This window comes from Arctopsyche grandis, chromosome 9 (genome assembly GCF_051622035.1).
Source record: "Arctopsyche grandis isolate Sample6627 chromosome 9, ASM5162203v2, whole genome shotgun sequence".
Taxonomy (NCBI): Eukaryota; Metazoa; Arthropoda; class Insecta; order Trichoptera; family Hydropsychidae; genus Arctopsyche; species Arctopsyche grandis.
The window spans coordinates 11656059-11728147 of NC_135363.1; the positions used below are offsets into that span (position 1 = coordinate 11656059).

At 34.9% G+C, this 72089-nt stretch overlaps 1 protein-coding gene across 1 annotated transcript; it reads left to right on the forward strand.

Annotated features, from left to right (window-relative positions):
• Window positions 1–6918: 6918 nt before the first annotated feature.
• On the forward strand, window positions 6919–35458 carry LOC143917274 (uncharacterized). The gene is made up of 2 exons (XM_077438756.1): window positions 6919–7638; window positions 35426–35458. Exons 1-2 carry the CDS (start codon window positions 6919–6921, stop codon window positions 35456–35458), a joined length of 753 nt encoding a protein of 250 aa, XP_077294882.1.
• The last annotated feature ends 36631 nt before the right edge of the window (window positions 35459–72089 follow it).

Here is a 72089-nt window from a genome sequence, read left to right on the forward strand (position 1 = left end):
TGATTTCCGTGATGGTTAGGTTAGGTTGGGTTAGGTTTGATGAGGAAAGCACGTTTTGTGTATATTTTTGCAATGTCGAATATATTGATTTCGGTGATGGTTAGGTTAGGTAGGGTTAGGTTTGGTGAGGTTACCACGTTTTGTGTATATTTGAGCAATGTCGAATTTATTGATTTCGGTGATGGTAAAGTAAGGTTGGGTTAGGTATTGTGAGGTATGAACGTATTGTGGATATTTTGGCAATGTCGAATTCTTTGATTTCGGTGATGGTTAGGTTAGGTAAGGTTAGGTATGGTAAGGTAAGCACGTTTTGTGGATATTTTGGCAATGTCGAATTCTTCGATTTCCGTGATGGTTAGGTTGGGTTAGGTTAGCACGTTTTGTGAATATTTTGGCAATGTCGAATTCTTTGATTTCGGTGATTGTTAGGTTAGGTTGGGTTATGTATGTTGAGGTAAGCGCGTTTTGTGGATATTTAAACAATGTCGAATTCTTTTATTTCGGTGATGGTTAGGTTAGGTTGGGTTAGGTTTGGTGGGCTAAGAACGTTTTTTGTATATTGTGGCAATGTCGAATTCTTTGATTCCGGTGATGGTTAGGTTAGGTTGGGTTAGGTTTGGTGAGGGTAGCACGTTTTGTGGATATTTTGGAAATGTCGAATTCTTTGATTTCGATGAATGTTAGGTTAGGATGGGTTAGGTTTGGTGGTGTAAGAACGTTTTGTGGATATTTAGGCAATGTTAAATTCTTTGATTTCGGTGATGGAAAGGTTAGGTTGGGTAAGGTATGGTGGGGTAAGCACGTTTTGTGGATATTTTGGCAATGTTGAATTCTTTGATTTCGGTGATGGTTAGGTTAGGAAAGGTTAGGTATGGTAAGGTCAGCACGTTTTGTGGATATTTTGGCAATGTCAAATTCTTTGATTTCCGTGATGGTTAGGTTAGGTTGGGTTAGGTTTGGTGAGGTTAGCACGTTTTGTGAATATTTTGGCAAAGTCGAATTCTTTGAATTCGGTGGAGGTTAGGTTAGGTTGGGTTAGGTTTGGTGGGGTTAGAACGTTTTGTGGATATTTAGGCAATGTCGAATTTTTTGATTTTGGTGATGGAAAGGTTAAGTTGGGTTAGGTATGGTGAGGTAAGCACGTTTTGTGTATATTTTGGCAATGTCGAACTCTTTGATTTCGGTGATGGTAAGGTTAGGTTGGGTAAGGTTTGGTGAGGATAGCACGTTTTGTGTATATTTTTGCAATGTCGAATTCATTGATTTCGTTTATGGTAAGGTTAGGTTGGGTTAGGTATGGTGAGGTAAGCACGTTTTGTGGATATTTTTGCAATGTCAAATTCTTTGATTTCGGTGATGGTTAGGTTAGGTTGGGTTAGGTTTGGTGGGCTAAGAACGTTTTTTGTATATTGTGGCAATGTCGAAATCTTTGATTTCGGTGATGGTTAGGTTAGGTTGGGTTAGGTTTGGTGGGGTAAGAACGTTTTATGGATATTTTGGCAATGTCGAATTCTTTGATTTCGGTGATCGTTAGGTTAGGTTGGTAATGTCGAATTTCGATATTTTGGCAATGTCGAATTCTTTGATATCGGTGATGGTTAGGTTAGGTTAAGTTAGGTTTAGTGGGGTAAGAACGTTTTTTGTATATTGTGGCAATGTCGAATTCTTTGATTTCGGTGATGGTTAGGTTAGGTTGGGTTAGGTTTGGTTGGGTAAGAACATTTTGTGGATATTTTGGCAATGTCGAATTCTTTGATTTCGGTGATGGTTAGGTTAGGTTGGGTTAGGTTTGGTGGGCTAAGAACGTTTTTTGTATATTGTGGCAATGTCGAAATCTTTGATTTCGGTGATGGTTAGGTTAGGTTGGGTTAGGTTTGGTGGGGTAAGAACGTTTTGTGGATATTTTGGCAATGTCGAATTCTTTGATTTCGGTGATCGTTAGGTTAGGTTGGTAATGTCGAATTTCGATATTTTGGCAATGTCGAATTCTTTGATATCGGTGATGGTTAGGTTAGGTTAAGTTAGGTTTGGTGGGGTAAGAACGTTTTTTGTATATTGTGGCAATGTCGAATTCTTTGATTTCGGTGATGGTTAGGTTAGGTTGGGTTAGGTTTGGTGGGGAAAGAACGTTTTGTGGATATTTTGGCAATGTCGAATTCTTTGATTTCGGTGATCGTTAGGTTAGGTTGGGTTAGGTTTGGTGAGGAAAGCAGGTTTTGTGTATATTTTTGCAATGTCGAATTTTTCGATTTTGGTGATGGAAAGGTTAAGTTGGGTTAGGTATGCCGAGGTAAGCACGTTTTGTGTTTATTTTGGCAATGTCGAATTCTTTGATTTCGGTGATAGTTAGGTTAGGTTGGGTTAGGTTTGGTGAGGATAGCACGTTTTGTGTATATTTTTGCAATGTCGAATTCATTGATTTCGTCAATGGTAAGGTTAGGTTGGGTTAGGTATGGTGAGGTAAGCACGTTTTGTGAATATTTTGGCAATGTCGAATTCTTTGATTTCGGTGATGGTTAGGTTAGGTTGGGTTAGGTTTGATGAGGTTACCACGTTTTGTGTATATTTGAGCAATGTCGAATTTATTGATTTCGGTGATGGTAAAGTAAGGTTGGGTTAGGTATTGTGAGGTATGAACGTTTTGTAGATATTTTGGCAATGTCGAATTCTTGGATTTCGGTGATGGTTAGGTTAAGTTGGGTTAGGTTAAGTGAGGTTAGAACGTTTTGTGGATATTTAGGCAATGTCGAATTTTTTGATTTCGGTGATGGAAAGGTTAGGTTGGGTTAGGTATGGTGGGGTAAGCACGTTTTGTGGATATTTTGGCAATGTCGAATTCTTTGATTTCGGTGATGGTTAGGTTAAGTTAGGTTAGGTTTAGTGAGGTAAGAACGTTTTGTGGATATTGAGGCAATGTCGAATTTTTTGATTTTGGTGATGGAAAGGTTAAGTTGGGTTAGGTATGGTGAGGTATGGTGAGGTAAGCACGTTTTGTGTATATTTTGGCATTGTCGAATTCATTGATTTCGTTAATGGTAAGGTTAGGTTGGATTAGGTATAATGAGGTAAGCACGATTTGTGGATATTTTGGCAATGTCGAATTCTTTGATTTCGGTGATGGTTAGGTTAGGTTGGGTTACGTTTGGTGAGGTTAAAGTAAGGTTGGGTTAGGTATTGTGAGGTATGATTGTTTTGTAGATATTTTGGCAATGTCGAATTCTTTGATTTCGGTGATGGTTAGGTTAGGTAAGTCTAGGTATGGTAAGGTAAGCACGTTTTGTGGATATTTTGGCAATGTCGAATTCTTTGATTTCCGTGATGGTTAGGTTAGGTTGGGTTAGGTTTGGTGAGGTTAGCACGTTTTGTGAATATTTTGGCAAGGTCGAATTCTTTGATTTCGGTGATTGTTAGGTTAGGTTGGGTTATGTATGTTGAGGTAAGCGCGTTTTGTGGATATTTAAACAATGTCGAATTCTTTTATTTCGGTGATGGTTAGGTTAGGTTGGGTTAGGTTTGGTGGGGTAAAAACGTTTTGTGGATATTTTGGCAATGTCGAATTCTTTGATTTCGGTGATCGTTAGGTTAGGTTGGTAATGTCGAATTTCGATATTTTGGCAATGTCTAATTCTTTGATATCGGTGATGGTTAGGTAAGGTTGGGTTAGGTTTGGTGGGGTAACAACGTTTTGTGGATTTTTGGCAATGTCGAATTCTTTGATTTCGGTGATCGTTAGGTTAGGTTGGGTTAGGTCTGATGAGGTAAAAACGTTTTGTGAATAGTTTGGCAATGTCAAATTCTTTGATTTCGGTGATGGTTAGGTTAGGTAAGGTTAGGTATGGTGAGGTAAGCACGTTATATGGATATTTTGGCAATGTCGAATGCTTTGATTTCGGTGATGGTGAGGTTAGGTTGGGTTAGGTTTGGTGAGGTAAGCAGGATTTGTTTGTATTTTTGCAATGTCCAATTCTTTGATTACAGTTGTGGTTAGGTAAGGATGGGTAAGGTTTGGTGAGGTAAGCACGTTTTGTGTATATTTTGGCAATGTCGAATTCTTTGATTTCGGTGATGGTTAGGTTAGGTTGGGTTAGGTTTGATGAGGATAGCACGTTTTGTGGATATTTTGGCAATGTCGAATTCTTTGATTTCGGTGATGGTTAGGTTAGGTAAGGTTAGGTATGGTAAGGTCAGCACGTTTTGTGGATATTTTGGCAATGTCAAATTCTTTGATTTCCGTGATGGTTAGGTTAGGTTGGGTTAGGTTTGGTGAGATTAGCACGTTTTGTGAATATTTTGGCAAGGTCGAATTCTTTGAATTCGGTGGAGGTTAGGTTAGGTTGGGTTAGGTTTGGTGGGGTTAGAACGTTTTGTGGATATTTTGGCAATGTCGAATTCTTTGATTTCGGTGATCGTTAGGTTAGGTTGGTAATGTCGAATTTCGATATTTTGGCAATGTCGAATTCTTTGATTTCGGTGATCGTTAGGTTAGGTTGGGTTAGGTCTGATGAGGTAAGAACGTTTTTTAGTCGGGTATGAGCAGCCGTGGTGAGCGGACGGGATAGCGGCGGTCTTTGCTGCTTTTGCTGAAGCTGACTGCAACTGCTTTTCAACGTCGCATTGCGGTGTCCAGAGGACTTTATTGACTCCAAAGTAATGTATTTGCATTATAATAGCATCTGCATCAGCTCCAGACGAGGTAAGGAATCGAGGTAAGTTTTCATTAAAAATCCGTTACGTTGCATAGATACGCTAACCTTGTTTACAGCTGGCTACGCTTGCGGTTGATCGTAATACCACTAACTCCGAACAAGTGAAGCATTGCGCATGCGCGTGTTCAAAAAAAAAAGTAAATAAAAACCAACGGCTACGAAGAACTTTGCGTCGAAAAAATTGCAATCTGCGATCACATCGAATACATAGAAGACGTTGCATGGAAGCAATCAAGTTTATTTCATTATCGTCGCGGTGAATTTTGGGACTGTCAACTGGTGCTAAAAGGCATAGTTGGCGTTCACATCTCAATCACAACACAAACGCCCAACGAAAAGGCATCGATAACAATTGTGTTGCTAACAGCTGTTTTTTAACAGTGCAATCGAGTGCCGATTGAAAAATCAACGACAACGGTGAACGTTGTATCGGAAGGATTGGATTCGTTTTACATATTGCACAAAAGCACTTCAACTTTTCTAATTTATAGCTGGAATTGGAGGCAAGAGACAGATTTGGGTTTCATTTCCTCAGCACAATACAGGTGGCTAAGGAAAACTTATCGTTACCAACAACAACTACGTTGCTAACGGCTTTATGCGCTTGCAGCAAAACGAAATAACATTAAATATGACCAATGCGCATGTGTGTGCTGTATAAATAATAAACGGCAACGGTGAATTTTTGCATTGGTTAGATTGGATTCGGCAAACGAATTAGACACATTGCTTTGAAAAACTCGAATTACTATCATTTACACACACCCACGGTGAATCGTAACACTGTTGACTGGAGACAAGAGACAAAGTTAGTGTTAAAGTGTCCATCACAACATAAACGTCTTGCAACAGCTCATTAATAACAATAACAACTACGTTGCTAACGACTTGTTGCGATTACGGCAGATCAAAGTACCACTAACAACGACCAAAATAAATAGTGTGCGAGCGCGTACCGATTGAAAAAATTAACGATCACGGTGAACTTTTTAGTCGGAGAAATTGGAATAATGACATCAATGGCTAGCATATCTTTGGAAATGTGTGAGATTACTGCTAAAGAAGCTCTCGAGCAGAAGGTATTCCACAAATTAGAATTAATTCTAATTGATCTCAATAGCAAAATACGTAAAAATACCTACGTTCCAATCAAGGATGGAATTGAAGAGGCAATGATAGCCTTTAATACATATAAAGACATAAAACTAGACCTGTTAAAGCATAGATTACAAACTAAAACACTAATAGAACTCAATCCCACCTCGAGCGATGTTTTAAAGAATCCTCCAAATGCTTTAATACCGGAAAATCCCGCAATCATGGACTCGGCATCCTCACTAGATCAACCAAAAGAGGATTCCTGGAAAGAAGTAAGGTCAAAAAGAAGGCGGAATAAAAAGAATAAAAGAACAAATGATACAAAGAACACCAACAACAACAACGATCGGCGTCAGCAAAACATTGAAAATAGCTTTCAAGATCGATATGCGCGATTTCCACCAGGCCCCAGAAATGAGGCTATAACAATAAAGTCAGACGGCACGGTGACATATGCAGACACCTTAAAGAAAATCAGAAAAGAAATTCCAATGGAGAATGTAGATGTTGCCGCTATTCGTCAAACAAAGGGTGGAGAAGTTCTTATAAAAATGCAAAAAGGAACAACAAAAACGGAAGAGCTAATGGGTGCGATTTCCGCGATTCTGGGCAATGGTGCGACTGTGAAGAAGCTCGTCCCTGGAGTCGTCATTGAAATACGGGACATCGATGGGGCCACGGATGAGACAGAATTGATGGAGGCATTAGCAAGCGCTTCACCACATGTGGTGAGAAATGCGCGATTGATCACGTTCAAACCGGCTTATGGAGGCACTCAGATTGCGATGGTCAAACTCCCGAGAGACGATGCCACTGAATTGATTAAGGCCGGAAGAATTCGAATCGGATGGGTCAATTGTCGTTTGAGGCCCCGAGTCCATATAATAAGATGCTTCAGGTGTCGGGGATTCGGACACATTGCGGTAGAATGCGCCAGCAAACAAGACAGAAGCAAAGAATGCAACAAGTGCGGCCAGGAAGGCCATAAAGCTGTGATTTGTAAGAACGACCCACACTGCAGCATTTGTGAAGGAGAAAAAATAAGCAGCGGTCATCAGACTGGTAGTCGAAGCTGTGCAGCCCTCCGGACTGCTCTGAAAGGACGAACACAACAATGATCCGCATACTCCAGATCAATCTGAATGGATGCCAGGCGGCGCAGGATGTGATGATACAGACAGCAGAGGAGCGGCGAGCGGACCTCGTGATTGTGTCTGAACAGTACCGCAACATTCCTCATCGATGGTATTCGGATGCAAGCTCAAGATCTGCAATCTACACACCAACTGCCCACCTGCGAATCACGAATGCTGTTTCAATTGGCGTCCAAGGCTGGACGTGGGTGGAGATGAGGGGAGTGAGGTTCTATAGCTGCTATTTTTCTCCTAGTGCAACAATAGAGGAGTTCAAGAGAGATCTCGTCTGCCTTGAAGATGACGTGAGAACATCGACCTTACCTGTTGTCGTTGCCGGAGATTTTAACTCAAAAGCTCCAGAGTGGGGCTCTCAAAAAACGGATCGCAGAGGTATTTTACTCTCTGAAATGGCATCGCATTTACATCTGCATGCGGCCAACGTAGGAAGTGCTTACACGTTCGTTCGGGGCAGCACCGGATCGGTCATCGATGTCACATTTGCAGGTGAAACAATAATTGGCAGGATCCGAAAATGGCAAGTGCTTGACAGCTACTCTCACAGCGACCATCGCTACATTGGCTTCGAGTTGGAAGATCGCCTCGCCGGGCCACAAATGTTACCTTCTAGTTCTGGCTGGGGAGCTCGTAAGCTGGACATCGTAGCTTTGGACGAAGCCGTTGCAGAACTAAGATCAAAAGTGACTGACGTCGCAAGCAGCGGGGTTGGAGCCGAAGACATTGCCAACTCATTAAATGACCTATTGAGTGAGAGCTGCGACGCATCGATGCCGAGACGCGGAGGTAAAAAGAGGCGCCCGGTCTTCTGGTAGACCGAAAACATCGCCATACTTCGCCGCGAGTGCTTAACCTGCAGACGCCGAGCACAACGACGGTCAAGCAATGAACAGCACAGAGTGAAATATCAAGAAGCCAGGATAGCTTTACGAAAAGCTATAAAAGAAAGTAAAGAGAGATGCTGGAAAGAGCTCTGCAAATCGATTGATGTGAATCCGTGGGGGAGCCCATATAAGATCATAAGGAAAAAGCTCCGAATTGGAACTGTCGATCCATATCTTGAAAATAAGGCGAGTCTTGAATTGGTCATAGATGGCCTCTTTCCGCAACACCCAGTGATGGAAAGACGATCGGCGAGCAGTACTGGTGATGAGATGCCGATTTTCACGGAGGAAGAAGTCGTAGCAGCCGCCAAACGAATAAATATTGAAAAGGCGCCGGGACCGGACTGCATTCCAAACGCAGTTATTAAAAGAATTGCCTTGAGCGATCCTGCGTTGCTGTTGACGACCTTCAATGCTTGTCTGTCGGAAGGAACCTTTCCAAAACCATGGAAAAGACAAAAACTCGTGCTGATTTCAAAAGGAAAGGGAGGCCCACCAGGACCTTCATCATACAGGCCACTCTGCCTACTTGACGGGGTAGGAAAGTTACTAGAGAGACTTCTCCTACAGCGACTACAACAACAGCTAGAAAACAGCGACACAGGACTGTCATCGCAGCAATTTGGATTTCGACCCGGTCGCTCAACTATTGACGCGATCAGTGAAGTCGTAAACACCGTAAGACTAGCATGGCGTGGGAGCGTCAAGGCGAGCAAACATGTTGTGATGATCGCGCTCGACATAAAAAATGCATTCAACACTGCCAACTGGGGAAGGACTCTCGATGCATTAGTCACTATCAATGCTCCGGAAAAACTTATCAAGATGATCGAGAGCTATTTTTCGGACAGAATCCTTCTGTATGAATGCATGGGCAAAAAATACGAACGATCAGTCACTGCGGGCGTACCAAAGGGATCGGTCCTGGGCCCGGCGCTTTGGAATGTAATGTACGACGGCTTGTTGAAGATCCCAATGCCAGATGAAACGAGCCTGGTCGCCTTTGCTGACGATGTCGCGTTGCTTGTCACCGCAAAGAACACAACATCTTTACGCCTAAGAAGCGAAGAAGCCATAAGAAGGGTTAAAAAATGGCTCGTGGATGCGGGCTTGGAGCTCGCCGTCCAGAAAACCGAAGCTGTATTCTTCACAAGACGTAGAAAGCTGCTGCCTCCTCAAATAACAGTCAACGGTTTTGAGGTGACGTTCAGCAGATCACTGCGGTATTTGGGAGTGCAGTTAGATGACAAACTACGCTTTGCAAAACATGCGGAAAAAGCGGGAGCTAGGGCGGCCCAAATAGCAGAAGACCTCGCCAGACTGATGCCCAACATCGGTGGACCGAAACAGAGGAGAAGAAAACTATACTGTGAAGTAGTACACTCAGTCCTCCTGTACGGTGCTCCGATTTGGGCGGAAAAAACAAAGGTTGAGAGGACGAGGCTCAGCCTCGCTAGAGTACAAAGAAGAGCTGCATTAAGAGTCGCAGCAGCATACCGTACAGTATCTGAAGATGCCATCCTGGTGTTGTGCGCCATTCCACCGATCGACTTACTCGCTCTAGAACGACAAGCGATCTACAGAGGTGAAAAGAAGAGTGCAGCCAGAGAGACAACGATGATCAAATGGCAAGACAGATGGAACAACTCAGAAAAAGGTCGATGGACACACCATCTCATCGGAGACCTAAAAGCGTGGTGCCAAAGAAAGCACGGCGAACTGAATCACCACACGACCCAAATACTCACAGGTCACGGGTGCTTCGGGACCTACCTATACAAAATAGGAAAGGAAACAACTCCGAAGTGCCACCACTGTGAAAACGAGAAAGACGACGCGGCCCACACAACCTTTGATTGTCCAGCATGGGAAGACGACAGAAGAACATTCAGAACTGTAATCGGCGTAGAACACCTGACGCCGATAAACATAATCTTCGTCATACTGGATAGCGCAACTGCCTGGTCAGCGTGGGAAGCATTTGCTTCGATGATAATGAAAAATAAAGAAGAAGCAGAAAGAACCCGAGAACTCGAAGGAAGAGCCATAAATGGCTAAGACAAAACTGCTTTCCCGAAGCAAAACATGAAAATGTGTCCGGGGAGCAGGGGAGTCAAGGGGGTGGGGTTTAGTCGGTAAAAATCCGACACTATCCTCCAGTTCGGGCTGGAGGATGTCTTTGGAAGATTCCCCACCTCCGACGATAAAAAAAAAAAAAAAAAAAAAAAAAAAAAAAAGGTAAGAACGATTTGTGAATAGTTTGGCAATGTCAAATTCTTTGATTTCGGTGATGGTTAGGTTAGGTAAGGTTAGGTATGGTGAGGTAAGCACGTTTTATGGATATTTTGGCAATGTCGAATGCTTTGATTTCGGTGATGGTGAGGTTAGGTTGGGTTAGGTTTGGTGAGGTAAGCAGGATTTGTTTGTATTTTTGCAATGTCCAATTCTTTGATTTCAGTTGTGGTTAGGTAAGGATGGGTAAGGTTTGGTGAGGTAAGCACGTTTTGTGTATATTTTGGCAATGTCGAATTCTTTGATTTCGGTGATGGTTAGGTTAGGTTGGGTTAGGTTTGATGAGGATAGCACGTTTTGTGTATATTTTTGCAATGTCGAATATATTGATTTCGGTGATGGTTAGGTTAGGTAGGGTTAGGTTTGGTGAGGTTACCACGTTTTGTGTATATTTGAGCAATGTCGAATTTATTGATTTCGGTGATGGTAAAGTAAGGTTGGGTTAGGTATTGTGAGGTATGAACGTATTGTGGATATTTTGGCAATGTCGAATTCTTTGATTTCGGTGATGGTTAGGTTAGGTAAGGTTAGGTATGGTAAGGTAAGCACGTTTTGTGGATATTTTGGCAATGTCGAATTCTTCGATTTCCGTGATGGTTAGGTTGGGTTAGGTTAGCACGTTTTGTGAATATTTTGGCAATGTCGAATTCTTTGATTTCGGTGATTGTTAGGTTAGGTTGGGTTATGTATGTTGAGGTAAGCGCGTTTTGTGGATATTTAAACAATGTCGAATTCTTTTATTTCGGTGATGGTTAGGTTAGGTTGGGTTAGGTTTGGTGGGCTAAGAACGTTTTTTGTATATTGTGGCAATGTCGAATTCTTTGATTTCGGTGATGGTTAGGTTAGGTTGGGTTAGGTTTGGTGGGGTAAGAACGTTTTTTGTATATTGTGGCAATGTCGAATTCTTTGATTTCGGTGATGGTTAGGTTAGGTTGGGTTAGGTTTGGTGGGGTAAGAACGTTTTGTGGATATTTTGGCAATGTCGAATTCTTTGATTTCGGTGATCGTTAGGTTAGGTTGGTAATGTCGAATTTCGATATTTTGGCAATGTCGAATTCTTTGATATCGGTGATAGTTAGGTTAGGTTGGGTTAGGTTTGGTGGGGTAAGAACGTTTTGTGGATATTTTGGCAATGTCGAATTCTTTGATTTCGGTGATCGTTTGGTTAGGTTGGGTTAGGTTTGGTGAGGTAAGCAGGTTTTGTGTATATTTTTGCAATGTCGAATTTTTCGATTTTGGTGATAAAAAGGTTAAGTTGGGTTAGGTATGGTGAGGTAAGCACGTTTTGTGTTTATTTTGGCAATGTCGAATTCTTTGATTTCGGTGATGGTTAGGTTAGGTTAGGTTAGGTTTGGTGAGGATAGCACGTTTTGTGTATATTTTTGCAATGTCGAATTCATTGATTTCTTAAATGGTAAGGTTAGGTTGGGTTAGGTATGGTGAGGTAAGCACGTTTTGTGGATATTTTGGCAATGTCGAATTCTTTGATTTCGGTGATGGTTAGGTTAGGTTGGGTTAGGTTTGATGAGGATAGCATGTTTTGTGTATATTTTTGCAATGTCGAATATATTGATTTCGGTGATGGTTAGGTTAGGTTGGGTTAGGTTTGGTGAGGTTACCACGTTTTGTGTATATTTAAGCAATGTCAAATTTATTGATTTCGGTGATGGTAAAGTAAGGTTGGGTTAGGTATTGTGAGGTATGAACGTTTTGTGGATATTTTGGCAATGTCGAATTCTTTGATTTCGGTGATGGTTAGGTTAGGTTGGGTTAGGTTTGGTGCGGATAGCACGTTTTGTGTATATTTTTGCAATGTCGAATTCATTGATTTCGTCAATGGTAAGGTTAGGTTGGGTTAGGTATGGTGAGGTAAGCACGTTTTGTGGATATTTTGGCAATGTCGAATTCTTTGATTACGGTGATGGTTAGGTTAGGTTGGGTTAGGTTTGATGAGGATAGCATGTTTTGTGTATATTTTTGCAATGTCGAATATATTGATTTCGGTGATGGTTAGGTTAGGTTGGGTTAGGTTTGGTGAGGTTACCACGTTTTGTGTATATTTGAGCAATGTCGAATTTATTGATTTCGGTGATGGTAAAGTAAGGTTGGGTTAGGTATTGTGAGGTATGAACGTTTTGTGGATATTTTGGCAATGTCGAATTCTTTGATTTCGGTGATGGTTAGGTTAGGTAAGGTTAGGTATGGTAAGGTAAGCACGTTTTGTGGATATTTTGGCAATGTCGAATTCTTCGATTTCCGTGATGGTTATGTTGGGTTAGGTTAGCACGTTTTGTGAATATTTTGGCAATGTCGAATTCTTTGATTTCGGTGATTGTTAGGTTAGGTTGGGTTATGTATGTTGAGGTAAGCGCGTTTTGTGGATATTTAAACAATGTCGAATTCTTTTATTTCGGTGATGGTAAGGTTAGGTTGGGTTAGGTTTGGTGAGGTAAGAACGTTTTGTGGATATTTTGGCAATGTCGAATTCTTTGATTTCGGTGATAGTTAGGTTAGGTTGGTAATGTCGAATTTCGATATTTTGGCAATGTCTAATTCTTTGATATCGGTGATGGTTAGGTTAGGTTGGGTTAGGTTTGGTGGGGTAAGAACGTTTTGTGGATATTTTGGCAATGTCGAATTCTTTGATTTCGGTGATCGTTTGGTTAGGTTGGTAATGTCGAATTTCGATAATTTGGCAATGTCGAATTCTTTGATATCGGTGATAGTTAGGTTAGGTTGGGTTAGGTTTGGTGGGGTAAGAACGTTTTTTGTATATTGTGGCAATGTCGAATTCTTTGATTTCGGTGATGGTTAGGTTAGGTTGGGTTAGGTTTGGTGGGGTAAGAACGTTTTGTGGATATTTTGGCAATGTCGAATTCTTTGATTTCGGTGATGGTTAGGTTAGGTTGGGTTAGGTTTGATGAGGATAGCATGTTTTGTGTATATTTTTGCAATGTCGAATATATTGATTTCGGTGATGGTTAGGTTAGGTTGGGTTAGGTTTGGTGAGGTTACCACGTTTTGTGTATATTTGAGCAATGTCGAATTTATTGATTTCGGTGATGGTAAAGTAAGGTTGGGTTAGGTATTGTGAGGTATGAACGTTTTGTGGATATTTTGGCAATGTCGAATTCTTTGATTTCGGTGATGGTTAGGTTAGGTAAGGTTAGGTATGGTAAGGTAAGCACGTTTTGTGGATATTTTGGCAATGTCGAATTCTTCGATTTCCGTGATGGTTATGTTGGGTTAGGTTAGCACGTTTTTTGTATATTGTGGCAATGTCGAATTCTTTGATTTCGGTGATGGTTAGGTTAGGTTGGGTTAGGTTTGGTGGGGTAAGAACGTTTTTTGTATATTGTGGCAATGTCGAATTCTTTGATTTCGGTGATGGTTAGGTTAGGTTGGGTTAGGTTTGGTGGGGTAAGAACGTTTTGTGGATATTTTGGCAATGTCGAATTCTTTGATTTCGGTGATCGTTAGGTTAGGTTGGTAATGTCGAATTTCGATATTTTGGCAATGTCTAATTCTTTGATATCGGTGATGGTTAGGTTAGGTTGGGTTAGGTTTGGTGGGGTAAGAACGTTTTTTGTATATTGTGGCAATGTCGAATTCTTTGATTTCGGTGATGGTTAGGTTAGGTTGGGTTAGGTTTGGTGGGGTAAGAACGTTTTGTGGATATTTTGGCAATGTCGAATTCTTTGATTTCGGTGATCGTTAGGTTAGGTTGGTAATGTCGAATTTCGATATTTTGGCAATGTCTAATTCTTTGATATCGGTGATGGTTAGGTTAGGTTGGGTTAGGTTTGGTGGGGTAAGAACGTTTTTTGTATATTGTGGCAATGTCGAATTCTTTGATATCGGTGATGGTTAGGTTAGGTTGGGTTAGGTTTCGTTAAGTGAGCAGGTTCTGTGAATTATTTTGCAATGTCCAATTCTTTGATTTCGGTGATGGTTAGGGTAGGTTGTCTTATGTATGGTGAGGTAAGCACGTTTTGTGTATATTTTGGCAATGTCGAATTTTTTGATTTCGGTGATGGTTAGGTTAGGTTGGGTTGGGTTTGGTGAGATAAGCACGTTTTGTTGATATTTTGGCAATGTCGTATTCTTTGATTTCGATGATGGTTAGGTTAGGTTGGGTTAGGTTTGGTGGGGTTAGAACGTTTTGTGGATATTTTGGCAATGTCGAATTCTTTGATTTCGGTGATCGTTAGGTTAGGTTGGTAATGTCGAATTTCGATATTTTGGCAATGTCGAATTCTTTGATATCGGTGTTGGTTAGGTTAGGTTGGGTTAGGTTTGGTGGGGTAAGAACGTTTTGTGGATATTTTGGCAATGTCGAATTCTTTGATTTCGGTGATCGTTTGGTTAGGTTGGTAATGTCGAATTTCGATATTTTGGCAATGTCGAATTCTTTGATATCGGTGATAGTTAGGTTAGGTTGGGTTAGGTTTGGTGGGGTAAGAACGTTTTTTGTATATTGTGGCAATGTCGAATTCTTTGATTTCGGTGATGGTTAGGTTAGGTTGGGTTAGGTTTGGTGGGGTAAGAACGTTTTGTGGATATTTTGGCAATGTCGAATTCTTTGATTTCGGTGATGGTTAGGTTAGGTTGGGTTAGGTTTGATGAGGATAGCATGTTTTGTGTATATTTTTGCAATGTCGAATTTATTGATTTCGGTGATGGTAAAGTAAGGTTGGGTTAGGTATTGTGAGGTATGAACGTATTGTGGATATTTTGGCAATGTCGAATTCTTTGATTTCGGTGATGGTTAGGTTAGGTAAGGTTAGGTATGGTAAGGTAAGCACGTTTTGTGGATATTTTGGCAATGTCGAATTCTTCGATTTCCGTGATGGTTAGGTTGGGTTAGGTTAGCACGTTTTGTGAATATTTTGGCAATGTCGAATTCTTTGATTTCGGTGATTGTTAGGTTAGGTTGGGTTATGTATGTTGAGGTAAGCGCGTTTTGTGGATATTTAAACAATGTCGAATTCTTTTATTTCGGTGATGGTTAGGTTAGGTTGGGTTAGGTTTGGTGGGCTAAGAACGTTTTTTGTATATTGTGGCAATGTCGAATTCTTTGATTTCGGTGATGGTTAGGTTAGGTTGGGTTAGGTTTGGTGGGGTAAGAACGTTTTTTGTATATTGTGGCAATGTCGAATTCTTTGATTTCGGTGATGGTTAGGTTAGGTTGGGTTAGGTTTGGTGGGGTAAGAACGTTTTGTGGATATTTTGGCAATGTCGAATTCTTTGATTTCGGTGATCGTTAGGTTAGGTTGGTAATGTCGAATTTCGATATTTTGGCAATGTCGAATTCTTTGATATCGGTGATAGTTAGGTTAGGTTGGGTTAGGTTTGGTGGGGTAAGAACGTTTTGTGGATATTTTGGCAATGTCGAATTCTTTGATTTCGGTGATCGTTTGGTTAGGTTGGGTTAGGTTTGGTGAGGTAAGCAGGTTTTGTGTATATTTATGCAATGTCGAATTTTTCGATTTTGGTGATAAAAAGGTTAAGTTGGGTTAGGTATGGTGAGGTAAGCACGTTTTGTGTTTATTTTGGCAATGTCGAATTCTTTGATTTCGGTGATGGTTAGGTTAGGTTAGGTTAGGTTTGGTGAGGATAGCACGTTTTGTGTATATTTTTGCAATGTCGAATTCATTGATTTCTTAAATGGTAAGGTTAGGTTGGGTTAGGTATGGTGAGGTAAGCACGTTTTGTGGATATTTTGGCAATGTCGAATTCTTTGATTTCGGTGATGGTTAGGTTAGGTTGGGTTAGGTTTGATGAGGATAGCATGTTTTGTGTATATTTTTGCAATGTCGAATATATTGATTTCGGTGATGGTTAGGTTAGGTTGGGTTAGGTTTGATGAGGATAGCATGTTTTGTGTATATTTTTGCAATGTCGAATATATTGATTTCGGTGATGGTTAGGTTAGGTTGGGTTAGGTTTGGTGAGGTAAGAACGTTTTGTGGATATTTTGGCAATGTCGAATTCTTTGATTTCGGTGATAGTTAGGTTAGGTTGGTAATGTCGAATTTCGATATTTTGGCAATGTCTAATTCTTTGATATCGGTGATGGTTAGGTTAGGTTGGGTTAGGTTTGGTGGGGTAAGAACGTTTTGTGGATATTTTGGCAATGTCGAATTCTTTGATTTCGGTGATCGTTTGGTTAGGTTGGTAATGTCGAATTTCGATAATTTGGCAATGTCGAATTCTTTGATATCGGTGATAGTTAGGTTAGGTTGGGTTAGGTTTGGTGGGGTAAGAACGTTTTTTGTATATTGTGGCAATGTCGAATTCTTTGATTTCGGTGATGGTTAGGTTAGGTTGGGTTAGGTTTGGTGGGGTAAGAACGTTTTGTGGATATTTTGGCAATGTCGAATTCTTTGATTTCGGTGATGGTTAGGTTAGGTTGGGTTAGGTTTGATGAGGATAGCATGTTTTGTGTATATTTTTGCAATGTCGAATATATTGATTTCGGTGATGGTTAGGTTAGGTTGGGTTAGGTTTGGTGAGGTTACCACGTTTTGTGTATATTTGAGCAATGTCGAATTTATTGATTTCGGTGATGGTAAAGTAAGGTTGGGTTAGGTATTGTGAGGTATGAACGTTTTGTGGATATTTTGGCAATGTCGAATTCTTTGATTTCGGTGATGGTTAGGTTAGGTAAGGTTAGGTATGGTAAGGTAAGCACGTTTTGTGGATATTTTGGCAATGTCGAATTCTTCGATTTCCGTGATGGTTATGTTGGGTTAGGTTAGCACGTTTTTTGTATATTGTGGCAATGTCGAATTCTTTGATTTCGGTGATGGTTAGGTTAGGTTGGGTTAGGTTTGGTGGGGTAAGAACGTTTTGTGGATATTTTGGCAATGTCGAATTCTTTGATTTCGGTGATCGTTAGGTTAGGTTGGTAATGTCGAATTTCGATATTTTGGCAATGTCTAATTCTTTGATATCGGTGATGGTTAGGTTAGGTTGGGTTAGGTTTGGTGGGGTAAGAACGTTTTTTGTATATTGTGGCAATGTCGAATTCTTTGATTTCGGTGATGGTTAGGTTAGGTTGGGTTAGGTTTGGTGGGGTAAGAACGTTTTGTGGATATTTTGGCAATCTCGAATTCTTTGATTTCGATAATCGTTAGGTTAGGTTGGGTTTGGTTTGGTGAGGTAAGCAGGTTTTGTGTATATTTTTGCAATTTCGAATTTTTTGATTTTGGTGATGGAGAGGTTAAGTTGGGTTAGGTATGGTGAGGTAAGCACGTTTTGTGTTTATTTTGGCAATGTCGAATTCTTTGATTTCTGTGATGGTTAGGTTAGGTTGGGTGAGGTTTGGTGAGGATAGCACGTTTTGTGTATATTTTTGCAATGTCGAATTCTTTGATATCGGTGATGGTTAGGTTAGGTTGGGTTAGGTTTCGTTAAGTGAGCAGGTTCTGTGAATTATTTTGCAATGTCCAATTCTTTGATTTCGGTGATGGTTAGGGTAGGTTGTCTTATGTATGGTGAGGTAAGCACGTTTTGTGTATATTTTGGCAATGTCGAATTCTTTGATTTCGGTGATGGTTAGGTTAGGTTGGGTTGGGTTTGGTGAGATAAGCACGTTTTGTTGATATTTTGGCAATGTCGTATTCTTTGATTTCGATGATGGTTAGGTTAGGTTGGGTTAGGTTTGGTGGGGTTAGAACGTTTTGTGGATATTTTGGCAATGTCGAATTCTTTGATTTCGGTGATCGTTAGGTTAGGTTGGTAATGTCGAATTTCGATATTTTGGCAATGTCGAATTCTTTGATATCGGTGTTGGTTAGGTTAGGTTGGGTTAGGTTTGGTGGGGTAAGAACGTTTTGTGGATATTTTGGCAATGTCGAATTCTTTGATTTCGGTGATCGTTTGGTTAGGTTGGTAATGTCGAATTTCGATATTTTGGCAATGTCGAATTCTTTGATATCGGTGATAGTTAGGTTAGGTTGGGTTAGGTTTGGTGGGGTAAGAACGTTTTTTGTATATTGTGGCAATGTCGAATTCTTTGATTTCGGTGATGGTTAGGTTAGGTTGGGTTAGGTTTGGTGGGGTAAGAACGTTTTGTGGATATTTTGGCAATGTCGAATTCTTTGATTTCGGTGATGGTTAGGTTAGGTTGGGTTAGGTTTGATGAGGATAGCATGTTTTGTGTATATTTTTGCAATGTCGAATATATTGATTTCGGTGATGGTTAGGTTAGGTTGGGTTAGGTTTGGTGAGGTTACCACGTTTTGTGTATATTTGAGCAATGTCGAATTTATTGATTTCGGTGATGGTAAAGTAAGGTTGGGTTAGGTATTGTGAGGTATGAACGTTTTGTGGATATTTTGGCAATGTCGAATTCTTTGATTTCGGTGATGGTTAGGTTAGGTAAGGTTAGGTATGGTAAGGTAAGCACGTTTTGTGGATATTTTGGCAATGTCGAATTCTTCGATTTCCGTGATGGTTATGTTGGGTTAGGTTAGCACGTTTTTTGTATATTGTGGCAATGTCGAATTCTTTGATTTCGGTGATGGTTAGGTTAGGTTGGGTTAGGTTTGGTGGGGTAAGAACGTTTTTTGTATATTGTGGCAATGTCGAATTCTTTGATTTCGGTGATGGTTAGGTTAGGTTGGGTTAGGTTTGGTGGGGTAAGAACGTTTTGTGGATATTTTGGCAATGTCGAATTCTTTGATTTCGGTGATCGTTAGGTTAGGTTGGTAATGTCGAATTTCGATATTTTGGCAATGTCTAATTCTTTGATATCGGTGATGGTTAGGTTAGGTTGGGTTAGGTTTGGTGGGGTAAGAACGTTTTTTGTATATTGTGGCAATGTCGAATTCTTTGATTTCGGTGATGGTTAGGTTAGGTTGGGTTAGGTTTGGTGGGGTAAGAACGTTTTGTGGATATTTTGGCAATGTCGAATTCTTTGATTTCGGTGATCGTTAGGTTAGGTTGGTAATGTCGAATTTCGATATTTTGGCAATGTCTAATTCTTTGATATCGGTGATGGTTAGGTTAGGTTGGGTTAGGTTTGGTGGGGTAAGAACGTTTTTTGTATATTGTGGCAATGTCGAATTCTTTGATTTCGGTGATGGTTAGGTTAGGTTGGGTTAGGTTTGGTGGGGTAAGAACGTTTTGTGGATATTTTGGCAATCTCGAATTCTTTGATTTCGATAATCGTTAGGTTAGGTTGGGTTTGGTTTGGTGAGGTAAGCAGGTTTTGTGTATATTTTTGCAATTTCGAATTTTTTGATTTTGGTGATGGAGAGGTTAAGTTGGGTTAGGTATGGTGAGGTAAGCACGTTTTGTGTTTATTTTGGCAATGTCGAATTCTTTGATTTCTGTGATGGTTAGGTTAGGTTGGGTGAGGTTTGGTGAGGATAGCACGTTTTGTGTATATTTTTGCAATGTCGAATTCTTTGATATCGGTGATGGTTAGGTTAGGTTGGGTTAGGTTTCGTTAAGTGAGCAGGTTCTGTGAATTATTTTGCAATGTCCAATTCTTTGATTTCGGTGATGGTTAGGGTAGGTTGTCTTATGTATGGTGAGGTAAGCACGTTTTGTGTATATTTTGGCAATGTCGAATTCTTTGATTTCGGTGATGGTTAGGTTAGGTTGGGTTGGGTTTGGTGAGATAAGCACGTTTTGTTGATATTTTGGCAATGTCGTATTCTTTGATTTCGATGATGGTTAGGTTAGGTTGGGTTAGGTTTGGTGGGGTTAGAACGTTTTGTGGATATTTTGGCAATGTCGAATTCTTTGATTTCGGTGATCGTTAGGTTAGGTTGGTAATGTCGAATTTCGATATTTTGGCAATGTCGAATTCTTTGATATCGGTGTTGGTTAGGTTAGGTTGGGTTAGGTTTGGTGGGGTAAGAACGTTTTGTGGATATTTTGGCAATGTCGAATTCTTTGATTTCGGTGATGGTTAGGTTAGGTTGGGTTAGGTATGGTGAGGTAAGCACGTTTTGTGGATATTTTGGCAATGTCGAATTCTTTGATTTCGGTGATCGTTAGTTTAGGTTGGGTTAGGTTTGGTGAGGTGAGCACGTTTTTTGTATATTTTTGCAATGTCGAATTTATTGATTTCGGTGATGGTAAAGTAAGGTTGGGTTAGGTATTGTGAGGTATGATTGTTTTGTGGATATTTTGGCAATGTCGAATTCTTTGATTTCGGTGTCTGTTAGGTTAGGTTGGGTTAGGTTTGGTGGGGTTAGAACGTTTTGTGTATATTTTTGCAATGTCGAATTTTTTGATTTTGGTGATGGAAAGGTTAAATTGGGTTAGGTATGGTGAGGTAAGCACGTTTTGTGTTTTTTTTGGCAATTTCGAATTCTTTGATTTCGGTGATGGTAAGGTTAGGTTGGGTTATGTATGTTGAGGTAAGCGCGTTTTGTGGATATTTAAACAATGTCGAATTCTTTTATTTCGGTGATGGTTAGGTTAGGTTGGGTTAGGTTTGGTGGGCTAAGAACGTTTTTTGTATATTGTGGCAATGTCGAATTCTTTGATTTCGGTGATGGTTAGGTTAGGTTGGGTTAGGTTTGGTGAGGGTAGCACGTTTTGTGGATATTTTGGAAATGTCGAATTCTTTGATTTCGATGAATGTTAGGTTAGGATGGGTTAGGTTTGGTGGTGTAAGAACGTTTTGTGGATATTAAGGCAAAGTTAAATTCTTTGATTTCGGTGATGGAAAGGTTAGGTTGGGTAAGGTATGGTGGGGTAAGCACGTTTTGTGGATATTTTGGCAATGTCGAATTCTTTGATTTCGGTGATGGTTAGGTTAGGTAAGGTTAGGTATGGTAAGGTCAGCACGTTTTGTGGATATTTTGGCAATGTCAAATTCTTTGATTTCCGTGATGGTTAGGTTAGGTTGGGTTAGGTTTGGTGAGGTTAGCACGTTTTGTGAATATTTTGGCAAGGTCGAATTCTTTGAATTCGGTGGAGGTTAGGTTAGGTTGGGTTAGGTTTGGTGGGGTTAGAACGTTTTGTGGATATTTTGGCAATGTCGAATTCTTTGATTTCGGTGATCGTTAGGTTAGGTTGGTAATGTCGAATTTCGATATTTTGGCAATGTCGAATTCTTTGATATCGGTGATGGTTAGGTAAGGTTGGGTTAGGTTTGGTGGGGTAAGAACGTTTTGTGGATATTTTGGCAATGTCGAATTCTTTGATTTCGGTGATCGTTAGGTTAGGTTGGGTTAGGTCTGATGAGGTAAGAACGTTTTGTGAATAGTTTGGCAATGTCAAATTCTTTGATTTCGGTGATGGTTAGGTTAGGTAAGGTTAGGTATGGTGAGGTAAGCACGTTTTATGGATATTTTGGCAATGTCGAATGCTTTGATTTCGGTGATGGTGAGGTTAGGTTGGGTTAGGTTTGGTGAGGTAAGCAGGATTTGTTTGTATTTTTGCAATGTCCAATTCTTTGATTTCAGTTGTGGTTAGGTAAGGATGGGTAAGGTTTGGTGAGGTAAGCACGTTTTGTGTATATTTTGGCAATGTCGAATTCTTTGATTTCGGTGATGGTTAGGTTAGGTTGGGTTAGGTTTGATGAGGATAGCACGTTTTGTGTATATTTTTGCAATGTCGAATATATTGATTTCGGTGATGGTTAGGTTAGGTAGGGTTAGGTTTGGTGAGGTTACCACGTTTTGTGTATATTTGAGCAATGTCGAATTTATTGATTTCGGTGATGGTAAAGTAAGGTTGGGTTAGGTATTGTGAGGTATGAACGTATTGTGGATATTTTGGCAATGTCGAATTCTTTGATTTCGGTGATGGTTAGGTTAGGTAAGGTTAGGTATGGTAAGGTAAGCACGTTTTGTGGATATTTTGGCAATGTCGAATTCTTCGATTTCCGTGATGGTTAGGTTGGGTTAGGTTAGCACGTTTTGTGAATATTTTGGCAATGTCGAATTCTTTGATTTCGGTGATTGTTAGGTTAGGTTGGGTTATGTATGTTGAGGTAAGCGCGTTTTGTGGATATTTAAACAATGTCGAATTCTTTTATTTCGGTGATGGTTAGGTTAGGTTGGGTTAGGTTTGGTGGGCTAAGAACGTTTTTTGTATATTGTGGCAATGTCGAATTCTTTGATTTCGGTGATGGTTAGGTTAGGTTGGGTTAGGTTTGGTGGGGTAAGAACGTTTTTTGTATATTGTGGCAATGTCGAATTCTTTGATTTCGGTGATGGTTAGGTTAGGTTGGGTTAGGTTTGGTGGGGTAAGAACGTTTTGTGGATATTTTGGCAATGTCGAATTCTTTGATTTCGGTGATCGTTAGGTTAGGTTGGTAATGTCGAATTTCGATATTTTGGCAATGTCGAATTCTTTGATATCGGTGATAGTTAGGTTAGGTTGGGTTAGGTTTGGTGGGGTAAGAACGTTTTGTGGATATTTAGGCAATGTTAAATTCTTTGATTTCGGTGATGGAAAGGTTAGGTTGGGTAAGGTATGGTGGGGTAAGCACGTTTTGTGGATATTTTGGCAATGTCGAATTCTTTGATTTCGGTGATGGTTAGGTTAGGTAAGGTTAGGTATGGTAAGGTCAGCACGTTTTGTGGATATTTTGGCAATGTCAAATTCTTTGATTTCCGTGATGGTTAGGTAAGGTTGGGTTAGGTTTGGTGAGGTTAGCACGTTTTGTGAATATTTTGGCAAGGTCGAATTCTTTGAATTCGGTGGAGGTTAGGTTAGGTTGGGTTAGGTTTGGTGGGGTTAGAACGTTTTGTGGATATTTTGGCAATGTCGAATTCTTTGATTTCGGTGATCGTTAGGTTAGGTTGGTAATGTCGAATTTCGATATTTTGGCAATGTCGAATTCTTTGATATCGGTGATGGTTAGGTAAGGTTGGGTTAGGTTTGGTGGGGTAAGAACGTTTTGTGGATATTTTGGCAATGTCGAATTCTTTGATTTCGGTGATCGTTAGGTTAGGTTGGGTTAGGTCTGATGAGGTAAGAACGTTTTGTGAATAGTTTGGCAATGTCAAATTCTTTGATTTCGGTGATGGTTAGGTTAGGTAAGGTTAGGTATGGTGAGGTAAGCACGTTTTATGGATATTTTGGCAATGTCGAATGCTTTGATTTCGGTGATGGTGAGGTTAGGTTGGGTTAGGTTTGGTGAGGTAAGCAGGATTTGTTTGTATTTTTGCAATGTCCAACTCTTTGATTTCAGTTGTGGTTAGGTAAGGATGGGTAAGGTTTGGTGAGGTAAGCACGTTTTGTGTATATTTTGGCAATGTCGAATTCTTTGATTTCGGTGATGGTTAGGTTAGGTTGGGTTAGGTTTGATGAGGATAGCACGTTTTGTGTATATTTTTGCAATGTCGAATATATTGATTTCGGTGATGGTTAGGTTAGGTAGGGTTAGGTTTGGTGAGGTTACCACGTTTTGTGTATATTTGAGCAATGTCGAATTTATTGATTTCGGTGATGGTAAAGTAAGGTTGGGTTAGGTATTGTGAGGTATGAACGTATTGTGGATATTTTGGCAATGTCGAATTCTTTGATTTCGGTGATTGTTAGGTTAGGTTGAGTTATGTATGTTGAGGTAAGCGCGTTTTGTGGATATTTAAACAATGTCGAATTCTTTTATTTCGGTGATGGTTAGGTTAGGTTGGGTTAGGTTTGGTGGGGTAAGAACGTTTTTTGTATATTGTGGCAATGTCGAATTCTTTGATTTCGGTGATGGTTAGGTTAGGTTGGGTTAGGTTTGGTGGGGTAAGAACGTTTTGTGGATATTTTGGCAATGTCGAATTCTTTGATTTCGGTGATCGTTAGGTTAGGTTGGTAATGTCGAATTTCGATATTTTGGCAATGTCGAATTCTTTGATATCGGTGATAGTTAGGTTAGGTTGGGTTAGGTTTGGTGGGGTAAGAACGTTTTGTGGATATTTTGGCAATGTCGAATTCTTTGATTTCGGTGATCGTTTGGTTAGGTTGGGTAAGGTTTGGTGAGGTAAGCAGGTTTTGTGTATATTTTTGTAATGTCGAATTTTTCGATTTTGGTGATAAAAAGGTTAAATTGGGTTAGGTATGGTGAGGTAAGCACGTTTTGTGTTTATTTTGGCAATGTCGAATTCTTTGATTTCGGTGATGGTTAGGTTAGGTTAGGTTAGGTTTGGTGAGGATAGCACGTTTTGTGTATATTTTTGCAATGTCGAATTCATTGATTTCGTCAATGGTAAGGTTAGGTTGGGTTAGGTATGGTGAGGTAAGCACGTTTTGTGGATATTTTGGCAATGTCGAATTCTTTGATTTCGGTGATGGTTAGGTTAGGTTGGGTTAGGTTTGATGAGGATAGCATGTTTTGTGTATATTTTTGCAATGTCGAATATATTGATTTCGGTGATGGTTAGGTTAGGTTGGGTTAGGTTTGGTGAGGTTACCACGTTTTGTGTATATTTAAGCAATGTCAAATTTATTGATTTCGGTGATGGTAAAGTAAGGTTGGGTTAGGTATTGTGAGGTATGAACGTTTTGTGGATATTTTGGCAATGTCGAATTCTTTGATTTCGGTGATGGTTAGGTTAGGTTGGGTTAGGTTTGGTGGGGTTAGAACGTTTTGTGGATATTTAGGCAATGTCGAATTTTTTGATTTTGGTGATGGAAAGGTTAAGTTGGGTTAGGTATGGTGAGGTAAGCACGTTTTGTGTTTATTTTGGCAATGTCGAATTCTTTGATTTCGGTGATGGTTAGGTTAGGTTGGGTTAGGTTTGGTGCGGATAGCACGTTTTGTGTATATTTTTGCAATGTCGAATTCATTGATTTCGTCAATGGTAAGGTTAGGTTGGGTTAGGTATGGTGAGGTAAGCACGTTTTGTGGATATTTTGGCAATGTCGAATTCTTTGATTACGGTGATGGTTAGGTTAGGTTGGGTTAGGTTTGATGAGGATAGCATGTTTTGTGTATATTTTTGCAATGTCGAATATATTGATTTCGGTGATGGTTAGGTTAGGTTGGGTTAGGTTTGGTGAGGTTACCACGTTTTGTGTATATTTGAGCAATGTCGAATTTATTGATTTCGGTGATGGTAAAGTAAGGTTGGGTTAGGTATTGTGAGGTATGAACGTTTTGTGGATATTTTGGCAATGTCGAATTCTTTGATTTCGGTGATGGTTAGGTTAGGTAAGGTTAGGTATGGTAAGGTAAGCACGTTTTGTGGATATTTTGGCAATGTCGAATTCTTCGATTTCCGTGATGGTTATGTTGGGTTAGGTTAGCACGTTTTGTGAATATTTTGGCAATGTCGAATTCTTTGATTTCGGTGATTGTTAGGTTAGGTTGGGTTATGTATGTTGAGGTAAGCGCGTTTTGTGGATATTTACACAATGTCGAATTCTTTTATTTCGGTGATGGTTAGGTTAGGTTGGGTTAGGTTTGGTGAGGTAAGAACGTTTTGTGGATATTTTGGCAATGTCGAATTCTTTGATTTCGGTGATAGTTAGGTTAGGTTGGTAATGTCGAATTTCGATATTTTGGCAATGTCTAATTCTTTGATATCGGTGATGGTTAGGTTAGGTTGGGTTAGGTTTGGTGGGGTAAGAACGTTTTGTGGATAATTTGGCAATGTCGAATTCTTTGATTTCGGTGATGGTTAGGTTAGGTTGGGTTAGGTTTGATGAGGATAGCATGTTTTGTGTATATTTTTGCAATGTCGAATATATTGATTTCGGTGATGGTTAGGTTAGGTTGGGTTAGGTTTGGTGAGGTTACCACGTTTTGTGTATATTTGAGCAATGTCGAATTTATTGATTTCGGTGATGGTAAAGTAAGGTTGGGTTAGGTATTGTGAGGTATGAACGTTTTGTGGATATTTTGGCAATGTCGAATTCTTTGATTTCGGTGATGGTTAGGTTAGGTAAGGTTAGGTATGGTAAGGTAAGCACGTTTTGTGGATATTTTGGCAATGTCGAATTCTTCGATTTCCGTGATGGTTATGTTGGGTTAGGTTAGCACGTTTTTTGTATATTGTGGCAATGTCGAATTCTTTGATTTCGGTGATGGTTAGGTTAGGTTGGGTTAGGTTTGGTGGGGTAAGAACGTTTTTTGTATATTGTGGCAATGTCGAATTCTTTGATTTCGGTGATGGTTAGGTTAGGTTGGGTTAGGTTTGGTGGGGTAAGAACGTTTTGTGGATATTTTGGCAATGTTGAATTCTTTGATTTCGGTGATCGTTAGGTTAGGTTGGTAATGTCGAATTTCGATATTTTGGCAATGTCTAATTCTTTGATATCGGTGATGGTTAGGTTAGGTTGGGTTAGGTTTGGTGGGGTAAGAACGTTTTTTGTATATTGTGGCAATGTCGAATTCTTTGATTTCGGTGATGGTTAGGTTAGGTTGGGTTAGGTTTGGTGGGGTAAGAACGTTTTGTGGATATTTTGGCAATGTCGAATTCTTTGATTTCGGTGATCGTTAGGTTAGGTTGGTAATGTCGAATTTCGATATTTTGGCAATGTCTAATTCTTTGATATCGGTGATGGTTAGGTTAGGTTGGGTTAGGTTTGGTGGGGTAAGAACGTTTTTTGTATATTGTGGCAATGTCGAATTCTTTGATTTCGATGATCGTTAGGTTAGGTTGGGTTTGGTTTGGTGAGGTAAGCAGGTTTTGTGTATATTTTTGCAATTTCGAATTTTTTGATTTTGGTGATGGAAAGGTTAAGTTGGGTTAGGTATGGTGAGGTAAGCACGTTTTGTGTTTATTTTGGCAATGTCGAATTCTTTGATTTCTGTGATGGTTAGGTTAGGTTGGGTGAGGTTTGGTGAGGATAGCACGTTTTGTGTATATTTTTGCAATGTCGAATTCTTTGATATCGGTGATGGTTAGGTTAGGTTGGGTTAGGTTTCGTTAAGTGAGCAGGTTCTGTGAATTATTTTGCAATGTCCAATTCTTTGATTTCGGTGATGGTTAGGGTAGGTTGTCTTATGTATGGTGAGGTAAGCACGTTTTGTGTATATTTTGGCAATGTCGAATTCTTTGATTTCGGTGATGGTTAGGTTAGGTTGGGTTGGGTTTGGTGAGATAAGCACGTTTTGTTGATATTTTGGCAATGTCGTATTCTTTGATTTCGATGATGGTTAGGTTAGGTTGGGTTAGGTTTGGTGGGGTTAGAACGTTTTGTGGATATTTTGGCAATGTCGAATTCTTTGATTTCGGTGATCGTTAGGTTAGGTTGGTAATGTCGAATTTCGATATTTTGGCAATGTCGAATTCTTTGATATCGGTGTTGGTTAGGTTAGGTTGGGTTAGGTTTGGTGGGGTAAGAACGTTTTGTGGATATTTTGGCAATGTCGAATTCTTTGATTTTGGTGATGGTTAGGTTAGGTTGGGTTAGGTATGGTGAGGTAAGCACGTTTTGTGGATATTTTGGCAATGTCGAATTCTTTGATTTCGGTGATCGTTAGTTTAGGTTGGGTTAGGTTTGGTGAGGTGAGCACGTTTTTTGTATATTTTTGCAATGTCGAATTTATTGATTTCGGTGATGGTAAAGTAAGGTTGGGTTAGGTATTGTGAGGTATGATTGTTTTGTGGATATTTTGGCAATGTCGAATTCTTTGATTTCGGTGTCTGTTAGGTTAGGTTGGGTTAGGTTTGGTGGGGTTAGAACGTTTTGTGTATATTTTTGCAATGTCGAATTTTTTGATTTTGGTGATGGAAAGGTTAAATTGGGTTAGGTATGGTGAGGTAAGCACGTTTTGTGTTTATTTTGGCAATTTCGAATTCTTTGATTTCGGTGATGGTAAGGTTAGGTTGGGTTAGGTATGGTGAGGTAAGCACGTTTTGTGTATATTTTGGCTATGTCGAATTCTTTGATTTTGGTGATGGTTAGGTTAGGTTGGGTTAGGTTTGGTGAGGTAAGCACGTTTTGTGTATATTTTTGCAATGTCGAATTCTTTGATTTCGGTTATGGTAAGGTTAGGTTGGGTAAGGTTTGGTGGGGTTAGAACGTTTTGTAGATATTTTGGCAATGTCGAATTCTTTGATTTCGGTGATCGTTAGGTTAGGTTGGGTTAGGTTTGGTGAGGTGAGCACGTTTTGTGTATATTTTTGCAATGTCGATTTCATTGATTTCGGTGATGGTTAGGTTAGGTTGGGTAAGGTTTGGTGAGGTGATCATGTTTTGTGTATATTTTTGCAATGTCGAATTCATTGATTTCGGTGATGGTAAGGTTAGGTTGGGTTAGGTGTGATGAGGTAAAAACGTTTTGTGGATATTTTGGCAATGTCGAATACTTTGATTTCGGTGATGGTAAGGTTTGGTTGGGTTAGGTTTGACGAGGTTAGCACGTTTTGTGTATATTTTTGCAATGTCCAATTCTTTGATTTCAGTTGTGGTTAGGTAAGTTTGGGTTAGGTATGGTGAGGTAAGCACGTTTTTTGTATATTTTGGCAATGTCGAATTCTTTGATTTCGGTGATGGTTAGGTTAGGTTGGGTTAGGTTTGGTGAGGATAGCACGTTTTGTGTATATTTTTGCAATGTCGAATTCTTTGATTTCGGTGATGGTTAGGTTAGGTTGGGTTAGGTGTGGTGGGGTAAGCACGTTTTGTGGATATTTTGGCAATGTCGAATTCTTTGATCTCGGTGATGGTTAGGTTAGGTTGGGTTAGGTTTGGTGAGGATAGCACGTTTTGTGTATATTTTTGCAATGTCGAATTCATTGATTTCGGTGATGGTTAGGTTAGGTTGGGTTAGGTGTGGTGAGGTAAGAACGTTTTGTGGATATTTTGGCAATGTCGAATTCTTTGATTTCGGTGATGGTTAGGTTAGGTTGGGTTAGGTTTGGTTAGGTAATCACGTTTTGTGTATATTTGAGCAATGTCGAATTTATTGATTTCGGTGATGGTAAAGTAAGGTTGGGTTAGGTATTGTGAGGTATGAACGTTTTGTGGATATTTTGGCAATGTCGAATTCTTTGATTTCGGTGATGGTTAGGTTAGGTAAGGTTAGGTATGGTAAAGTAAGCACGTTTTGTGGTTATTTTGGCAATGTCGAATTCTTTGATTTCCGTGATGGTTAGGTTAGGTTGGGTTAGGTTTGGTGAGGTTAGCACGTTTTGTGAATATTTTGGCAAGGTCGAATTATTTGATTTCGGTGATTGTTAGGTTAGGTTGGGTTATGTATGTTGAGGTAAGCGCGTTTTGTGGATATTTAAACAATGTCGAATTCTTTTATTTCGGTGATGGTTAGGTTAGGTTGGGTAAGGTTTGGTGGGGTAAGAACGTTTTGTGGATATTTTGGCAATGTCGAATTCTTTGATTTCGGTGATCGTTAGGTTAGGTTGGTAATGTCGAATTTCGATATTTTGGCAATGTCGAATTCTTTGATATCGGTGATGGTTAGGTTAGGTTGGGTTAGGTTTCGTAAAGTAAGCAGGTTTTGTGAGTTATTTTGCAATGTCCAATTCTTTAATTTCGGTGATTGTTAAGTTAGGTTGGGTTATGTATGGTGAGGGAAGCACGTTTTGTGGATATTTTGGAAAAGTCGAATTCTTTGATTTCGATGAAGGTTAGGTTAGGATGGGTTAGGTTTGGTGGTGTTAGAACGTTTTGTGGATATTTAGGCAATGTCAAATTCTTTGATTTCGGTGATGGTAAGGTTAGGTTGGGTTAGGTATGGTGGGGTAAGCACGTTTTGTGGATATTTTGGCAATGTCGAATTCTTTGATTTCGGTGATGGTTAGGTTAAGTTGGGTTAGGTTTGGTGAGGTACACAGGCTTTGTGTATATTTTTGCAATGTCGAATTTATTGATTTCGGTGATGGTTAGGTAAGGTTGGGTTAGGTATCGTGAGGTAAGCACGTTTTGTGGATATTTTGGCAATGTCGAATTCTTTGATTTCGCTGATGTTTAGCTTAGGTTGGGTTAGGTTTGGTTAGGTAAGCACGTTTTGTGGATATTTTGGCAATGTCAAATTCTTTGATTTTGTTGATGGTTAGGTTAGGTTGGGTAAGGTTTGGTGAGGTGATCACGTTTTGTGTATATTTTTGCAATGTCGAATTCATTGATTTCGGTGATGGTAAGGTTAGGTTGGGTTAGGTTCGATGAGGTAAAAACGTTTTGTGGATATTTTGGCAATGTCGAATACTTTGATTTCGGTGATGGTAAGATTTGATTGGGTTAGGTTTGACGAGGTTAGCACGTTTTGTGTATATTTTTGCAATGTCCAATTCTTTGATTTCAGTTGTGGTTAGGTAAGGTTGGGTTAGGTTTGGTGAGGTAAGCACGTTTTGTGGATATTTTGGCAATGTCAAATTCTTTGATTTCGATGATGGTTAGGTTAGGTTGGGTTAGGTTTGGTGGGGTAAGAACGTTTTGTGGATGTTTTGGCGATGTCGAATTCTTTGATTTTGGTGATGGTTAGGTTAGGTTGGGTTAGGTATGGTGAGGTAAGCATGTTTTGTGGATATTTTGGCAATGTCGAATTCTTTGATTTCGGTGATGGTTAGGTTAGGTTGGGTTAGGTTAGGTTAGTGTTCTTATCGTGTTCGTGTACAGACGCTGATTACGTGTGTGGCGATTTGGGCAACGAACTTGTGACAATTAAAAAAATAAAAATAAATTTGTAATATATAATTATGTGTACGATCTAAGTGTATTATAATGGCATCAGAACGCATAAGTGAAGTATTAACGATTGAAAAAAAAATTATGGACATTTTGACCACAAAAACTAACAGTATATCAAATGACAATAAGACATTTTTAATTACATCAGAAAAAAAATTAGTTGAATATATTTGTGAAAATGAAAATAATGATAAGGAACAATTTTTGGATGTAATATGTGAATTAAGAATTGTATTTAAAAATTTGAAAAACAATATACAAAAAGACATAAATATATTAAAAAGCAACAGTGAATTAAACATTTTAAAAAGGGGTGAAAATAAGAATGAATATAATTTAAGTTATGCAAATGCATTAAAAAATAATAATAAAGACGTAACAATAATTGTTCCAAAAAAAATTCAAGAAACGGACAAAACAAAAGAAGAGTGCAAAAATGTAATAAAACCCAAGGAACTTAAAATAGGAATACAAGGGGTTAAAAAAATCGGTAAAGGGGGTATCGTTGTAACGTGTAACAGTGCAGAGGATAGTATTAAATTAATAAAAGAAGTAGAAAATAAATTAGGGGAGAATTACAATGTTAAAAGAGGGGAATTAAAAAATCCCAAAATTAATATTGTAGATATGTCGGAGGAACTTACAAGTGAACAGTTGGCTGAGTGTTTGATGAATCAAAATCAAGAAGTTATAAATGATGGTGAATTGAAGGTGTTAAAAATATGGAAAAGTAGAAAAAATAATAAATATAATGCGATAGTGAAAGTAGATTGCAATGCATTTAAAAGATTAATTGAAGATGGAAAAATAAATATAAATTGGGATAGATGTAGGGTTTTTGAAGAAATTAATATTCTAAGATGTCTAAATTGTTACGGATTTAATCACAAAGCGGTGGATTATAGAAACAAGGTGACATGTGCGAAATGTGGAGAAGAAGGGCACAAAAGCGAGGGATGTGACAATAAAATAATAAAATGTATTAATTGCTTTAAGAGTAATAATAAATTAAAATTAAATTTGAACACGAATCACGGACCGTTGGACACTATGTGCAGTGTATATATAAGAAATATAGAATTAATGTGAAATAGAATTAAGTATAATAATATATAGCGACCACCAAAAGGTATCGGTATAAATGTACAAAGTTTTTTTGCTCACAAGGATGAGGTTTGGAGTTTAACTGTTAGTCAAAAACCATTATTTAAAGGTTTAAGTGAAACGCATGTAACTAGTGATTTTGAAGATTTTGAGCTGAATATATATGGATATTGTGTTTTGAGATGTGACTCTAATTTTAGACATACGGGTGGGGTACTATTGTATTTAAGGGATGATTTAAGTTACGGTAATGTAATAGTTATTAAGGTTGATGGTGAGTTTTGGACAATTGGTGTGGATCTGCTTGTGAATGGAGTTACTGTGTTTTTGCTAGTAATTTACCGCTCTCCGAATGGTAGAAGTGGACGATTTCTTAAATTTTTAGAAGAATTGAGTGAAAGAAGTATAGATGTGAGTAAAAATATTATTATGTTTGGGGACTGGAATTTTAATTGGTTACAGACAGAAGAATTTTATGTAAAAAAGTTGAGAAATTGGGTAAATGAATTGGGTTTTAAACAAAAAGTGACGGAAGCAACGAGAGTGAATAATTTATCAAGCTCTCTCATTGATTTGGTTATAGCAAATATAATGGATTTGCGGTGTGAGGTAAGGGATGTACCGAAAATAGGAGACCATTCTATTGTCAACATGTTTTTGGGACAGCGGTTTAGTAACGGAGGACTTAAAAGTATGCAGGTGACTGAAAGAGAAAACATTGATTATCAATTGATGAATGGATTGTTAAAGGAGTGTGTATGGGGAAAGGATGGTGATAGTGTGAATGAAATGTGGGAGATAATGTATCGTTATATAACATATTCTTAAAGTAAATGCGTAAAAACCACAAGAATCATGCATAAGCATAAGCTGAAACCTTGGTTTACCAAGGAAGTAAAGGAAAGCTTAGTTGATAAGAATGTTAGTTATAAAAGACATAAAATTATTAAGGCTATGGATGGAATCCAATTAGAAAAGGCTTGGTTAGAGTATAAAAGAAAGAGGAATAAATGTGTGAATGTTTTGCGTAATGCGAAGAGGGATTGGCATGAAAGAAATATTGATGGTGCAAAAAAAGATCCCACAAAAATGTGGCGAATAATTAAAACTTTGATTTCCGGGGGAAAAAATCTTTCTTTGAATGAATTAGAAGTCGAGGGGGTAGTATATAATGATAAAGAGGATATGGTTGAAAGATTGAGTGAGTTTTACATCAATAGTGTGAATGATATAGTTAATTCAATACAAACAAGGCATAATAGTGTGAATGATGATATTAATTTGGGTTTAAATAAGTTTGAAAGGTTTAAATTAGTGGAAATGGGGGGATTAAATGGTGTATTGAAGGGCATGAAATCAGTTTCTAGTATGGATGGATTGACTCTAGATATTTTAATCAACACTTGGGACATGGTTGGACCTCAGTTACTGTAATTAATAAATGAATCGTTAGAAGTTTTATCCGTCCCGAATGCATGGAAGGTATCTACAATTGTACCGGTACCAAAGGTTACTGGCACACATAAAGCCCGTGAAATGAGGCCCATAAATATGTTACCAATTGTTGAGAAGATGCTGGAGGAAATCGTTATGATTCAATTGAAAGAGTTCATTAGTATAAATGATTGTTTGGTTGTGGAACAGTCTGGATTTAGAGTGAAACATTCAACAGAAACCGCTATCCAATTGGTGGTTTCTGATTGGATGGAGGCGATGGATGAATCTAGCATGGTTGTTGGAGCAGTTTTTCTAGATTTTAAGCGAGCGTTCGAGACAGTAGATAGGAATATTTTATTACAAAAATTATATAAGTTAGGAATAAATGGTATAGTATTAAAGTGGCTTCAATCATACTTAAATAATAGAAGGCAAATAGTAAAAATTGATAAGGTGTTATCCTCTGAATTTGTAACACCTCATGGAGTGCCGCAAGGGTCCAAATTGGGACCTTTATTATTTTTATTATATATAAATGATATTGTTAAGGTAATTAAGATGTGTAAAATACATTTGTTTGCAGATGAAACATTGATATATATAATTGGAAAGAATGTTGATGTAATGTCTGAGATTTTAAATATAGAATTAAATTATGTGAATGACTGGTTGTGTGAAAATAAATTAAAGTTGAATGTTAATAAAACAAAAATGATGTGGTTGAATGGTAAAAATAAAAATATATTGAATGAGATTAGAATTGATGATAAGTTAATTGAAAAAGTTGAAAATATAAAATACTTAGGTGTATACATAGATTCAGGACTAAATTTTAAAATGCACGCTGACTATATAATAAAAAAATTCGATATTGAACTGATGACTATGATAGCGACACAAATTGAGCGCAAATGTATGGAAACTTGCACAAAACAAAAGTTCTACTTCCGGTTGTCTGATTTTGTTCAAATTTTTTTTATTACTAAAAATCACTATCAGTATCATTCTCATTAAATATCAAGAAAATAAAAATAATTTTAAAGGTCAAAATAAAATAATGAAATATTGTTTTAAAAATAAATACTACTGCCGGTTTACGAATTCTGACCAAAACCCTACCAGCTCTAAGTTAGTACATAAAGGATTGAAATATACATTTCAGCTTAATACGTTCAGGGGTGCGGACAGAGTAGTGGGCACAACATTTTTGACCTTTCTACGAGGAAAAAATTCCCACTTCCGGTTCATTAAATTAAGAAATTTTTTTTTTATTTTTACTTAAAATCACTATTTTTATTATACACAATAAATATTAAGAAGCTTAAACAATTTAAAAGGTCAAAATAAAATAATGAAATATTGTTTTATGAAAAAATACTACTTCCGGTTTACGAATTCTGACCAAAACCCTACCAGCTCTAAGTTAGTACATAAAGGATAGAAATATAAATTTTCAGCTTAATACGTTTAGGGGTGCGGACAGAGTAGTGGGCACAACATTTTTGACCTTTCTACGACGAAAAAATCCCACTTTCGGTTCATTAAATTAAGTTTTTTTTTTTTATTTTTACTTAAAATTACTATTTTTATTATACACAATAATTATCAAGAAGCTTAAAATAATTTAAAAGGTCAAAATAAAATAATGAAATATTGTTTTTAAAAAAAATACTACTTTCGGTTAACAAATTCTGACCAAAACCCTACCGGCTCTTAGTTAGTACATAAAGAACAGAAATATAAATTTTTAGCTTAATACGTTCAGGGGTGTGGACAGAGTAGTGGGCACAACATTTTCAACCTTTCTAAGTGAAAAAAATCACACTTCCGGTTTATAAAATTTAATAACTTTTTTTTATTTTCATCACATTGCTACAAGAATTATACTTGAATTTTTTTATGACGAACACACATGTTTAAAGGGTCGAAAAAAATAGTGGAAGAAAAATTGAACAAGAGTAAATTGCCACTTCCGGTTGACATATACTTAATAAATTTTATATATAATTTCGTATTAAGCTTAAACTTTTAGATATGAAATTTCAGTTCAACAAACCAAAAGGTTTCTGAGAAAAACATAAAAAACCTCGATTATCTGGAGTAAAAGTACTACTTCCAGTTCAGATAAAAATATTTTAAAAATATAAGGTTATAAAAATTATTATTTCTATCATATTTAAAAAAAATTCAGTCTGATTTAGTTAGTGTTTTGGGAGATAATTGAATTCAAAAACTTAAAAAAAAGAGGACACCTATAAGGGGAGGTACCATTTGCGGTCAACTTAAAAATTTGAAAAAAAATAACGACGTGTCGATAAGAATTTCATTAAGCGATACTAAGTTTCAGTTCGATTGGACTAACGGTGTTAAAAATATCTCCAAAATACACACACACACAGACACACACACACACACACACATTTTTTCTAGATCATGAAAACGTGATCGATTCTGAGTTCGAATCAGTCAAAATCTCGAGCTCGAATTTTCGCATGATCACAAAACTTCATCTATTGTTACTACGTACATAGATAAAGTAAAAACATCATACTATTACACTGCATATACCAGAAGGAAGGGATTGAAAAAATATGACCCATCATGATGGTTTCAAAATAGATTGTGAACAAAATTTGATTACAAATAATTCATGCACAAAGTACTGCTCAAATTCCACGTCAAAATACTGCTATATGTACATACATATTTAAGTATATATAATTACATAAGTACGTGTATGAATGATCTACTATATGAAACAATTTTTACTTTATTTTTTGATATGAATACTTTTTTGCGTTCGATATAACTAGACCAATACGGAAAAATATAGCTTCGCTCAAAAAATTAACACTCTATGGATACTACAGCACGTTTTGTTTTAACTTTTTAGTATTCCGATCAACGAAGCCACTACCCAGATTCATTATGCATGATTCATGTACATATGTATGTATATAATATTAAACACACATGACTTTTGAAAGTTGTGATGAGATTTAATGTGGAAAAAAGGACGCCTTATCAATAAATGGAAAAATAATAATACACATTATAAATTCATAGGATTTAACTTCGTTCCAAAAACAAACACAATGCTTTTACTGTAAATGTATTGTATAAAAAATAATAATTCGAATGTAGTGTGACTTTAAATGTTATATGATACTATGTTTTTCTTATTTCGAACTTATAATAGGATTAAAAAGCTCAAAGAAGTATTTTTTATAAGCTTTAATATTTTTTTAACAAATATTCTAAGGAAGATGTAATGAATAATTTATAGCATTTATTTTTTCTTTTTCGTTTGTTGAAAATCCTTAAAACGTTTTTGAGCTTTGTAATCTTATTATACGTACCTGAGTAATAAGAATAAAAGTCTTATATGAAAATAATAATAAAAAAAAGCAAAAATAATAAACCAGCCAGTATTTAATAGGTAAGCATATCTACATATACATATTTAAATAAAATCAAATCAAAACGGACATATTTTTATAGATCATGCTTTATATCTAGATTTTCTCCTTATAAGATACCCGGCATATTTTAATACACACATTTTCACTAACAGACTATAATTGACTTCACATTTGAAGAATTATCATAATTTTCTGAAATTGGCTGCTTACATATGTATTATCTATCTGTATATGTACGAGAATTCTAATGCTTGTCCCTCGAATTCTAATAGCCCTCCGGGGTGTTACTAAAATTTTCATAAATCCGATTCTAAAAACTGCTACCTGAGCACTTTTCCCAAGTTAAATACAATTTCGCGTAAGTGTACCGCGTACGTCTTGGTGAGTTTTCCACATTTCGTATGTACGTTTCGTATTATTTTTAGTTGAAATATCCATTGCGGCCTTGCCGACGACGCCATGAAACAAACATAACATTCGTATCCATTAAGCCGATCCCGGGAATAGTTATGTTTCACACGTGGAGAGACCCCGGGGTCTCGGAATCTTTTCCGAGGTCCCACGCCTCGGGGGCCACGCGCGCCATCTGCTCATCTCCGAATCGTTCTTTTCCTCTCTTTCCATCCGGAAAGAAAGACTTTTCCTCTGTCTCATTCCCCCGTCAGCAAGGTAAAAGTACCTGAGCTCCCGCAGGAAAATAACCTTTCCAATATCGAGACAGCAGACTAAGGCTGTATTTCCCAAAAGTGAGCACGCTCCAACTAGACGACACTCCCGCGTAATCGACGAATAAATTTCATAAGGAAAACATATTAAATAATAATAATATTTTTAATAAAGATATACGTATATGAATAGAAAACAAAGATATATATTTTTTTGATTTTAAATGCTATGATTACGAAATTATGTTCACAATACATCTTATATATATTTTAATAGCTACTGATCTACTGGTCATTTTCTATTTTACAATTTTAATTTAATTTTGTTTGTAATCATAGTATTATATTATTCTAATGTTAATGTACAGCATAATAGGAAAAAGAGCTCAAAAACCTATTTACAATTCTTATAAATGCTCATAATACATCTAATACATAATATTAATTAGAGACTCTCTTAAGTCGATGACCTAAAGCAGATTGTGTTTAGATAATCTGTGTATATACCTGAAGAGTATAGAATTTTTGTTGTAATCACCGAGACTATTCACAAGTGTATTAGTATGGTTATTAGTGGTTCTGTCATAGAATCTACTGGTTAGGAAGATATATATATATATATATAAATAGAAAACATAATATAATAAAAACAGTATTTTTTAAATAAAACTACATCAATTTGTGGATAAGCATAATTGATTAAAAATATATAGTGAAAAAATATAAAGTTATAGGCATTTAAACAATTAAAATTTGACATAGCGAGATGGCGGAGATATGAGATATAAAGTAAGAAGAGGCTGAAACGAACAAAATGGACGAACAGTCTGAACGATCAATTCGGACTATAGACGTCAAGAAGAAATTTTCAAACGTGTCTATTACGATTTTATTTTCACCATCGTAATGGCGGACGTCATTCACACTTATATTGATGACCAAACCGAGCAAAATGGCAAAGTATGAAAACGATCGGATAAGAACCCAAACTTCGTCAACCGACAACATCGTTTCTGAACTAAGAAGATGTTTGTAATAAATAAAAATGATACTTTCTAAGAATGAGCAAACATTCTTTATTATATTATCATTTCCTTCCAACTTGGTTACGAGAATAAACATAATTAAGAATAAAACATTACGAAAATTATCTAATATTAACTGTAAGCTATCCTCACTAAGAAATATCAACACACTGGAATAAAGTTTACTGATTGATAAAAATTTTCACTCATAACTTATTTAATTAAGGACAAAAATTTTCGATCAATAGTTAGCGTATAATGTTAAAAACTGAGGGGTCACGGGCTCATCCCCTGATATAGTGTTACTGGTCATACCTTGGATATATGTATATACAGTGATGGAAGTACAATTTTCAGTTCCTAAAATACTATTTCTGTTTGACTAAATTCACAAATTTTCATTACTTATTTTATTTATTTAAGTTTTAGTTTAGACCATTGTGGCATTATAGGAGTCCCTTATAATTACGAGTGCAAGCTACCACACAGCAGCAACGATAGAATAGGAGCCTTCATATAAATATGTAAATGTGCGGGAGGGAAGTACAACCATCATATGATGATGTTTACCACGCACATAATTAATAAGGACATAAAGTCCCAACTGTTCAGAAACGACGGGCATGACGTATTATCACGTAGAAGCTGGAGAACAAAACAAATTAATGAGAAGTTTCTCCGAAGTTCAAGGGAATTATTATACCTAAGCATTCCCAAAAGGAGAGGAGTAGGGTAGGGATAATTGGGATTTACCTGTAAGGCCTTCCTGGTATATATGTAAATAAATAAATAAATAAATAATAGATTTAAGTTAAACAAAAATATTAAAAAAGTGTAAATGTATGTAAGTATGTACATATGTAAAGGATCGATCGTTCCTATGAGAGTTTGCCAAATTTATCTGATTTCATTGTTGAAACGGTTCCTAACAAATTTACCAACTACCCTCCTTTCTCATCATTGTTTGAATTGAATTTCAAATTTATAATAACATTATGAATTTAAATAAAGTACATATGTACAAAGTTAGCCATAGGTTTCGCCTTGGGGCAATCCCTTACATAATTTAAATAATTAGAGTATCGAGTTATTCGATTGAATCGAAATCGAAAATTTAATTTTTAAAAATAATATTTTTGTTAGTAAAAAAAGAGAAACTTGGCATAATATAAATTTTGTTTGCCGCATCTTTATTATTTAAATTGTATCTAAACAATACGCACACTCTTCTTTGTGTGTATGTAGAATTTGCTCTGTTTTAAAATAAATACATGGTTGTTTACGTTCAATACAGCAAAATAACAATCAGTAATTATATTGAAAATACAATTCATTAAATTTATAGCAGCTAGCGGTGCGCGAAATTATTTCATCGCGGTGCGTGTATATGTATGTATTTGTACGCACGCTAAACTCGGTCCAATTTTTATTACACAATAAATTACGGTTGTTTATGCGTGAATTTCGAGTCAACAACAGAATGAAATTGTGACAACAATCTCTTAGTTTGTTTGCGCAGAAGTGGTTCGAAAGTAACGCCTCAACAATACAACGAAACTCCTCGACGAACTTCGATAGGAATGTGGAGTTTAAGTTTGGCGGACGTTGTTTGTATGTACGTAAGCTCAAAAATAGTTCAATTTTGACCGATACAACGCACACACACTCACATACATCCAAATATATCCACAATAATAATACAAATGCGTTTTCTGATACCGGAAATGCACTTAGTTCCCAACGGACGAGAAAACTTCTCCGGATGCTCCGTAACAAACATAAATCGTGGCAACGATCGATAGTTTCCCGAACTGAAATCATATTTTAACAAAGTGGTAATACTACATATGTACGATAACTTGTGCTTCGTTCACTTTTGCCGTGTTCGACCATCGGGAAAATGGGTTGGGGGTGTTGGGGTGAAAAAAAAATGAAAGCTTTATAGCAACGTATGTGTTGGTTCTGCGTATATTTCACGAACAAAACGCTTTTTTATCGTACAGTTAGCGAGATTAGGGCAAACAAAGGCTGGCGCTGATTAAAAATAAAGTGTAACAAAGAGCAGTTAGGCCAGGCCCACCCCAGATAAGATAAGGGCCGCTGCGGAGGTTTACGGCCGATACTTCAGTATCGACAGACACGTACTGGTTAACCCTGCTGTGACCGTGCATACATATGTACACATGTTGGATACATGTCTGCAAGCACACATTGCGTACATGTGGTTTTAAGTATTTTTCGCATTCATAGAAACTTACTTAAAGCAAACAACAAATTTAAATTGGTCGAATTGTCCATACTATATTATATGAGCTGTCATATTTGAAAGTGGCATAAGTTAAAAAGCCAGCAGTATGGCTTAAGAGGGCTGTACACCCGAAACCTTAATTTTGTTGCCGTTCCTTTCTTCGATATATATTTTATTTTTATTTTTATTTTATTTTATTAATTGAAAAATCAACAGACAGGATGTACAGAGATAGGTATAAAAAAAAACAAAAAGTAAATAAATAATATATGTAACATCCGAGTCCAATAATAGATTTTTACAAAAATGAAAAAGATAAATATAAGGAAAACAAATTAAAAAGTAAAGAATAAAGGCATGACAAAATATGTAGTACATTGCATAATTAAACTATAGTATTAAAATATTTGGAAAAGGTTATAAGATAGAATATAAGAAGAAATTGAAATTTACAAATATAAAAAACAAATGAAAAAGGTAAATACAAAATAAACAAATGAAAAGGAAAAGAATGAAAGCTATAATATGATTAAATAGCACATTACATAACTAAACTAAAGTATAAAAATAATGGAAATATTGAAAAAATAGAATAGGAGAAAAAATGAATCAATCGGTCAAGATTCTCTTGATGTTAGACCTGAATTGATGTAGGGAAATACCAAACAGATCAACCTCATTCAGCTCTCCGTTAAACATACGATAAACGCGCTGCAGATAAAAATATTTTTGGGAATTAGTATTGAAAGGATCAAGTGAAAAGAGTGCAACGCGTCTAGAGTATCGAACTGGGATTCTGAAATTAACCTTATTCAGTAAATCAGAACAATCAAGAAAACCATTTATGAGCTTAAAGAAGAATATAGCATCAAAATGTCGTCGCCTGACAGAAAGATTGTTAAAAGAAAGGATTTTTAAAATGTCGGAAACAGTAGAATGGGTATAGGTAGGAAAAAGGTAGCGTAAGGATTTAATAAATTTAAGTTGAACTTTCTAAATACAATTAATATGGGATAAATAAAAAGGTGACCAGATAATTGAGGCAAATTCAAGGTGAGACCTTACAAAGGAAAAATAAAGTAATTTTAGTACATAAGGATCATTAAAGGGTTTTGTTGAGCGGAGTAGGAATCCAAGAGATTTAAATGCTTTGTTGGTAATAAAAGAAATATGTTCAGAGAAATCTAGTTTATTATTGAGTATTACACCAAGATCCTTAATAGAAGATGACGTGTTAAGGATTGAATGATTTAATTGATATTGATTAGTAATAATTGACTTATTTCTAGTGAAATTTAAAATAGAGCATTTTTCTAGATTAATAAAAAGATCATTATTTAAACAATATATGTATAGAGAATCTATCTAGATCTTCTTGTATCTTATGACAATCGTCTATGGTGTATATAGGTTTGTAAATTTTTAAATCATCAGCGTAAAGAAGTATAAAGGAATGTTTGAAGATGTATGAGATATCATTAATATAGAGTAAAAAGAATAAGGGACCTAAATGCGACCCTTGTGGGACACCGGAAGGAATATGTCTAAGTGATGATCTAAAACCATTGAGAATTATGATTTGGTGACGATTTAGTATATACGAAGAGATCCAACGAAATAAATTTCCTCGGATTCCGAGGGACCAAAGTTTATTGAGTAAAAGGTTGTGATTGATTTTATCAAAAGCTTTAGAGAAATCCGTATAAACGACGTCTATTTGGATTCGTTTGTCCATATAAGATGTGAGAGTACTAGTGAAATTAAGCAGGTTAGTCTCTATATATATATATATATTGAGTGAATGTATATATTGAGTGAATACGACAATATATATCAATATATATATATTGAGTGAATGCGACAGTTGCGCTTCGACCAGATAAAACGTATTTTAAATTGACAAAATCGAGGTTTCGTATTCTACTATTTTCTCCTCCGAAACTGGACCAATTTTTAAAAAAATTTCATCATCGGTATGAGAAAAATATTTTCTGTGCATCTATGCGCGTATTTTTTTTTAAATGGACCGTTAAATAAGCACGCTGGACTCTTTTCGTGAGTGTAAAAAAGAGGCAATTTTATTGATGTTTGGCAGCTCCTAGCTGCTATAAAAAATAACTAATCAAAAATATATAACGATAGATGCAACCCAATAGTGGATATCCATAGCATATTAAAAAAATAATTTCTCTAGTGCCATAATTGAGGAAGGGAGAAGTCTAATACGTTTGTATGGACAAGGCGCTGGTGTCCAGCCCTCATAATGATAGCATGAATGTTTCGTACCAAGTGATCAGTGGGTTCGATCCGCCATACTGCTGGTTAGATTTGGGGGTATTTGTGACTCCAAATTGATCGTTTCTTATCAGAGTTTTTTTTTTTTTTCTTATCCAATTTCATCTGATCATTGTTGAAACGGTTCCTCAAAATTGGCAAAAAATCATCTTTCTTTCTTTGCTGTCACAAATCTTCTGTATTTATTGTGTGTATAATTTGTAAAAATTATGTACAAAATCTAAATCCATAGATGTCTCAATGGATTAATTATGTAATTAATTAATTAAGTTATTGTTATTTCATGTTCTTCAGCTTCTAGATTTATGTAATAATAAAATGCTGCATTGTTGAATTGTCCAGGAAGGTGCATTGGGGTCTTCCTGTCAAGCCTTCCTGGTATATATCTACATATGTAAAAATAAAAATAAAATAAAATAAGTTCACTCTTCTTCATTTCCGAGAAATATTCCGCAAAACATTAAATAGCATTTTTTGCGTTTAACAATATTTATAAATAATGGTGGCATGTAATGCGTTCATTGATTCTGAACATTTCGAATATAATAATTAATAACAATTTTTAAATTAAGTCAAACTGAAATAGTGTTTTTGGAATTGAAAATCGGAATTATGCTCCCTTCAAATATAGCAGCTCATATGATTAGTAGATTTGATAACATACGAAAACCCTGAATCCTGTATATTTAGAGATATTAAATAAAAATAAAAGTCCTGGTCAATCGCTATCCATTACAGTGTAACAAGTGTTAAATTGAATGAGACTTCGTAAAAAGATAGAGGAAACAATCTTATCGCATTATACAAAATCAAGTTACCAAAACATGTGTCAATCTAGAGTTGTTTCAATTAGACGAAGATATGTTCAAATATGTCTTTAAGACTAAACTATTTTAAGTAATATCTCATTATCCATGATGAGCAGTAAGACACGGGCATGGATTTCTATTATATGTATGTACCTATATATTATGTCTATGTATTATACCTCTCAGATTTGTCTTTCCATTCAGAATTAGATGTAGGGTATAAAAGATACTAAGCAAAAAGCTCTAAAGATGTAATACAATAAAATCCGGTCGTTTCCAAGTTGTGGCTTTCACTCTTTGTGTAGATAAGTTGAATATTCTCAGTTTAATAATGTTTTCCTTTTCCAATTTCCTCTTTTAGTCGTTTTTCTCCGTTGCGCCGAGTGAACAAAGTTTACACACGCTAAACACACACACACACACATACATAATCTCGCCTTTATCTGGGAAATTGTTAAATTATGAAAGGGAAAGTGTTGCGAAAATAGAAAGCCCGAAAAAACCGAGGCTATTTTCGTGTACTTAATCTTCAACACCTTGTCAATACTAAACACTTTACGGCTAACCAATTTCGCCCACACTTCATATTAAATTATTTCCCACACGCTCTGTGTATACTTTTGATATTATATTAAAGGAGATCCCGGAATAACAATACTATTACATATTAAAACGCTTAAATAATAATATAAAAAGTATCTTCATTTAGTAGTTTACAGGTTAAATACAAAACTTTTACTACTCATCATATCGCAAATTTCCTGATAGCAAAGTGACGATCAAAACTTGTCTCATTGTAGTAGTTGGACGTTTTATTTAACCGTTTCGGTACAGCTACGATAAGTTTCTTCATTGCCGATAAAACTGTTGACCCTTCTGTTCAACGATAAAGATAACACTACTGCACCGAATGCACTGTACAACTTTACAGAACTTTACGGTCAAAGCTCTTCTAAAGTTCTGGCATTCATCTTCAACCGACCGAAATGCACCGTTTGACAAATCTATGCTATTCAGTTACGTCAATTAAAATAAAAACTACCTAATAAATCATCATAAAATATTTATAAACTATACGTTTATAGCGCACACACCCCTAAAATTTATATTTATGCATTATATATATGTTAAAATAATATAAGAATCCTTGTTAGTGACATATATGTATGTATGTAATATCATAATGGTACACCGAGCAAAGCATGTGTATCGTGAACAAGTGCTCGTTTGAAATTACCTACCTCTCTGTTTCAAATTAAATTTTTACCTTATTCCGTCAGTCCGCTTTATGCTAACACCGTCAAAATAATAACTCATCTCGACAAAGTCCATCTACATAATATGACGTTAAAAAATAATGATTGTCCGTATAAAACTTTCATCATAATACGCATCCGTAGACAAAACAGACTGACGCATCAGTTATAATGGAAGGACGATAGAGTCAGAGTAATGCACTTTTTCATTAAATATATAAAAGTGTATATACTTTTAAAATGAGTCCAAAGTTGTTTCTGAGCACCAAAGTTGAGCTGCTACATAATTTAACTAGTTATTTTTTAAATTTTCTAATTAGCTCTTACTCTCTCGACGTCAGCTCATAGAAGTTAGCTCTAGAATAATTTTATTCGGGGGAATGAACTTTCCATTTCACTTATTAAGCAATTTCACCACTCCTCCTTTCCCCCTTACGTGTACATCCGGGTCGTCGGGTTGATTAAAAATGTTTTTAATTTAAATCCCAGTTCGTCTTCTTTGTAAAAGCTTCCCAAACAAACTTGAACGCGTCTCACAGAGTTACTGAAACTATGTATATTTATATACATTTTTGTACGCCTATAAAATGAGTGATTTATAAATCAACTTAATACGATTTCAGATTCGGAATAACATGTAATATTTTATCAGTACAAATGATTCATTATTGAAACTCGAAAAAAATTGTTACGCATTCGGTGCGATAGAATTGCGCTCGCGATAAATCACTTTGTGCCATTAGTTTATTGTAGGGGGAAAACTATGCGGGAAATTACATTGTCAAATTTGATTAATTTCGATGTTTGTAAATAAACACTAATATCGTGTATATTACAAGCAAATTTAACACTGTTTGTTCTTCTCGTGAAAACAACTTTGTAATATTATACATACATGTACATACATACTTGCCTGGGTGATTGTTTCGTGTATGCACATTTTATGTTATTAAACGGGAGTGTTTTCACGTAACAACTGCATCTGGAAAGAACAATTCGGAGGTGACTAGTAGCTCTAAACAAATAAATCTCGAAACCCGAGACTTTGTTACAAAAAAATAAAACCAAATCCTAAATTAAATTCCAGAGCCGTCGCTCGGCGAACTCTTAATCCGAAGTGCCGGAAACGTGGCCAGTTTCATTTTAAAATTCGACTCGGATTAAACGGTTCAATCGAGAGTTTTCCTCTGTGTAATCGCGAAAGCTTAATTGTTATGACCCGTGAATGGTCGAAGGCGAAAGCTCCAATAATTGTAGCTACGACGAAAATAGATCTAAATGTCAATAGTTGAAACGCCTGAAATCCATGTATTTATTTAACCTTTATATAAATTGACGGAACGGAATAGTTACGTAGGAGCTTGTTTTGAACTATCACCCACTTTTCTAAATAACACTTTTCCAATATGTCACATTTAGCAAATTTGCTGTTCTTTCTGTCTCGTGTTATTTATACTAAAAAATTCACTTTGATGTTTTTTAGCATTATTACATTAGTCTATCTATATTGTACTTAAATAAATGTGTGCCTATTTAAATATAAATATATGTATGTCAGCGATTCATAGGCACAGTTTTAGAATTAATTTCACCAAATTTTGTATACCTCAACTTACAAGGTACCTTAATTTTGGTACCTCAACTTAGAAGGACTTGGAGCCCTTGATCAAAGAACTCGCATACAAAAAAGCCCGCGCAATAATTAAATTACACTGAGTTCAATATTTGGTTTATTATCTCTAACTTAATTACAAAGTTTTGTGAAAAATTTTCCTTTTTTTACCTTTTTTTTCCAAATTTAACTCACCCGAGCTACGAAGTTAAAAATAGTCATTCAATTTCGCAGTATGAATAATATTATATTAAATCAATTAATTTCCCGAAATACTCCACTATTCGATATATAAACATGCATACATATAATATAATTTTAACCAAATATATACGTATATATATATATATATATATATATATATATATATATATATATATATATATATATATATATATATATATATATATATATGTATAAATTCCGAAAATACGCAAGTTCATAATCGAATGAACTGAAGCTAAATATATATCAGATTTAAATATTCTCGAACAATTTTTATTTTTAGATTTAGATATTAATTAAAGAGAGAAGAAAAACATTTTGAATAAATCATTTATTGTTGAACCGACTATGTAAAAATATTTACTGCGGCATCAATACAAAATATAATATAAGGGGTCGAATATCTTCGTGAATTATTAAAGGTCACTTCTTTCGTCTCTCAAATTTACAAAATGGTCGTTATTATAATTGGGAACGAGAGATTTGGGGATTTTATCTTCTTTTGTTCTTTTTTTCTTCGAATGAAATACTACGTGGAAAAAAAACGAAATAGCCGGGATAAAAAAAAGACAAGAAAAGGAATCGGAGAATTTCCGCGGTCGTTACAACCGAATAATACAACAACGTTCCCGAGCCATTACACCGAACGGGTCAGTTTACATTTTCTTTTCAAAATTTTGAGGAAATGCTCCAAGCCTACTGTGACCATTTCCCTGCCAGTATCCGGCTAAAAATTCGAGCCGTTTTAAAATTTCATCGAAAGGATTCGTCGAGGTAACCGTTTCCACAAACTCGAATACTGCCAGTATCTAACACACACACACACACCATTGACTTTGACGGAAAATATACTCATTAATGTAAAAATAAATAAATTAAATTAAAGCACTTACCTATGTATAATATAAAAACTATAAAATTCAAATTAGAAAATTTCATAATGGCTCTAACGTTTTATGAAATTTAACTAAAAAAAACTTTTATCAATGTGTTTTAACAGTGATGACTTACATACATACATATATATGTGAAACTTGGATATGATCGACAAAATGCCAGACAAAGTCCATTGCACGAATAAAGAATTGTAGACAAACGGTTTGAATAAAAAATAATAATTTATTATTATATTCAATACAAGAACTGATTACGGACTGACTTAAATTTTAAGAGTGATGAGTTTTTATACTCTTATTTAAAACAATAAATGTGTTGAAGACACGTTTCGTACAATTTCCGTTAGTCAGTGCTTAATCAATGGTGTTATTTATTAAACTAGGTGTGCCACAAATCAATGGTACTACTTATTAAATTGGTGTTTCTTATCTCAATTGGTTAGTCGTTTTATTGTTAATATTGATTACACATCATGTGACAATGAAGGAGTCATACATAATGGTGTCATACAAGTGACGAATTGGTGATATTTGTCCTCAGCCCTTAAGGGGGTATTCTAGTCTAGAGGGACAAATTTTGGGCGTTTTTTAAAATTCAATAAAACAAAAACTAAAAGCATTTTTGGCATGCATTTTTTTATTATATGTTTATTAATATTTCAATAATACATAACACAAATGAAAATAAAAAACATTAAGAATTTAAAAAATTTCAGGCTGGTAAAGTGGGGGAGGTAAAAAAAAGGGTTCCTCCATCTTGACACGATTACAACCCTTCTAGTCATCCGGAAAAAAAAAATTCTTAGTTAATAAGAGTGTCGCTATGGTCCGTACCACGGAAAAAAGTTAAAAAAAATTTTTCGCGAAATGGCAAAACCATCCTTTTCACTATTTGAGTATGATTTATGTGCAATAAAATGTATGTACAAGTTTAAAATTCATAGATGTCTTGTCAATTTCGAGTTAATTTCAGTGTCTCATAATTCAGCGACTTATGAAATAAAAATGCTGCATTGTTTGTAACTGGCCAGGAAAAAGCATGGAGGTTTACCTGTTAGGCCATCCTGGTATATACATATGTAAATATGTTAAAAATATGTATGTAAAATAAATTATTAAAAAAATACATATATATGGGAGTGAGATTGATTAAGTTGCGCAAAACAGAGACCTTCATTTAGCAGTGGGTAATGAATGACTGTAAATGATGATGATAATGATATTATTAAAGGAAAAAAATTGTCTTATATCTTCAAAATCCTCAGATATATTATATTATATGTACAACTTATATCTTGAAAATCAAAGAAAAAAAATTACGACTCTTGAAAATCAAATTTTATACAGGTTTTCATTAATATTTTTAACCCCATGAATATAAAGTTTATATATTACCTTTAAATCATGTAAGTACACCCTAAGCTTTTATATTTGGTCATATACATAAAGAAATTCTTAAGACTACTTTTACTATTCAATATTTATGTCGTGAACCATATGAACATATATATTAAGAACCACGTGAACATATATATAATAGACATACCAGTATACATATTAAGTTCGGGTCTACCTCACGAGCCCGAATGTGAAACGCCCGAAAACGCAAATATCGGAAGACAAAGATCGAAAATCGAAAGATCTTAAGTCGAAACATCAAAAAAAAGGGTGCATGGTAAACGGCACATACTCACGTACATACTCATTTAATTTGCGCGATCAGGATACAACAGGAACAAGAGGAACAGGCTTTTTCTCCCGTATTCTGCGCGCGCACATTAACACGGGAGGAAAAGCCTGTTCCTCTTGTTCCTGTTGTATCCTGCTCGCGCAAATTAAGTGAGTATGTACCGTTTACCATGCACCCTTTTTTTATCTTTCGACTTAAGATCTTTCGATTTTCGATCTTTGCCTTCCAATATTTGCGTTTTCGGGCGTTTTACATTCGGGCCCGTCACGGAAACCGATTAAGTTCATATATAAATTTCAAAGAAAAGACCATCTATTCAATTACTATTCAATATCTATGCCGAAAGTCATTATACATTTTAAGTTCATGTAGAGCATTCATAGATAGTAATTTAGTTTTAAAGCGGGTATCATAGTTATTTAGTTTACATTTCAGTACTTTCTTCTTAAATTACATTTTGAACTATTATATTATTTATTATATTAAATTTTTGTACTATTATCTTATTTCTTCTTACAAATTTTATTTTTTTAAATCCAAAATGATGCCTTTTTGTCAGTTCAATGTTTACTTAATTTTCGCATGTTTACTTAATTTTGCAGCTTCGATAATTATAATTGATAATTAATACATTTCATATTACCGAATATATATGTAGTATGTTATACAATACATTTCCACTAAATAGCGCGTCGTACAAAAATATGAATTAAATTCGTCTAGTCCTATATATGTATGTATACATATATGTACTCTTAACATGACCGAGAGAAAATTCAATTTGTTCCACTAATCCAACATATCTACAGATCCATCATCAGATTTCCAAGCAAACATACACACACCTAAAAATACACACCCACATATACGGAATATATGGGCACTTACACACATACAATTCTTATCCGACCTAAGTTTGATTGAAATCTATAAATACGCCAGCAAACATGTCTGTCCGAAAAAGCTCGCTCGCGTATTGAATTCCCCTCGAACAAACAGTGCGCACACAACTTTGGCGATTTCCGACAAAACGAGCTAAATAAACACACTTAACTCAGTTATTGATCATTTTAACGCAAGTCGAAGATCAATAACGTCCACGAGAGTCCATCAGTATCATTGCCGGAGTCTTATAAAGTCGAATAGGGAAAAAAACCTGGGAGAAAAAATTCAGAATACGTACTCGAGAGTTATTGTGCGCACGCTAATGTTGACCGGTGCCACTTCACCCTCATAAATAATACGATTTCCTTTTCAATATTGAAAGACATCGTATTTGTATTGACATATTGGATGTTTTCTGACTACGGTGATAAAATAAATCCTTGTATATCTAATATATAATTTCGAAAGTGACTGTGTATGTATTGTCACGTTCCAATGAAAGATTAAATAATTTTTCTATTTTTACTACTAAAACTATGTACTTGGTTAACTAACCAAGATTTCTTTATTGTTATGATTATAACGTTACATTTATCTCATTGGTAGAATTTAATTATGGAACGAACAATTTAAATGAGATACGTAGAACTGTTTCACTTTAACTTTGCATCACTATTTAACTTTGTTCTGCTGCCGATGTGTTGACTGCTACTCTCATACCTCGATGGTGATGACTAACTTAAATTCTAACAGTAATGAGTTTATATACTTTTCTTTAAAACAATGAAGTGTTGAAGACATGTGTTGTACAATTTTGGTTTGTCAGTGTTTAAGGTATGCTATAAATCAATGGTGTTACTTATTGAATTAGGTGTAACACAAATCAATGGTTCTACTTTTTAAATTAGATGTGCCAAAAATCAATGGTGTGTCTTATCCCTACTATCCGTTATTCGACTACATTGATAAACGAGGAACATAAATTATGTATGTATGTTTGTTTGTTTGATTCGTAGAATCCGTGACGTTTAATTTAATAAAAAAACAAATGAATATTCAAATTAATTTAAATAAAATAAAACTATTCAAATAAATGTAATCAAATGTTTACTATTAGTTTAGCCATGTTTAAACGGTTTATATTACAGATACCGAGCGAAGCCGGGTAAAACCACTAGTATTTTATAAATACAAGAAATGACTAATAATAATATTTTTTTAACCGATATTGTACTTAGTAGGCTGCCAAACATAATTTACAGATCATATATATAAAGTTATATAATAATAGTATAATAAAATGTTCAATACTTCATATTTTCATTAAACAATTATGGAATTGATTATTTACTCGTATTTATCCATATTATCTGTAAAACGTTTATTTTTTGCTAATATTTACTTTGCTTTGCGTAACAAGCTTACTCGAGAAAATGTACGTTACAAGAGAATAACAAAAATTTTCGTTTTCTCATTTAAAAAACAAAGAGTGAAAACAATACAAATACGCAGAAAATTTCATTACAGTGTACACGAGTAAAAAGTATTGCGAAATTTTGTTTACAAATATTTATTTCATTTTTGTCTCGTTTTCAATCAAATTCCGAACAAACACTGTATAATACTGCGTCCGCGATTTTTGCATAATTTTAGCATTGGGTCGTTTCCGCCATTCGCCGAAATGAAATAATCGTAAACTGAACGGTATTAGACTCGGTTATTTAGATAATGGAAATTATCGTATAATTCTCCGGGTGCGCTGGTGGAGAAATACTACGGGAAATCCTTAAGTATCATCCGAGCACCGAAACTCATCTCCGTGATTGTGCAAGGGAATGGCTTTTTTTATACGGTTTTCCCCCCCGAATTGTAAAGATGAGGTTTCGCGTGAGGAAAATTTAATTAAAAGCATTGTTCCTTTGCGAACTTTCGCACGGTGACCCGTCGAATAGCTAAATGAACCGCGGCGAAAAGGTTATTCCGTACAATAATACAAAGAGAATAAGCACACATTTGAAATCTGGTCTCGCATTGAAACGTTTCTTATTTGGCTTTCCTTTTACCTAGTGAAAAGGTGAAGGAGATGCTGTTTTCAAAATCGTTTACATTTTATATTACGAATTAGAATGAATTCTAAACGAAACATTTTTCACTTGGGAAATCTGATCCTTCAGAAATCTGCAATATATGATTGTCAATCTACATACATACATATTTCAAAAGGTTGCTAACCTTACACAGTAAGAATTCTATTTTCAATTCCAAGCATAGTATAACAAATTTTTACATCAACTTTGAATAATACACTCTTTACTGCGGATTTAATGAATTCTATTGCTATTAGTTATTTATGAGACAGCCTTAATTCGTTCATGTTTACTAAATTTGATCTAAACACAGATCCTTCTCAATTCGAACACTCTACCACAACACTAATTGATAGTGAAGTCGTCAACACTAATCGATAGTGCCTCGAGTTGTTTCTCCTGCATATTGATTATAACCAAATGTACAGATTGTGATCTGCTTATATATTTAATTCTACGTTTAGTATGTAAGTGAATATCTATGCAAAACAACTAAATATCGATAAAAAACTCGTGAAGAGAAGGTTCAATTTTATTTTATCATTATTATTATTTTTTTACTTATCAATCCAACGGTTTTTAGCCCGAGTATTATTCAAACAGAATCCACTACATATTTTATTTATTTTTATTTTTATTGTTACAAATCAATATACACTCATCATTACAGATTTGCTCCAATGCGACGGGTGTACGTTAACGAAATACAGAATACATAAACAATCAGAAATCAGAAATACAGTAATACATATACAATCAGAATATATGGCATATAACAATTAATCAGAAATAATAATCATATAGACATCTATCGATTATTTTTAGATTTTTTTTTTGTGTACAATTTTTATACATATAATAAATACGAAATTATAGAGATGTCTATAGAGATATCTATAGATTTCAGATTACTGTGTATAATTATTACAAATTATACACAGGCAGATTTTGTGACAACAGGAATAGATCTAATACCAATTTTCAGGAACCGTTTCAGCAATGATCAGATAAAATTGGCAAACTCTGATAGAGAAACGATCGATTTGGAGTAACAAAACCCCCAAATCTAACCAGCAGATGGCGAGGACTCGAACCTTTGACCTCAGTGGTGCTAAATATATACGCTACCACTAAGCCAAACTGCTGGCTTAGTATGTACATCTATGTATAAGCGCCGCTCCGCTACAAATGGTTGCAAATTACGTGGCCATTTTCATACTTTTGTCTCGGCTTTTGCCATTTTAAACTTGCCAGAAAGATTCAACTCAATTTTAAGAATTGCCAATCATCAATGTACATCGAAATGTCATCTGCGCAACCCCATGAATATCTCGTCTTTCGTACATGCTGAAATTCAAATAGTCAAAATTCAATCGAAATTAGCATGCAGCCGCGTGGTTTGCAACCATTTGTAGCAAACGCATCTGTAAGCATCTGTAAGCGTAATTTTTAATATACAATTAATTACCGTCAATTTAATCTTACTATTCTTCTCTGAAAGCAATCGGAGACCAGTAAAGTAATTTTGTACTTAATTTTTTCGCAGTGATTTTTTTAAAAAATAATTAAAAATATATGTATTTATAAGTTTTTTTTTTGTTTGTCATAGGGTATGGAATTATTTTTCCAGGACCCGGGAATCCTCTCGACGGCCCCGAATGTACGCTACTTCGAAGTACCTACTCTAATTGTATGTGTCAAAGTAAGAAGTTCGATTTATTTGATATATAGATGACTTTTAACCATTCAAAAAATAAATTATATCGATTAGAGTCTCAATAACACGTACGATTGAAATGATCCATACATTCCAATTTTCCTAATTTATGAAAATACCTTCGCTTTACGAGCACTTTTAGTACAATCTACCCGATAAATTGATCGCAAATGTGAGCACATTAACAGTCCTAATCCTGGAAGGACTGTGTGGAGTTTTCGCATGAAATTCACTATTAATACCGGGTAATTATTACGATTTTAGTGCGAAAAGGCGTGTTGTTTGGCCGTTATTAATGGGCTCTAAACGTCGTGTTAGTCGTGTCCCCACCGCGTGTGTGTGTTCGAGTACATACACACAAAGAGAAAAGTTTGTTTCTGAACAGCCTGCAATGGCAGTTGCCCTCGTCAAACTCCAAGAGAAGGTAAAGACCCTCCGACAAAGGCAGGATACTCTTTTCGACAGCATTCAAAAGACCTTTCGACTACTACGTGTATATTTTTTTCACCTCACAAAACTATGCAAACTGTTCTGCCTCTTAAAACCATGTAGTCTCCAAGTTTTCAAACTCTCAAAGCATATATGTACTTAAAACCATGTATGTATATAAACTACAGCAAACATATTTATAAACTTTTCTATAAATTGATCGCGATCAAATCGTTCATATTATCCCTTGAAAATCAATAATGCTACGTACAATTTGGCCTGATGACTTACATTCAATCCAAAGTAATTAAATTAGTAGTGACAAAGTTATGTAAATTTAATATAAATTACCGCAATAAAATAAGCTTTTATTAATTCCAATTATATTCCACAAAGCAAATATACAAGATAATGGTTACAGTGTTAAAATAAACAAATCTTTTTTTAACAACAAGTCTGATATGTATTTTTTTTTGATTTTTAAATGCTTTTTATTATTACGAAATTATGTTCACATATCTATTTTAATAGCTACTGATCTACTGATCATTTATTATTTTACAATTTAATTTAATTTGGTTAGTAATCATAGTATTATATTATTCTAATGTTAATCTACAGCATAATAGGAAAAATAGCTCAAAAACCTATTTACAATCCTTATAAATGTTCATAATACATCTAATACATAATATTAATTAAAGACTCTCTAAAGTCGATGACCTAAAGCAGATTGTGTTTAGGTAATCTATGTTTATACCTGAAGGGTAAAGACATTTTGTTGTAATCACCGAGACTCTTCACAAGTGTATTAGTATGGTCTGATATGTATTTAAATTTCTACAAAGAAGGCAATTCGGATAAACACAGTAAATCCATTTCTTGTTTTGATTTATGTGTATTACCGCACTAGTAATCAAAATCTATATATTTATGTACATATTTTCGTATTAAAATGTATTTATACACGTCTGAACTGCAACGATATGTTATGGCACTACTCGTATAAAGCGAAAAATACTCTTTTAAAGCGGTTCGGGCGATATAAACTCATACAAATTTAAATTTATCAGAACCAAATTTAAAAATCTCAATAATGGATCAATTTTTACGTCAACACATTCACAGTCGTATATAATATGAGCATTGAATTAGAATAGTAAACTCTTCAAGTGGGGTTTGCTTACGAGTTCGCTGAATAATAAATAATTCGGTGGAGTCGGTCATAGTTGACCCGTTTCTCTCTCGCTGATTACAAAAACGAGATGGTGAAATAATAAAAAAAAAATAATGCTGAAACTCTAATGCGGGTATCGCGTGTCTTAATCGTGAAAATTTTAAGAAGTTCGGTCGATTGTGAGTAATTTAATGGCGATAATACACACGGTTGTTCTACGGAAAGGTACATACATACATAGGTGCATATGTATGTATATTGTAAACATACAATATGTAAAAAAATATATATATTTAAATGCACTGTTTTCTAATTTTTAACATTTAATTATTTACTACAAATTATTTTTACATTTAAATATTATGATTCGATAAATAAATATAAAACTTGAAAGTTTATAATAACTTTCCAATCCAAAATTTTAAAATTGCTTGCATAAAATTAGATTGTTTCTGATACAAAAGTCGCACCTAGTGAGTAGAAGGAAAACGCAAAAGGACTGCTTTGAATATTCGAGAGTACGGAGAATGGGCAGGGGAAGGGAGGAGGTGAAGTGAACGAAAATCCCATTTTTCCGCCCCATCATATTAATTTTGGTCGAACAAATTTTTCCGTTAGCAAAGTTTTAATGAATATCTATGCTACGGTCCCTTTGATATTCATATTTTTGAACCACTTTTTGGGTCAATGGGGATGAGACGGGGAGCAAACACGTGCTGAGATAAAGAAACCTTTTTTTTAGATGAAAAAGCATTATTGGATCAACGTTTGAGTGTTCCTTAATTTGCCAAAGGTTAAAAGCTTTTAAATAAAACATTTTTCTTCCCATTCTTCGTCCGCGAAGTATTATTATAAAATATTAAACTCTTGACAAAAATTTGCCTTCAGACCCGTATACATTCATAGAAAGTTTTTCAATTAAATTTATATATACATAAATAAACTGTCCCGATTTAAAACAACTTTAATATTATTGAAAACTGTTTTGTTTATATACTAGAAAACTGTTTTCTTTATCTCAACTAGTACGAGAGCTCGCATAGCGATGGTAGAGAGCACGGTCATATTGATGCGAAACTTAATCAAGTATAATACTACAAAATGGAAGGAAAGATTCCAGCAGTAGAGCAAAAGAGTTTCGCGAAAAATTTCTACCTCGGAAAAGCGATGTCTTCTCGTGTACACCTGGCGCACTTATAAAAGGAAAGTGCATTTCCTTGTCGCTCGCAATGCACTTGCTTTCCGATAAAAAATGTAACTTACACCGTACCTAACGGTAAAGAAAAACGATCTCATTATTTTCAATGTGAAAAATATAATCTCCAATGTATCAACTTTCTGAATTTATCTATCATATTATGTATATACATATGAATATGCGTATAATATACCAATAAAATAAAGTTTAAAATATGTTTATTCTTATAGACAAATTTTAAGAACATATATACTAAACGTTAATATTTTATAATATGAAATTTCCACAGACTATCCCAAAAAAAAGTATAAGAAAACCCAAACTTGTACATGTCGATATCCCAAAATTTAAATCCCAATTAGAATTATTCATGATTTTAAATGCCAACAAGATATCAGTTGTTGAAATGCGCAAACATATAAAGCCAAAACTTATTTTAAGGCATATCTATATATCTATATACTGCCAGAGATTGACCTCTCCCACCACCTTTCGTTTTACTATTAAAGATACAGATACAAAATTGTTAACATTCATAACCAGCAACATAGTTCAGTGTTTGGTGTGTGATTATTTCAACTAAGGAGTCACGGGTTCATTCGTTTACCCGGAGTTGCTGGCCAGGCCTTGGATATATGTGACTCCAAGTCGATCAGAGCTTGCAAATTAGTCTGATTTCATTGTTGAAACAATTCCACCAAAATTGACAATATGTGTCTAGCAAATTAAAGTTTATTAATTTATTTCTCCAATTTGTTGATTATAGCATAAAAATATGCTACCCATTCTGTAAAATATTTGTAAAATCGAATATATCCATATATTTATGTCTCTATGATACTGTATAAATATAATCGTTTATCGATGTTTGTAATTGGCCAAATAAGCTCAATGAGCTTACCTGTTTGGCCTACCTGGTATATATGTATGTATACGTCAAATAAAATATGTCTAGAAATAAATAAAATAGGCTTACATTTAAATTATGCCCGTGCGTTAAATTCAATCTCCTACCTTCACTGAATCCTTAAAAGTTAAATATAATATTTCAAATTAACATACATGTATACATATGTAAAATATTGCACATAATTTAACGAACACTTATTTATTTTTGATACCATGTCAGAGAAATGTTATAATAATAGAAGCGCCTTTACGAATAAATAAATTGTTTCAATATTACGCGGTACGTCTTCATAACTACGCTAAAATGCACGGAATACAATCAGGGTCATCACATATTCACTACAAAAATTAAAGTTTTATTTTGATATAGATATATTTACAATTTGAGTATATGGTGGTGCTGGGCGTTGGTGGCCGCTTTTTTTCTCAGTTGGCGGATTATTTTTATCCACTTTTTTGTATTTATCTGTCCTTGAGAACTCTTAAATTAACGTGTAATGTATAGTTTCAACAAAAATAAGTATAATATAAAATGAACGATCTTTATATTAATTAAACTTAAATAATTGGTTATTAATATAATCGAGTATTCGACGCCGCCAAGAGAATTTTTTTTACATTTATTTAAAAATATTTTTTACATTTCTCTGGTGCCACCCCTGAAATGTAATGTAGAATGCGGGCGATCGCCATGACACTTTTAAAAACTGTCAAACTACGATGTTAATTGAATAATATGTTACTTAAATTGTCAATTTACTTATAAAATGTATCCCATATTGTTTTTGGGTGTTTTTGAATGCATTGTGTAATTTTCAACGATGCACTTGACCATTGCCCTTGCCCAGAGAAGTTTTTATCGGTCATACCAAGCATCAAATACGACTGATACTAAAATTATTTAGTAATGTCTGGACAATCGTCACTTGTCAACAATATATTATTAAAATTTCAATTCTCTTTTCAAAAACAAATGAATTTATTTTCCACACGCAAAGTGATAAAAATTATTGATAAAAAAACTAAATGCTAAAAATTAATATAAAAAACATGCACTGAAATCACTTCAAACAGCCAGTTTCCGGCGGAAATAATCATTTTATCAGAACAAAATGCGCAGATTCTGTGTACTGAGTGTGAATTCACTGACGATGATTTATTAAATAAAACTCTAGTCTTCACTTGAATTGCGATTGATTTTCATGATAGTTTTAAACATCACCCGCGAAAGATAGCATCGTATTTATTAATAATTTAAACTTTTAATTTTTGTCTGGTGAGAGACTCGCCCGATATTCGTCAACTGAAATTGAATAAAAATAAAAAAGTGAAGGAGATTCATAAAATTCAAATGTACATCTACACCGATTTAAAAATACATTGAAAAATATAAATTGAAAAATACGCGAATATACATATGACAATACGTGTTTGATTAAATTGGAATGACACCGTTCACTAATAAAATTTAAAACATAAATAATGACTTATAATTTTCAGTATACATAGTTATAATATAATTATAATAAAATACTACAGTATATGTAAAATACCATAATATGTTAATGCGAAATGTAATATGTCGTGATTAATATAACTTATAATTATCTCTGTGATCTAACCTTTATAAAAACCTAACCTTTATAAAAATAAAGTGAAAATGTAATAAGGAAGCAAATAAGATTTTCAAGAATATAAAATTTTATGTTTATGAAAACCAATTATAGTTATGAAAATTTAATACAAACATACGTACACATGTATTAGTAAAATAAATTTTAAAATTTAAAAATTTAAAAATATGTAAAAAACCTTGAATTCCTCGAATGAAGATTGTAGCACAAAATAAACGAAATCACTAAAGTATAAAAACTGTTTTTAATTATTTTTGCTATGATAAAGTGTCTTAGCTGGAGGCCCCCTAGATTTTGAGGCCCTAGGCTAAACCCTAATCTGCCTATAGGGTACATCCATTGCTGATTACATACCACTCACACCAATCCCACAATACCGCAAAATTTTTAGCTGGCTAGACGATGGGAAAGACTCAAAGTAGAAAATAAATACTTGAAAATACTAGTTTTGGAAGTCGTACCATCGAATAAAGATGGTTAGTATAAAATCATCTGTCCGAGAGGAGTTTATTTTTAATAAATTAAAATTCAATCTTAATTAGGGACATTTTAAAAATGTATATAATAAAAAAAAAAGAATATCATTTTGATTGTAAGATTTGTGTAGAATCTTATTTGCCCATTTGATATTGAAGATAAACCCTTATGTACATACATCATCGTCATCATCATCATCATCATCTTTTACAGCCATTCACCATCCACTGCTTAATGAAGGCCTTTAAAACACGCCCTGCTTTGTGCAACTCTCATCCATCTCGCCCCACATATGTATGTATATATTATTTTCAAATGGCGCACCGTTTGACATAATTGGTTTCGAGGATTATCTCCAGGCATTCGGCTCACAATGGAGACCCCCGAATTGACTTAGTGGTTGGTAGCGGTCATCAGTCACTTCCCGCTATAGTTCTCATAGCTGACAGCGCGAAAGCGTGGGACTGCATACCGAGTTATAACCGACTGCTACTTTACTATAACAATTGGTAAACAAACGCGTCGAGGAAGATGCAGTGAGCGACCTGCCCTTTATAAGCAGGTAGCTAGGCCACATGAAGGCATTCTGGACGGAGCACTGGCTGTGCGTGTATCTCCTTAATCACCCAATAAATGTTGTGAAGCGACTTTGGCCTTTTATTTGGATCCTCCATCCACCTCTACGCAACATTATTTTATACAAATTAATAAAACTCGAACCGAAAAGATATGAAGAATATCCTTATGTGATATTTTATCACAGATAGAAATTTAAATTTAAAATACAAATGTGAGAATGAATCAATTCAATGTTGTACCTCTTCACCGCCTTATTACCAAACAATGGTTGCTCTTTCAGGTTTTTTTATTATCATTTTGGTAGCAACTTTTATAACAGCGTCATAAAATTGAAAATCTTAGCTATGGAGAGATTTCAGAAAGCGGCCTGATTTTTTTTGCTTTATACACATAAACTGCACAAGTGAAGCTTAGTTCACTTTCGGCGATGTCACGTGTTTGTAACATCGTTATAGGGGAAACTAGACACTTGGACATAATTAATTGGTCCACTTGGCTGAAATGGCACGCGTGACAGGGGTCTGGTGTGGCATTCATTTAACGCGGCAAGCACGTTTGTCGGCTACTTCAGTTCGCATGGGTCCGTTTTGCCGTTTTGTGCAATTACAAGACTATTAAAAGCGCTCGCGCTATCGCATAACGCAGCTGATGTCACACATTCCTATTCAAAATTACATTCTGCACTTTATTCTTATTTATTTACAGAAAATACTTGATCAGACAGCATAACCGATGGAATTAAAGGATTGGTAAAGATTACATAAATATTTTTTTTCATATATAAAGACGGTAATCTGTGTGTGTTTAGTGACCTAACATCGCTAGGCCACTAAAAGAATCGTTTCTACAATCGATATTCATGAAAATATCAGGAATTTTCGATTTCAATTCAATCAATTACATTCAAATTAATAATACATTTGTTTATCGTACTGTTGGAATAATTTCCATGTTTAGAAATAAAATATTGCCACATTTAATATAAATTTTATATTACTTGAATATTTATATAGTACATATATATGTAGACTTTGATTTCACTTCAAAAATAAACATCCATTTGAATTGATATGCTAGCTCTCTCGCGGTCTCTGTTTCTCCGATAAAAGCGTCTTTCAATTCCACAAACTTGCTCCACAAGGCAACTGAAGAAGCCTCTCTCTCTCTCTCACTGTATCAACTTGTATAATGGTTAATATAAGTTCAACAATACCAGTCAGACCGGATGCCAGCAGCTTGTTACCCAAGAAAGACTACGCCTAATATAAACGTGTATAGGAACACAATGTGTCTCAAAAGTTGAACATTCCACGAAATTGCGAAAAGCCTATTTGATTTTTCGATTCCTATTTTGAACTAGTGATATTTCGTTTGTAATTACTCATCGGTTTCTGTATACATATATATATATATATATATATATATATATATATATATATATATATATATATATATATATATATATATATATATATATATATATATATATATATATATATATCGTATATTTATATATACATACATATGTATACGTATCGCTCGCATGTTTTAATTTGTGTTGAAAAGCATCGTGACAGCTCTGTGCGAAATAGATTGAAACGTGTCAAAACCTATTTCACATAGCTAGTGAATAGATACATTCACCAGTGACAACTAATATGTTAGCTGAAATTTGAAATTCATCTTAGAATAATAAATATTTCTCGACGCAAAGTAAACTAAGAGCTTTTGCATGCTTTCAACGCGCTTTGTGTAACTTTAGATAAAATTCGAGCGCAGAATACATTCTCGCCTCACTTTGTAATTAATACGAAAAATTCTATACACGCACATGCTTTGTACGTGTAAATTTTTACTTTATGTATATTAAATACAGCCAGTTGATACGTACATGGTTATATACGTACATACATACAAGAGACTTTGTATGTAACTATTGTTGGTTCGTAAATCCGTGACGTCATCGAACAAATGAATATTCAAATAAATTTAATAAAATGTTTACTATACTATTGGCCATGATTATGCGGTTTATATTACAAATACTGAGCGAAGCCGGGTAAAAACACTAATAATACATAATTTTGTAATCATGCGGACATCCGACCACGAGATTTTGACTGATTTCAACTCAAAATCGATCACTGATTGCCACGTTTTCATGGAAAAAAATGTTTGTATATTCTAGTAACAATTCAAATATTGTTATTTATATCACACTGAAACTTGAAATGCTTATCGTTACCACAATCGATTTCGATAATTCAACAATTCTCAAGGTTAGTGACCTTTTCACTTCGTGGACTCCAAAAATTCACGTGGATTTCATAAATTCGCCAGTATACTGTAATGTACATACATATGTAGGTTATAAATATTTAGGCATTAATTCGTTAAGTTTTGAAGTAACTTTTCTGATAAATATTTTGCCACTTCCGGGATTCCCAAGGTTCAAATCTTGGCTCTTTACTATTTGTTTTATCAACGATATTCATTTATTTACTTGCCATCACTTTTTAATATATGCGGATGACCTGAAATTGTATTGATTTACCTTATGCTCTTTATTTGCAGGAGGATTTAAGTGCTTTTTTTTTTAATGGGCTAATGTCAATAAACTGTCCTTCAATATCCTAAAGTGTCATTTATTACTCTCATTCACGTTCTCCTACTGAGTATCCATACAAATTTCATGATTCTCTTCTTTTAAGAGAATTATTTACATATATCAGATCTGGGAATCGTTTTTGAAAATAGTTGCAGTTTCAACATCCACATTAGGAATATTTATCTATATGTATTTAAAAATCCTTGGATTCGTCATCCGTAATTCTACTGAACTAGGCATAATTGCCATTCGTTTCTTATATTGTTCATTAGTTCGCAGTTTATTCGAGTCTGGTCGCCCTATCAAGATAGTTACTCAACTAGGTGTTGGAACGAGTCCAAATAAAATTCCTCATATTTGTATATCTAAAGGCGTTTGGATTTTATCCATACCTGTTCCCTAGTGCTTTGTCTTGGAATCTTTGGATTTCAACCCCTTGGCAAAACGAAGAGATTTATTTCTTGGAAGCATTTTATTAAATTACTAAGGGGAGAGATTCACAATCTCTCTACCCTGGATAAGTTAAAATTTTTTGGTCCCTGAAAATCGTAGAGCTTTGCAAAAACGTGAGAGAGTGAGGACAAGCATGATCATGAACTCTCCCCTCTCGAGAGATGTTCGGCTCCTTAACCTAATGCCACATTCCCTAGATCTCTTCATTGCTATTGTTACGTACGCCGCGGATTGAGCGAATTGCACTTAGACCAACGGATATCTGTTATCGGATTAACTAGGTGCATGCACTTACTTCCAAAGATTATATCTGGACTCTAAGTGCATTTAGGCTAAACAATGACCGTTATTAGTTATTTCTCAGAATCGGTACGGGGAGACCCAATGTCGTGGAAATACATATCCGAATACGTGACTATACAACAGGTAAACAGATTAGGCGTCCTGAGAGATCTACCCTTTATAAGGCGGTACGTAGGCGATATCATGTCATTCTGGACTGAGCACTGTCAGTACGTATATCTCCTGAATCATCAATAAATGCTGTGATACGACTGTTGGCCTTTTACTTGGATCCTCCACCCACCCCTACGCAACACTATCAATGTTGACGTGGTCAAGCACATTTCACTTGTTTAGCAGGACATTATTATTTATTTTTTTACATTATTCTGTACATGCTTTATATATTTTTTATTATTTTTGTTATGCCTTATATATTTGTATTCCTTTTGTTTATTTTTATTATTTATATTTAGGCTTTATATTGTTGTATTTTAACCACTGTAAAGTGACTGCGGTATTGATTTTTTTAAATAAAATTTATCAATATATTATACGAATATTTTATAAATATAGTATTCAGTACATATGTATGTACATAGCTATCATTCAAATTTGTAATATTATTAGAATGGATGATACATCACAGCCTTTCAGACGCAAATATGTCTATTCATGTGGAATATATGTACATATATTAAAATATATATAAGTATCACGTAGCAAATGTCTACCAGTCAAATGATAGCTTTCGCAGTTTTTGTCTACACTCTGGGAAAAACTGTGTGGGCGAACAAAAGCTACATTTTCACAGTTTTCAGATTTCAAACTTTTTTCGTCCTATTAGTACGTACATATGTGTTTGTTTTATTTTCCACTTCGAATGAAAATTTTCAGGGTCAATAAAGTGACGATTTAGCCCTAGCGCGTTATAGCGAACAGAGGGTTCGCATTAGCGCGCTCTCGCAACCAACAACGTCAACAGCGGAAACATTTTGCTTCGCGTTTTTTTTTGCTCCGCGAGCAAAAGACCTCATTTTCCCTTTTGCAATTCGAAGCGGCACACCCAGATGAAGGGAAAGGGGGGGGGAAAGAGGAGGAGGAGGGAAGGCAAAGAAAGAGGAGCCACACTACATAGAACCACCGCCCGCTGGTCCCCACCATAATGATGGTTCAAAAGAGTTTTTTTTTGTTCAGCCTTGCCCGCCGGAGAGACCAGAAAGAGTTCTGGCAAGCGAAATAACGAACCAGAGGAGGAGGAGAAGGACAAAAGGCAACCGAACCTCCGTATTCCACCTTCATTTTCCGGACGTGAGAGGGACCTTTAGTCGCGACACGTGGCCAGAACGAACCGCTTTTTGTTTAATCGTCGCTAAATCAAACACAAACCGGGTCGAAAAGGTTAAATAGCCCGACGAGCGGAACGTGTTCAGCCCATATAATGAAATTACGATAATTCCAAATCGCGCAGTGCTAAACCGTCACACTATTGTCGTAACTGGTTTACTCTTTTGAGACTATTCAATTCTTATACATTGAAATGGCTCACTTTGATTTTTACTTTATCTGTGTATGTATGTAAATAGTAACAATATGTGAAGTTTTGTGATAATGCGAAGATTCGAACTCTAATCACGTTTTCATGATATAGAAAATAATGTCTGCGTGTCTGTGGGTGTGTGTTTGTGTTTCTGTATATTTTTGGGATTTTTTTAATACTGTTAGTCCTATCGAACTGAAACTTAGAATCGGTTACTGAAATTATTATCGATACGACGTAAATTTTTTTCAAGTTTTTAAGTTGACCGGAAATGGTACCTCTCCTCATAAGTATCCTCTTATTTTTAAGTTTTTGAATTCAATTATCTCCCAAACCGCTAACTGAATCTGACTGAATTTTTTTAATATGTAATAGAAATTATAAATTTTATACTCTAATATATTTTTTTCTAAACCGGAAGTAGTACTTTTACTCTAGAGAATCGAGGTTTTTATGTTTTTCTCAGAAACTCAGTTTATTGAACTGAAATTTGATATCTAGAAATTTAGGCTTAATACCAAGTTATGTATAACATTTGGTAAGCATCCGTCAACCGGACGTGGCAGTTTACTCTTGTTCGATTTTTTTCCACTATTTTTACCACAAGTGCCATAGCAGGTTGCTCTAAGGTGACATCTACGGCCAAACTTAGTAAATCCTTAATACATTACAATAACAACTTGTACTTAACACATTATACAATGTGCAAATAGGTAAAGAATGGTTGTGGTTAGAATCTAACGCTTTCGAAGAATGTTAGCATACATATAATGCTTTTTGGTTAGCATATAATGCTTTAGTTGGAAAAGCGGTTAGCATATATGTAATGCTTTCATACAAAATAGTCACGGATTCAATCCCAGTGGTTGCTGTTGGCGAGACTTTAGATATATGACCCCAGTTCTATCATTTTCTATCAGAGTTTGACAATTTATCTGATTTTCATTGAAACGGTTCTAACAAATTGACAACTTTTAACCATTTTCTTTAAAAAATTTCGAGTTTTTCAGCATCTGGAATTTCCCTGATTTGTTTAAATTTGTCCATAGATGTCTCTGTGAATCTATGTTTAATGTTTAATCTATGTTTTCGTATGGTATGAGAAACATATTTACAATGTTTTTGCCTTCGTATTTTTTTAAAAATCACCCGTTAAATTAGCATGCTGGACTCTTTTCATGGGTGTAAAAACGAGGTGATTTTATAGATGTTTGGTGGCTTCTAGCTCCTATAAAAAATAACTAATCAAACAAAATAAAAATATAGAAATATGCCTATGGTGGATATCCATAGCAAATTAAAAAATAATTTCTCTAGTTCCATAATTGAGGAAAGGAGACGTGTAAGACGTTTGTATGGACAAGGCGCTGGTGTTCAGCCCTCTTAAGTTCGTCTTTTAATACCTACATACTTATGTATGTGTAGTATTGTTTGTATTGTAAGTATGTATCTATTGGTATTTTTAAATTAAATTTAGCGTAGCAGTTTTAAAATGCGTCGTGAGATTTAATTGTATTTAAAATAATAGGTATAATAATTTTGAAATTAAATTAAATTTAAATTAGAAGCTTAATCCAAATAAAACATTTTTCTCGCAAGTGAGGTGAATTTTCTTAAGAGCGTGCACGTGGTATATATGAATTTATGGTAATCTCACAACGGTTACCTTAGCAAATTTATGCACTAGAATAAATTTCATCTCAGGATGGCATCCTCTTCTCTTATTATTTTTCATTTTTTCTCATCCTTTCTAAACGCATTCAATTCCACACAGAAGCTACAAACTATTTAATAACCCTTTCGTTACGTTTTCGTGCTGTTGAACCCGAAATAAAAACTCGGATGTAATCATACTTTTAAACGCCATCCTCCAGCTCGTTACAAAAGCTTCGCATTCGCTTTTAAACATTTTACAGTTTCGACAATAAAACGCGCGCTGAACTTCGAGATGAAGATGGAACGAACTACGAATTTGATATTTATCGCGTCTCCACATCGCAACCGAACTCTATTAAACGTATTCGAATACGAGAAGAAACACGGAGGGGTGTATAAAACTTGAATATTTCACTGGAAAGATTCGTATCTTTTGTCCGTAATTCGATTCGCACGGTGTCAAATTGTATTTCGAATCGAATTGCGACTAATTGAATAATTGGAGAAATTCGTTAATTCTATTTGAAGATCGCGGTGAAAACTCGAATTTGATTCATACCGTAGATTCGTTCCGAACTTGAAATTATAATTTTCTACAGAAAAATATCGTTCAATTAAGAATATGTACACAAATACAGAAAGTTATATTAAATTTAAAAAAAAATACTATTCGATATAGTCTTCTTTCAATGTAAAACTTCTGTGCTTCTTCCGGGTTAATTAGCAGTTTCTTTGTAGCTCAAACGACAGGTACTTGAGGAGAAAAAGTCTCCCTCATCCAGCTTCGCTCCTCCCTTATTAATCTTCAGCCAAGTGGATTAAAAATAAGAAAACCCTTCGTTTGAAAAGACATGCCTTTTGTTTAACCGGAGTATCATTGTACAAAGCACGTATCTTTCAAAATGCAGCACAAAAAGTTGGCTTGTTGCTAATTTTAAAATATAATTCCTATATAATAAATAGCTTAATTTATATATTTTTGAAATAAGCAAGCTATGATTACAATTACATTTTTTAATATATTCATATAAATTTTTTATTTAAAAACAGCAACCAATTTAAGGAAAAATTGTTTTCAAGCGCCAAAAAATAATAATTTTTATAGGATTTGTATTTAAATCACTCTTAAAAATATTTTTAATATTTATTTACATATATATGTATTTTTTTCATTTTTATTATAAAAGAAAGAAGTAGTTTTTAGAAACATATTTTTATATATCATAACTTTTGAAATAAAAATAAAAGTTGCCTTAAACCTGTTGTTAAAAATGTTTTCAAAATAGCTTTCGATTACTAGCAATATTTTTTTATTCATTGGATTTGAGACATTAAAATACAACAAATGCGATTTAAGATTAAAATTTTAAATATTCAGTATTCTTATTCTTATGACAGTAGATAAATTTGTATCCGATAAGAAACCCACTGAAAATCATCCGTAATAGAAATTAAGTTTCAATATTCCATATGTATTCTGTAATATGGTTGAAAAAAATAATTAAAAAAATGTTTATAATAACAATATGTATTGGAAGACTTTTTCAATGGAAGCCCATTGTTTTGAAAATTGAATGACATCACTGTTTCCAACTACTTCCTTCTAATTACTACTTTTTTGATTCAGCCACAGCATATATAGCTCATTGTTTACCAATAAAGAAAGTCGTGGGTTCAAATCTCAACCAAATCGAGTAACCATTTGAAATCTGGGTAGTTATTAAAACCCAGATTACCGTCTCCTGCTTGAATTTGCGATTTATTTAGCTTGATTGTTGTGACGGGTCCAATAAAATCGGCACCCGCCTCCCCCTTCAGTTTCTCGCAGATTCATCGCATATCAAATTTGTTGATTGTTGACTGTACCAGTTTGTCCATAGATGACGCTATTGTATTATATAATAATAATATCGTAATTTTTATTATTTTTTAGTATAAAAGGTGTGGCCATAGATATTTGCGTTTAATTATTTCAACTAAGTCCTAATAATCACTATTCAAAAGTTGTCAGCTAATAATGTCGCACGCGGTATAAATCGAAGCGCTCTCACTTCGGTTTGAATGCCGTTAATTATACAGATCGTACAGATAAACAATTACTTAATGGCGTTGCATAATTAATTGTTCGAGATAATTCAAAATTATCGGTCGTCTTTTGGCGCGCGTATCCGATTAGCGCGACTCTGATTTTCGTATTGATTAAGCGAATTTCCCGCGGGAAAACCGTCAATCGCCCAACAATCGCAGATACACAGTCACGGTCCCAACGATTCAGACAATGTTAAATTTTGAAATTAAATCATCCTTTACATTATTCTGTACATAACGATTTAATAATGTATGTTGCGAATTTACTAAGTGGCACGCGTACAATTCGCAATCTCGTCTTCGTAATTTAGTAATGCAATACAACTATGGCAACTTAGATTTTGTTCGTTATATATGTATATAATATATGAATATTAATATAATATATGTATACTTTATAGATTACAATCAATCTATGCGGTGGATTGTATTATCTAGCGATTTCTCGTATCTCGGTCTAGGAAATGACTCTTGGAAGCAAGTGGTTATTTTTTAGAGGTCTGGATGACTTCTGGATACCTTCAACCTAACTAGAAAGGCGTTTAAATACTGTAAAAACTATCCTGGATAAACTTGATTAAAATAGTAACAATAACATCTGATTTTACTGGTATTAAACAATTTTTCTAAGAAAATAAATATTAAATAAAAACTTTATTATTCTAAATATATTTTTCAAAAAGTTTTTCTTTTCCATGGTTTTTAATTTTTAAAAGGGGGGGGTCATAAATATCGGTTACTCTGGGCCTCGCATTTTATCTTGATTTTTGATTTTTAAATGCTTTTTATTATTACGAAAGTATGTTCACAATACATCTTATATCTATTTTAATAACTACTATCATTTTCTTTTCTACAATTTTAATTTAATTTTGTTTGTTATCATAGTATTATATTATTCTAATGTTAATGTACAGCATAATAGGAAAAAGAGCTCAAAAACCTATTTATAATTCTTATAATTGCTCATAATACATCTAATACATAATATCAATTAAAGACTCTCTAAAGTCGATGACCTAATGCAGATTGTGTTTAGGTAATCTGTGTTTATACCTGAAGGGTATAGACATTTTGTTGTAATCACTGAGACTCTTCACAAGTGTGTTAGTATGGTTATTAGTGATTCTGTCATAGAACCTACTGGTTAGTTTATTAGTAATGTCTGTAACAAACGGAATATTATATATGGCATGCAGTTTTTTCAAGTTAGTATAAATGGGTGTATTATAAATTATTTTTAGGGATTTATTTTGTATTACTTGGAACCTGGAAAGGTTAGTATTCGAGGCGTTATTCCATAAAGGTAAAGCATAGGCTAATAATGGTAATATGAGCGCGCTATATAATTTTATCTGAGACGCTCTATTAATACATGTAAATATATTGTACATATTTCTCAAGATCTACAGAAATATTAGGTTTCATACTGCGTGCAAGTAAACTTTTCCAAGTAATACATATTATACAAATGAACAAATTTATAAATATATTATATACATTTAATCAATAGTCATAAATATCGGTTACCCTGAGCCTCGCATTTTATCTAAGATGCTCTATTAATATGTACATGTAAACATATACATTCAATCAAGATCTTCAGAAATGTTGGGTTTCGTATTACGTGCAAGTAATCATTATTGAGTTTTTTTCTTTTTTATGGACCCCATTGCATGAGAATCGAGAGAGTACAGAGGAGGTTTCTCAGATATAACTACCTACTTGATAGTTTACGGTTTCTATCCTTGGCTCTATCCTAGTGCTTACCTGCTAGGAACACTAGTTTATAATTCCTAGGTATATTGAAGGAAACATTTCTATAAATTACTGGTTAATTTAGTGAGCAATCCTCAATTTCTTGCAAAATTAAGCTTCAGTATTCCCAACCAACCCAGGTACATTAGATGCCGCAGTTTGTTTTTTTCTCCTGGGGCACATGCCAATTTGATGGTTTTGTCGAATGTTGCTAGGGGCATCATGCTCAAGCAGATTTCGGTTAGCTTGGATTTGTTCAATCTAAAAAATGCTGAACTTTATATGAACACTTTACATTATCTTCATTCTATATTTTTGTTAATATTTTGTTATAATTGTTTCTTCATGTGTATGTTATTATTACTGACTATGCGTAATCTACAAAAAAATTGTCGAAGACGTGAATTTAGCATCGGCCTTGCATTTTTCACGTATTCAATGACATTTTTGTCGATTGCCGATTACAAATAATCGGCAAGAATTGTTTTGCTTCTTCCTGGAAATATACGGCAGCACTCCAGAGTTGTTTTTTAGAACTAATATCATTAAATCAGTGAACTCACGGACCACTCAAGTCATAATTTTAAATCCTGTTGACCAGTAATATGATTATGATGACACAAAATTTTTATATATTGCTTGTTGGTAGAAAAATTACTAAGGTTTATTTGGTTATTTCAAAATAATTAAAGTTTTACACATTTTAAACGTGGTTTTTTTGCTTGTTTGAAATAAGTTAATTGATTTTTGCAACTCTTTGGTCGCCAACATTTCCTTTATTTTTTTCTGGAACCAAAATACATAAAATATAAATCAAACTGTATAAAAATAGCAATAATTTAAGTATAAGCCATGTAAAATAATCTAAACGTATACAAGAACTCTTAACAATATATAATAATAAATAAATAAAACTAAATTTGTCATCCTTATACATGCTAAGCTATAGTGACGCCCTGGAGTATATCTGTATTGTCACTATGTCTTAGTTGTAGTAAATAAATATATTTTTATGTATATTTAATATGTTTGATAGAATATGTAGAAGAAAATACTCCCTCTATATTGTATAGTGATATATTTATACAATAACTGCACTTAGTAAACTTTATACGCCACGTACCACTGAAAAGAAGGAGCCTTTTTGAATTCAAAAATCATTTCAACAATCAGAGACACTCAAGAATGAAAAAGCAAAGTTGCTTCACGTCCGATTTGCCAAAAAAAATTGTAAA

Excerpts from the sequence above, each read along its gene's own strand:
- LOC143917274 (XM_077438756.1), top strand. The coding sequence starts at position 6,919 with ATGATCCGCATACTCCAGATCAATCTGAATGGATGCCAGGCGGCGCAG. Across the intron at positions 7,639-35,425 it reads TTGCAGAACTAAGATCAAAA|TCTGATTTAGTTAGTGTTTT; the intron begins GTGACTGACGTC and ends AAAAAAATTCAG.